The sequence below is a fragment of the Mus caroli genome, unplaced genomic scaffold, assembly GCF_978045245.1.
Source record: "Mus caroli unplaced genomic scaffold, Mus_caroli_1 scaffold_2, whole genome shotgun sequence".
Taxonomy (NCBI): domain Eukaryota; kingdom Metazoa; phylum Chordata; class Mammalia; order Rodentia; family Muridae; genus Mus; species Mus caroli.
The window spans coordinates 92,755,666-92,827,754 of NW_028227257.1; the positions used below are offsets into that span (position 1 = coordinate 92,755,666).

A 72,089-nucleotide genomic window follows, 5' to 3' on the forward strand; every position below is an offset into this window, starting at 1 on the left:
CATCCTCGGGCACATTTGTCTCTGGAGTCCTGGCTCCTTCTATGTTTACTCTTTGGTTGGTGGTTTACTCCTTCAGAGCTTGAAGTGAGATAGTTAGCTGATATCCTGCTTCTTATGGGGTTGCAATCTCCATCAGCTCCTTCAGTCCTTCACCTAGCTCTTACATTGGGATCCCCGGGCTCAGTCCAGTGGTTAACTGTAAGTATCTGCATCTGTATTGGTGCTGGTAGAACCTCTTAGGGAACAGCCATGTCAGGCTCCTGTCAGCAAGTGCTTCATGGCATCAGCAACAATGTGGGTGGGGGGTTGGTGTCTGCAGATGGGATTGATCCCTATGTGGGGGTTGGGGTTCTCTGGATGACTTTTCCTTCAGTCTCTGTTCCATATTTTGTCCCTGTCTTTCCTTCCAGAAAGATTTCTGGGTTAAAATTTTTGAAATGGGTGGGTGGCCCCATTCCTCAACTGTGGGCGGTGCCTATCTACTGGAGGTAATCTCTACAGGTTTTATCTCTCTTTTCTTCTGTATTTCAGCTAGTCATTCCTGTTGGGTTCTAAGAGCCTCTTGCTTTCCTGACACCAGTGGCTACCCCAGCTCCCAATTTCCTGCTGCTACATATTTCTATTCAATTTCCTGATCCTCTGTACTTCACTCCTATTTCTTTCAATACCTGTTCCTGCCCTCTAAACCCATTTTTCTCTCCATCACAGCAATCTGCCTTCATCTCCCTCCTGTGATTATTTTGTTCTATGTAGGATTGAAGCATCTACACTTTGGTCTTCCTTCTCCTTAAGCTGCATATGGTTTATGGGATTTTATTGTGGGTATTCTGAGTTTTGGGACTAAAATTTACTTTAACAGTGACTACATACCATGTGTGTCCTTGTGTGCCTGGGTTAACTCACTGAGAATATTTTCTAGTTCCATTCATTTTCTGTGAATTTCAAGAAGTCATTGTTTTTAATAGCTGAGTAGTACTTCATTGTGGAAATGTAGCACATTTTCTGAATCCATTTCTCTGTTGAAGGACAACTAGGTTGTTTCCAGTTTCTAGATATTATAATTAAGGCTGATATAAACATGAAGAATGTGTCCTTGTTATATGTTGGAGCACCTTTTGGTTATATTCCCAGTTGTGTGATAGCTGGGTCTTCAGGTAGAAATATTTTCAATTTTCTAAAGAACCATCATATTGATTTCCAGAGTGGTTTTACCAGATTGCAGTCCCACCAGCAATGGAGTATTCTTCTTTCTCCACATCCTCACCAGATTTTGCTTTCACTTGAATTTTTTATCATAGCCATACTGAGATGGAATCTCAGGGTAGTTTTAATTTGAATTTCCCAGATGACTAAAGATATTGAACATTTCTTTAAGTGTTCTTCAGTCATTCAAGGTTCTTCAGTTGAAAAGCCTTTAACTCCGTATCCTATTTTTTAATAGGATTATTTCATTCTCTGTAGTCTAACTTCTTGAGTTTTCTATATATTTTGGATATTAGCCCTCTATTGGATGGAGGGTTGGTAAAGATCTTTCTCCAATCTGTGTGTTGCCATTTTTGTCCTATTGACAGTATTCTTCACCTTACAGAAACTTTGTAATTTTATGAGGTCTCATTTGTCAATTGCTGATCTTACAGGAAGAGCCATTGGTGTTCTGTTTAGGAAAGTTTCCCCTGTGTTTGTGATCCTTTCTGACTTTCTTTTCTATTTGATTGAGCATATCTGGTTTTATGTGGTGATCCTTGATCCACTTGGACTTGAGATTTGCACAAGAAGATAAGAAGGGGCCAATTTGCATTCTTCTACACGTTGACTGCCAGTTGAGCCACAACCACTTGTTGAATATGCTGTCTTTTTTTTTTTTTTCCACCACATGGCTTTAACTCCTTTGTCAAAGATCAAATGACCATAGATGTATGGGTTCATTTCTGGGTCTTCAATTCTATTCCATTGATCTACCTGTCTGTCACTGTATCAATAGCATGCAGTTTTTATCACTATTGCTCTGTAGTACAGCTTGAGTTCAGGGATTGTGATTCACTCAGAAGTTCTTTTATTGTTGAGAGTGGTATTCACTATCCTGGAATTCTTGTTATTCCAAGTGAATTTGTGAATTGCTCTTTCTATCTCTGTGAAGAATTGAGTAGGAATTTTGATGGAGATTGCATCTTTGAGCCATATGCTTTATATATTTTCCCAAATAAAATTTACTTGATATTTACTCTGCCATACCGAGTAAATGAGTATAGAAAGAAAGTATAATTTTATCTTTAGTGAAGAATGTCATAGTGTCACAGGGGAGTAAAATAACATGAGTGAAATTAATTACATGTGCCACAGCATTAAACCCTTAGGGGAAGGGGCTACAGGGATCTAAGTCCCAAGTGGTACATGATATAATAAATTATTCTCTTCCATTTTCTGCTATCAAAAATAAACGTACCTCAGATAAACTCATGAGATTAAAATAAGATTAAAATTAACTTTTCAGAAAAGGCTTAATATATATAAAAAATAACTTTTCAGAAAAGGCTTGTATATATATATATTCCTTTTTTGGACATTTTCTTTATTTACATTTCAAATGTTATTTCATTTCCAGCTCCCCCTTCCAGAAACTCTCCTATTACATCCCCCAAATCCTGCTTCTATAAGGGTGCTCTCACACCCATCCACCAACTCCTCTCTCCCTTCATTGCCATTCCCCTACACTGGGACATCAAATCCCCTCAGGCCCAAGGGCCAATCCTCCCACTGATGTCCAATAAGGCCATATTCTGCCATACATGGGACTGGAGCCATTGTTCCCTCCATGTGTACTATTTGGTTGGTGTTCCAGAACCAGGGAGCTCTGGGAGTCTGGCCAGTTGACACTATTGCTCCCTCCATGAGACTGCAAAACACCTCAGCTCCTTCACTTCCTTCTCCAACTTCTCCATCAGAGACCACATACTCACTCCAATGATTGGCTGAGAACATCCACCTCTGTATTTGTCAGGCTCTGGCAGGGCCTTTCAGAAGATAGCCATATCAGGCTCCTATCAGCAAGCACTTCCCCACATCTGCAATGACAGTTGGGTTTGGTGATTGTATATGGGATGGATCTCCAGGTAAGGCAGTCTCTGGATGGCCTTTCCGTCAGTCACAGCACCACACTTTGTCTCCATATTTCCTCCTGTGAGTATTTTGTTCCCCTTTCTAAGAAAAAATAAGATTAAAAATAAGATTAAAAAATTATTTAAGACACTTCCTTCTTGAGCGTCATGTGGTCTTTGAATTGTATCTTAGGTATTCTGAACTTTTGGGCTAATATCCACTTATCAGTGAGTTTATACAGTGTGTGTTTTTTTTGTGACTGGGTTACCTCACACGGTATGATATTTTCTAGTTCCATCCATTTGCCTGTGAATTTCATGAAGTCATTGTTTTTAATAGCTATGTAGTATTCCATTGTTTAAATGTACCACATTTTTTGTATCCATTTCCCTGTTGAGGTTCTTTCTAGCTTCTGGCTATTATAAATAAGGCTGCTATGAACATAGTGCTGCATGTGTCATTATTACATGTTGGAGCATCTACTGGATGTTTTGGTACCCTAAGGGGTTTTCCAGTCCCATACCTGCATTACAACTTCCCCCTCCTACATGGGATCAAGGCTAGGTCAAGTTCCATTCTCCATCCACTGGAACATTTTTGAGTAAAAAATTCTCAGACTGTACTGACTGATGGTTTCCTGACTCTCTGGGAAGTTCCAGGTAGAGTTCAAATGTGTGTCATGCTTGCCAGCTAATAGATTTAAAGGTAACTATGCTTAGCCAATAAGTTTGAAAAGTAATATTGTGGATGTAACCTCTGACCATAGAAAATGTAAACACTGCTTGTAATAGCCATTCCTGGTTGCCTTCTTAGTAACTTGCCTTGAGGGATTAATTGCACTTTAACCCCAAAGTGCCAGGAAAATAAAACTCTTGATTTTGCATTTATCTGACTCAGGGGAATCTCGAAGTAAGTACCACTGACCAAGGGTCAGGGTCTTACAGTATATGCCAAGGAGTGGTATCTCTGGGTCCTCAGGAAGTACTATGTCAAATATTCTGAGGAACCTCCAGATTGATTTCCAGAGTGGTTGTACAAGTTAACAATCAGATCAGCAATGGAGGAGTGTTCCTCTTTCTCCGTATCCTAGCCAGCATCTGAGGTCACCTGAGTTTCTTATCTTAGCCATTCTGACTGGTGTGAGGTGGAATCTCAGGGTTGTTTTGATTTTCATTTCCCTCATGACCAAGGATGTTGAATAATTCTCCCTTTTTTCTATTAATTATTTTTAATTAATTAATTTGTTTTTAAACTCTATATTTTATCACCCCCACCATCCACCCTCGACTGTTCCACATCCTGCACCTCCTCCCCAATCTCCTCTCTCCACGTGGATGTCCCCATTGCCCACCCCACCTGACCTCTAAATTCCTTGGGGTCTCTAGCCTCCTGAGGGTTAGATGCATCATCTCTGAATGAATACAGACCTGGCTCTTCTCTGCTATATGAGTGTTGGGGGCCTCATATCAGCTGGTGCATGCTGCATATTGGGTGGTACAGTGTTTGAGAGATCTCCAGGTGCAGATTAATTGAGACTACTGGTCCTCATACAGGATTGTTGCGGGCAGACCAGCAGTTCACGAGGAGCTGTACAACTGAGATGGCAGCTCAGGCTGAAAGAGAGGAACTAGACAGACAGAAGAAAGAATGGAGCCAAGTCAAAATGGACTCTGATCAAAGCTCAATTTTACTCTTCCAACATGCAGTTATGAAGGGGGGAAGGTGGGGGTAATTCCCGCCAAATAATCCTGGGGTCCAGTAGCAGGGTGACCACGTGTATGGCTCCAAACAGCAAAGCTGCAGGTTCCAGCAGTGGGTGTGACAGAACAATTGAGTGGCAAGCTCCATCCCGGAGTAAACAGTGGAACCATTAAGGTTGGGGGAGGGGAGGCTACACAGGATCACCCCACTCCTCTGCTTCTTTCAACCTTCCCTAATTCAAAAACAGGGACAACAGCTTCTGCCCATTGGTTGGGTGAAAAATATCTGCATCTGATTCCTTCAGATGCTTGTTGGGTCTTTTGGAGTGCAGTAATGATAGGTCCCTTTCTGTGAGCACTCCATAGATTTAGTAATAGTGTCAGTTCTTGAGATCTCTTCTTGTACTGGATCCCACTTTGGGTCTGTATCTGGACCTTCTTTTCCTCAGGCTCCTCTCCATTTCCATCCCTGTAATTCTTTCAGACAGGAACAATTATGGGTCACAGTTGTGACTGTGTGATGGCAACACCATCCCTCACTTGATGTCCTGTCTTCCTGCTGGAGGTGGTATCTATAAGTTCACTCTCCCTTCTGATGGGCATGTCATCTAAGATCCCTCCCTTTGAGACCTGAGAGTCTCACCTCCTAGGTCTCTGGTGCATTCCCCAACCTCCAATCTCCTGAGGTTTCCTGTTTCCATTTTTGTGCTGCCTTTCCCTCACTGAATACCAGATCAGGTTCACCTCTCCCCCCTCCCCCAACTTTCCCCATATACTTTCCTCTCAGGTACCTCTCTACCTCCTGACTTGTGATTGATTTCTTCTCTCTCCCAAGTGGGACTGTGGCTACCTCACTTAGGCACTTCAGCTTGTTCACCTTTTTGAGTTCTGTGGACTGTTTTGGGAATATGCCCCAAAGATGCCTCACCATGCCACAGGGACACCTTTTCCACTATGTTCATAGTGGTCTTATTTGTGATAGCCAGAACTTCAAAACAACCTAGATGTCCCACAATAGAAAAATGGATACAGAAAATGTTGTTCATTTACACAATGGAATACTACTCAGCTATTAAGGACAAGGAAATCCTAAGTTTTGCAGGCAAATAAGTGGAACCAGAAAATATCATCCTCAGTGAGATAACTCAGACATGCACGGTATGTACTCACTAATAAGTAGATATTAGAGCATCTGCAGGAGACATCTTGGATCCCAGACTCCACATAGACTACTCTGCACAGAGGAGGTGTCTGCCTGGCCCCAAAGGGCTTTGCCTGAGCATCTGCGAGAGACATCTTGGATCCCGGACACCATTGAGACTACTCTGCACAGGTGATAGTGTAGACTATAGAAGCTAGCAGCTTCTGGGACTTTTGGGAGCCACAGAGCTTCTGAGGCAACCCCCTTTTCAGGCTCCAGACATCCAGGCACCTTCTCAGCCAGAGGATAGGTGTCCGCCCAGCCCGGGAGGGCTTTGCCTGAGCATCTGTGGGAGACATCTTGGATCCCGGACTCCACTGAGACTACTCTGCACAGGTGAGAGTGTGGACTACAGAAGCTAACAGCTTCTGGGACAGGTCCTGTTTCGCGCCTTCATCTTCTGCCAGGAGGCAAGTCTGACCACCAGATTATCTGTGCACCTTCCTTGAAAGAGGAGAGACTGCCTGCAGAGCGTGCTCTGACCACTGAAACTCAGGAGAGAGCTAGTCTCCCCAGTCTGCTGGTAGAGAATAATAGAATCACAAAAGGAACAAGCTCTAACTAGAGACAACTATAACAACTGACTCCAGAGTTTTAGCAGATGGTGAAAGGCAGACTTAAGAATCTTACTAACACCCTTTCGGTCTGACCAGCAACAGGGTAGCTAGGGCACAGAATCCACTGACACCAGCCAGCTACCCACAACACCTGCCACGGGATCTTAAGACTTCTGGTGAGTGGAACACAGCATCTGCTCCAATCCAATCGCACGGGTCTGAGACTGCATTAGTTAGGGAAGCAGAAAACTTGGCCTGAGTAGGGGCACAAGTCCCTTCCGGTCCGACCAGCACTGGGGTAGCTAGGGCACAGAGTCTGCTGACACCCGCAAGCTACTCACAACACCAGCCACAGGATCTTAAGACTTCAGGTGATCCGGCCACCCTCCCAGCTAGAGGAGAGGTCTCCGCTCTGCCCAGGAGCCCTTTGCCTCAGGATCAGCGGAAGCCATCTTGGTTCCAGGACTCCACTGAACTTTAATAACACACTTAAAGAAATACAGAACACTGCTAAACAGGTAGAAGACATTAAAGAGGAAGCACAAATATCCCTTAAAGAATTGCAGGAAAACCAGACCAAACAGGTGATGGAATTGAATAAAACCATCCAAGACCTAAAAAGGGAAGTAGACACAATAAAGAATACCCAAAGTGAGGCAATGCTGGAGATAGAAACCTAGGAAAGAAAGGAAGTCTGCACAGGTGAGAGTATGCACAACAGAAGCTGACAGCTCCTGGGACAGGAAGGAGCCACGGAGCCTCTGAGGCAGCACCCTATTTGGTCGCCAGACATCCAGCCACCCTCCAGGCCAGAGGACAGGTGTCTGCCCTGCCCGAGAGCCCTTTGCCTCAGGATCGGTGGGAGCCATCTTGGTTCCGGGAATCCACTGAACTTAGTCTGCACAGGTGAGAGTGTGCACCACAGAAGCTGACAGCTTCTGGGACAGGCGGGAGCCACAGAGCTACTGAGGCAGCACCCTTTTCGGGCCCCAGACATCTGGCCACCTTCCTGGCCAGAGGACAGGTGTCCACCCGGCTCGGGAGGCTTTTGTCTCTAGATTGGCAGTAGCCATCTTGATTCTGGGACTCCACTGAACATAGTCTGCACAGGTGAGTGTGCACCACACAAGCTGACAGCTTCTGTGACCCATCAAAGCAACACAGCTTCTGGGAAAGGTCCTGTTTTAGGCGTTTATCTTCGGCCAGGAGGAGGTCAAACACCAGATATCTGTGCACCTTCCCTGTAAGAGGAGAGCTTGCATGCAGAGAGTGCTCTGACCACTGAAACTCAGAGAGGAGAGTCCGTATCCCAGGTCTGCTGATAGAGGCTAACAGAATCACCAGAAGAACAATCCCTAAACAGAGACAACTATAACAACTAACTCCAGAGATTACCAGATGGAAAAAAGTAAACATAATAATCTTACTAACAGAAACCAAGACCACTCACCATCATCAGAAGCCAGTACTCCCACTTTGCCCAGTCCAGGGCACCCCAACACACCGGAAAAGCAAGACCCGGATCTAAAATCATATCTCATGATGATGGTAGAGGACATCAAGAAGGACTTTAATAACACACTTAAAGAAATACAGAACACTGCTAAACAGGTAGAAGACATTAAAGAGGAAGCACAAATATCCCTTAAAGAATTGCAGGAAAACCAGACCAAACAGGTGATGGAATTGAATAAAACCATCCAAGACCTAAAAAGGGAAGTAGACACAATAAAGAATACCCAAAGTGAGGCAATGCTGGAGATAGAAACCTAGGAAAGAAATCTGGAACCATAGATGCGAGCATCAGCAACAGAAAACAAGAGATGGAAGAGAGAATCTCAGGTGCAGAAGATTCCATAGAGAACATCAGCACAACAATCAAAGAAAATGCAAAATCCAAAAAGATCCTAACTCAAAACATCCAGAAAATCCAGGACACAATGAGAAGACCAAACCTACAGATAATAGGAGTAGATGAGAATGAAGATTTTCAACTCAAAGGACCGGCAAATATCTTCAACAAAATTATAGAAGAAAACTTCCCAAGCATAAAGAAAGAGATGCCCATGAACATACAAGAAGCCTACAGAACTCCAAATAGACAGGACCAGAAAATAAATTCCTCCCGACACATAATAATCAGAACAACAAATGCACTAAATAAAGATAGAATACTAAAAGCAGTAAGGGAAAAAGGTCAAGTAACATATAAAGGCAAGCATAACAGAATTACACGAGATTTTTCACCAGAGACTATGAAAGCCAGAAGGGCCAGGACAGATGTTATACAGAAACTAAGAGAACACAAATTCCAGCCCAGGCTACTATACCCAGCCAAACTCTCAATTACCATAGACGGAGAAACAAAAGTATTGCACGACAAAACCAAATTCACCAATTATCTTTCCATGAATCCAGCCCTTCAAAGGATAATAACAGAAAAAAACCTATACAAGGACGGAAATCGGGCCTTGAAAAAGCAAGAAGGTAATCCCTCAACAAACCTAAAATAAGACAGCCACAAGAAGAGAATGCCAACTCTCAAACAAGAATAAAAGTAAGCAACAATTTCTTTTCCTTAATATCTCTTAATATCAATGGACTCAATTCCCCAATAAAAAGACATAGACTAACAGACTGGTTACACAAACAGGACCGAACATTTTGCTGCTTACAGGAAACTCATCTCAGAGAAATAGATAGACACTAGGTGAGAATAAAAGGATGTAAAACAATTTTCCAAGCAAATGGTAGGAAGAAACAAGCTGGAATAGCCATTCTAATATCTAATAAAAACGACTTCCAACCCAAAGTCATCAAAAAAGACAAGGAAGGGCACTCCATACTCTTCAAAGGTAAAATCCACCAAGAGGAACTCTCAATTCTGAATAACTATGCTCCAAATACAAGGGCAGCCACATTCATTAAAGATACTTTAGTAAAGCTCAAAGCACACATTGCACCTCACACAATAATAGTGGGAGACTTCAACACACCACTTTCACCAATGGACAGATCATGGAAACAGAAACTAAACAGAGACACAGTGAAACTAACAGAGGTTATGAAACAAATGGATCTGACAGATATCTACAGAATATTTTATCCTAAAACAAAAGGATATACGTTCTTCTCAGCACCTCACGGTTCCTTCTCCAAAACTGACCACATAATGGGTCACAAAATAAGCCTCAACATATATAAAAATATTGAAATTGTTCCATGCATCCTATCAGATCACCATGGACTAAGGTTGATCTTCAATAACAAAATAAATAATAGAAAGCCAACACACATGTGGAAACAAAACGTCACTCTTCTCAATGATACCTTGGGTCGGAAGGAGTAAAGAAAGAAATTAAGGACTTTTTGGAGTTTAATGAAAATGAAGCCACAACATACCCAAACTTATGGGACACAATGAGAGCATTTCTAGGAGGAAAACTCAGAGCTCTCAGTGCCTCCAAAAAGAAACTACAGAGAGCGCACATTAGCAGCTTGACAACAAACCTAAAACCTCTACAACAAAAGGAAGCAAATTCACCCAATAGGAGTAGACTGCAGGAAATAATCAAACTCAGTGGTGAAATAAACCAAGTGGAAACAAAAAGAACTATTCAAAGAATCAACAGATCTAGGAGCTCATTCTTTGAGAAAATCAACAAGATAGATAAACCTTTAGCCAGACTCACTAGAAGGCACAGGGGAAAGCATCCTAATTAACAAAATCAGAAATGAAAAGGGAGACATAACAACAGATTCTGAAGAAATACAAAACACCATCAGATCCTTCTACAAAAGGCTATACTCAACAAAACTGGAGAACCTGGATGAAATGGACAAATTTCTAGACAGATACCAGATACCAAAGTTAAATCAAGATCAGGTAAATGATCTAAACAGTCCCATATTTCCTAAAGAAATAGAAGCAGTCATTAATACTCTCCTAACCAAAAACAGCCCAGGACCAGATGGGTTTAGTGCAAAGTTCTATCAGACCTTCAAAGAAGATCTAATCCCAGTTCTTCACAAACTTTTCCACAAAATAGAAACAGAACGTACTCTACCCAACTCATTCTATGAAGCCACAATTACTCTGATAAGTAAACCACAAAAAGACCCAACAAAGATAGAGAACTTCAGACCAATTTCCCTTATGAATATCGATTCAAAAATCCTCAATAAAGTTCTTGCATTCATGTAGAAGAATGCGAATTGATCCATTCCTATCTCCATGTACTAAGGTCAAATCTAAGTGGATTAAGGAACTCCACATATAACCAGAGACACTGACACTTATAGAGGAGTAAGTACGGAAAAGCCTCAAAGATATGGGTACAGGGGAAAAATTCCTTAATAGAACAACAATGGCTTGTGGTTTAAGATCGAGAATCAATAAATGGGACCTCATAAGTTGCAAAGCTTCTGAAAGGCAAAAGACACTGTCAATAAGACAAAAAGACCACCAACAGATTGGAAAAAAATCTTTACCTCTCCTAAATCAGATAGGAGACTAATTTTCAAATATATATACAGAACTCAAAAAAGTGGACTCCAGAAAATCAAATAACCCCATTAAAAAAGGGGGCTCAGAACTGAACAAAGAATTGTTACCTAAGGAATATTGAATGGCAGAGAAGCACCTGAAAAAATGTTCAACATCCTTAATCATCAGGGAAATGCAACTCAAAACAACCCTGAGATTCCATCTCACACCAGAAAGAATGGTTAAGATCAAAAATTCAGGTGACAGCAGATGCTGGCAATGATGTGGAGAAAGAGGAACATTCCTTCATTGTTGGTGGGATTGCAAACTTGTACAACCACTCTGGAAATCAATTTGGAGGTTTCTCAGAAAATTGGACATAATACTACCAGAGGATCCAATAATACCTCTCCTGGGCATATATCCAGTCTGTGTTCCAACTGGTAAGAAGGACACATGCTCCACTATGTTCTTAGCAGCCTTATTTATAATAGCCAGAAGCTGGAAAGAACCCAGATGCCCCTCAACAGAGGAATGGATACAGAAAATTTGGTATATTTACACAATGGAGTACTACTCACCTGTTAAAAAGAATGAATTTATGAAATTCCTAGCCAAATGGATGGACCTGGAGGGCATCCTCCTGAGTGAGATAACTCAATAACAAAGGAACTCACACAATATGTACTCACTGATAAGTGGATATTAGCTCAAAAACTTAGGATACCCAAGATATAAGATTCAATCTGTTAAACGCATGAAACTCCAGAAGAACGAAGACCAAAGTGTGGACACTATGCCCCTTCTTAGAATTGGAAACAAAATACCCATGGAAAGAGTTACAGAGACACAGTTTGGAGCTGAGACGAAAGGATGGACCATCTAAAGACTGCCATATCCAGGGATCAATCCCATAATCAGCTTCCAAACACTGACACCATTGCATACACTAGCAAGCTTTTGCTGAAAGGACCCAGATATAGCTGCCTCTTGTCAGACAATGCCAGGGCCTAGCAAACACAGAAGTGGATGCTCACAGTCTGCTATTGGATGGATCACTCGGCCCCCAATGGAGGAGCTATAAGTACCCAAGGAGCTAAAGGGATCTGCAACCCTATAGGTGGAACAACATTATGAAATAACCAGTATCCCAGAGCTCTTGACTCTAGCTGCATATGTATCAAAAGATGGCCTAGTTGGCCATCACTGGAAAGAGAGTCCCATTGGAATTGCAAACTTTATATGCCTCAGTACAGGGGAATGCCAGGGCCAAAAAGTGGGAGTGGGTGGGTAGGGGAGTGGGTGGGGGAGTGTACTGGGGACTTTTTGGATAGCATTGGAAATGTAAATGAGGAAAATACCTAATTAAAATATTAATTAGTTCTAAAAAAAATAATAATTTAAAAAGTAAAAGTAAAAGAGGACAAGAAAAAAAAAAAAAAGGTAGTGCAGGGTCATGCTGCACAAGGTCTGTGCCAACCAGGAGCATCCTCCCTGCAGGGAGGCAAAATAAGAAACCTACTGTATCCACCACTCAGTGTTGGATCCATTTATGCCAACAGCCAGAAACTTCTGCATAGATGTAATTTACTATTCACTAATGCAATCTGTCTGCAGGCAGCCAGCTAGTGATGCCAAGGACAGAGACTTTAGCAACCTCTGTGAAGGAAAAGTGTTTTAGGCAAGATCATTCTAGAGTAACTGAGCTGATTAAATATAGCACACACACACACACACACACACACACACACACACACACACACACACTGGCTAGTCTATCAGTGGCTATCTGCGTGTTGCAACTGAACTAATAGAATATATAATATACTAATACACATGCACACACACACGGGCTGGCTAGTCTAACAGTGGTTGCATGCCACAGAGGCTAAAAACATCTCAGAGTTCTCCTAATCTGGGACTAAAGTCCTGGAAGCTTCCTGGAGAGCTGCTGGTACTCAGTCCATATTGGAAAGGTAGAAGCTGGAGTCTGAAGCCTCAGAGGATGGTGATGGCAGCAGAGGCAGCACAGTCAACAGAACAGATGCATATACCAGCTAGAATGGAAGGCAGTCAGGCAAGCTAGACCCCACTCCGGGCTTTCTATAGGTGGGCCACCCCTTAGAAAGTTCTATCCTCCCTAGGGAAGAGTCTTCTCAGTTAACTCTTCCTGGAAAAGACAGACCTTCCCTGAGGTGTGTCCCCTCTTTGTTGATCCCAGAACCCATAAAGCTGACAAGATAAACCATCACAAGTGTAGAATTAAAGATGGTTACTTTTCTACTGTGAATTCAAAAAAAAATTAATCTTACTAACAAAAACCAACACCACTTACAATCATCAGAACCCAGTACTCCATTTTCAGCCAGTCCAGGGCACCCCAACACACCTGAAAACATAGACCTGGATTTAAAGGCATATATCATGATGATGGTAGAAGACATCAAGAAGGTCTTTAATAACTCACATAAAGAAATACAGGAGAACACTGCTAAAGAGTTGCAAGTCCTTATAGAAAAACAGGAAAACACAACCAAACTGGTAGAAGTCCTTAAAGAAAAACAGGAAAACACATCCAAACAGATGATAGAAATGAACAAAACCATACTAGATCTAAAAAGGGAAGTAGACACAATAAAGAAAACCCCAAGTGAGGCAATGCTAGAGAAAGAAACCCTAGGAAAGAAATCTGGAAACATAGATGCAAGCATCAGCAACAGAATACAAGAGATGGAAGAAAGAATCTCAGGTGTAGAAGATTCCATAGAGAACATCGGCAAAACAATCAAAGAAAATATGAAATGCAAAAAAGATTCTAAATCAAAACATCCAGAAAATCCAGGACACAATGAGAAGACCAAACCTACTGATAATAGGAGTAGATGAGAATGAAAATTTTCAACTCAAAGGGCCAGCAAATATCTACAACAAAATTATAGAAGAAAACTTCCCAAACCTAAAGAAAGAGATGTCCATGAACATACAAGAAGCCTAAAGAACTCCAAATAGACTGGACCAGAAAAGAAATTCCTCCCTACACATTATAATCAGAACAGCAAATGCCCTAAATAAAGATAGAATATTAAAAGCAGTAAGGGAAAAGGGTCAAGTAATATATAAAGGCAGGCCTACCAAAATTACACCAGATTTTTCATCAGAGACTATGAAAGCTAGAAGATCCTGGACAGATGTTACACAGACACTAAGAGAACAAAAATGCCAGCCCAGGCTACTATACCCAACCAAACTTTCAATTACTGTAGATGGAGAAAACAAAGTATTACAGGACAGAAACAAATTCACACATTATCTTTACACAATTCCAGTCCTTCAAAGGATAATAACAGAAAAAAAAAGAAAAAATACAAGGACAGAAGCCACGTCCTAGAAAAAAAGAAGAAAGTAATCCTTCAACTATCCTAAAAGAATACAGCCACAAGAACAGAATGCCAAATTTAACAACAAAAATAAGAGGAAGCAACAATTACGTTTCTTTAATATCGCTTAATATCAATGTATTCAACCCCCCAATAAAAAGACATAGACTAACAGACTGGCTACGCAATCAAGACCCAACATTTTTCTGCTTACAGGAAACCCATCTCAGAGAAAAAGACAGACACTACCTCAGAATGAAAGGCTAGAAAACAATTTTCTAAGCAAATGGTCTGAAGAAACAAGCTGGAATAGCCATTCAAATATCTAATAAAATCGACTTCCAATCCAAAGTCATCAAAAAAGACAAGGAGGGACATTTCATTCTCATCAAATGTAAAATCTTCCAAGAGGAACTCTCAATTCTGAATATCTATGCTCCAAATACAAGGGCAGCCACATTCATTAAAGAAACTTTAGTAAAGCTCAAAGCAAACATTGCAACTCACACAATAATAGTGGGAGACTTCAACACAACATTTTCACCAATGGACAGATCATCGAAACAAAAACTAAACAAAAACAAAAACAAGGACACAGTGAAACTAACAGAAGTTATTAAACAAATAGATCTAACAGATATCTACAGAACATTTTATCCTAAAACAAAATGGCATACCTTCCTCTCAGCACCTCATGGTACCTTCTCCAAAATTGACCACATGATTGGTCACAAAACAAGCCTCAACAGATACAAAAATATTGAAATTGTCCCATGCATCCTATCAGATCATTTTGGACTAAGGCTGATCTTCAATAACAAAATAAATAATAGAAAACCAACACACACTTTGAAACTGAACAACACTCTTGGTCAAGGAAGGAATAAAGATAAAAATTAAGGACTTTTTAGAGTTAAATGAAAATGAAGCCACAGCATACCCAAACTTATGGAACACAATGAAAGCATTTCTAAGAGGAAAACTCATAGCTCTCAGTGCCTCCAAAAAGAAACTAGAGAGAGAACACATTAGCAGCTTGACAACACACCTAAAACCTCTAGAACAAAAGGAAACAAATTCACCCAAGAGGAGTGGACTGCACGAAATAATCAAACTCAGGGGCGAAATCAACCAAGTGAAACAAGAAGAACTATTCAAAGAATCAATCAAATGAGGAGCTGGTTCTTCGAGAAAATCAACAAGATAGATAAACCCTTAGCCATACTCACTAGAAGGCACAGGGGAAAGCATCCTAATTAACAAAATCAGAAATGAAAAGTGAGACATAAAAACATATCCTGAAGAAATCCAAAACACCATCAGATCATTCTACAAAAGGCTATACTCAACAAAACTGGAGAACTTGGATGAAATGGACATGTTTCTAGACAGATACCAGGTACCAAAGTTAAATTAAGATCAGGTTAATGATCTAAGCAGTCCTGTATCCCCTAAAGAAATAGAAGCAGTCTTTAATAGGCTCCCAACCAAAAAATGTCCAGGACCAGATGGTTTTAGTGCAGAGTTCTATCAGAACTTCATAGAAGATCTAATCCTAGTTCTTCACAAACTATTCCACAAAATAGAAGCAGAAGGTACTCTGCCCAACTCATTCTATGAAGCCACAATTACTCTGATAAGTAAACCACAAAAAGACCCAACAAAGATAGAGAACTTCTGACCAATTTCCCTTATGAATATCGATGCAAAAATCCTAAATAAAGTTCTCGCTAACCGAATCCAAGAACACATCAAAACAATCATCCATCCTGACCAAGTAGGTTTCATCCCAGGGATGCAAGGATGGTTCAATATATGGAAATCCATCAATGTAATCCAGTATATAAACAAACTCAAAGACAAAAACCACATGATCATCTCGTTAGATGCTGAGAAAGCATTTGACCAAATCTAACACCCATTCATGATAAAAGTCTTGGAAAGATCAGGAATTCAAGGTCCATACCTAACCATGATAAAAGCAATCTACAGCAAACCAGTGGCCAACATCAAAGTAAATGTTAAGAAGCTGGAAGAAATCCCACTAAAATCAGGGACTAAACAAGGTTGTCCACTCTCTCCCTACCTATGCAACATTGTACTTGAAATCCTAGCCAGAGCAATTAGACAACAAAAGGAGTCCAAGGAGATAAAAATTGGAAAAGAAGAAGTCAAAATATCACTCTTTGCAGATGATATGATAGTATATATAAGTGACCCTAAAAATTCCACCAGAGAACTCCTAAGCCTGATAAACAGCTTCAATGAAGTAGCTGGATATAAAATTAACTAAAACAAGTCAATGGCCTTTCTGTACACAAAGGATAAACAGGCTGAGAAAGCAATTAGGGAAACAACATCCTTCTCAATAGTCACAAATAATATAAAATACCTTAGCATGACTCTAACTAAGGAAGTTAAAGATCTGTTTGATAAGAATTTCAAATCTCTGAAGAAAGAAATTAAAGAAGATCTCAGAAGATGGAAAGATCTCCCATGCTCATGGATTAGCAGGATCTATATAGTAAAATGGCTATCTTGCCAAAAGCAATCAACAGATTCAATGCAATCCCCATCAAAATTCCAACTCAATTCTTCAACGAATTAGACAGGGCAATCGGTAGATTCATCTGGAATAACAAAAAACCTAGGATAGCAAAAACTCTTCTCAAGGATAAAAGAACCTCTGGTGGAATCACCATGCCTGAGATAAGCTGTACTACAGAGCAATTGTGATAAAAACTGCATGGTGGTATAGTGACAGACAAGTAGACCAATGGAATAGAATTTAAGACCCAGAGATAAACCCACACACCTGTGGTCACTTGATCTTCGACAAGGGAGCTAAAACCATCCAGTGGAAAAAAGACAGCATTTTCAACAAATGGTGCTCTCACAACTGGTGGTTATCATGTAGAAGAATGCTAATTGATCCATTTCTATCTCCTTGTACTAAGGTCAAATCTAAGTGGAATATGGAACTCCACATAAAACCAGAGACACTGAAACTTATAGAGGAGAAAGTAGGGAAAAGCCTCAAAGATATGGGTACAGGGGAAAAATTCCTGAATAGAACAGCAATGGGTTGTGCTGTAAGATCGAGAATAGACAAATGGGACCTCATAAAATTGCCAAGCTTCTGCAAGGCAAATGACACTGTCAGTAAGTCAAAAAGGCCACCAACAGATTGGGAAAGGATGTTTACCTATCCTAAATCACATAGGGGACTAATATCAAATATATATAAAGAGCCCAAGAAGGTGGACTCCAGAAAATCAAATAACCCCATTAAAAAATGGGGCTCAGAGCTAATTGAAGAATTCTCACCTGAGGAATACAAAATGACTGAGAACCACCTGAAAACATGTTCAACATCCTTAATCATCAGGGAAATGCAAATCAAACAACCTTGAGATTCCACCTCACACCAGTCAGAATGGCTAAGATCAAAATTTCAGGTGACAGCAGATGCTGGCGAGGATGTGGAGAAAAAGGAACACTCTTCCTTTGTTGGTGAGATTGCAAACTTGTACAACCACTCTGGATATCAGTCTGGCAGTTCCTCTTAAAATTGGACATAGTACTACTGGAGGATCCCGCAACACCTCTCCTGGGCATATATCCAGAAAATGTTCCACTGGTAAGAAGGACACATGCTCCACTATATTCATAGCAGCCTTATTTATAATAGCCAGAAACTGGAAAGAACCCAGATGCCCCTCAACAGAGGAGTGGACACAGAAAATGTGGTACATTTACACAATGGAGTACTACTCAGCTGTTAAAAAGAATGAATTTATGAAATATCCTAGGCAAATGGATGGATCTGGAGGTTATCATCCTGAGTGAGGTAACCCAATCACAAAAGAACTCACACAATATGTACTCACTGATAAGTGGCTATTAGTCCAGAAATTTAGAATACCCACGATACAATTTGCAAAACACAAGAAAATCAAGAAGAAGGAAGACCAACATGTAGGATACTTAATTCTTCCTTCGAATAGGGAACAAAATACACATGAAAGGAGATACAGAGACAAAGAGGCCAATTGTTTGTGCAAACTTTATCTGCCTCAGTACAGTGTATGTATGTATATATATATATATATATATATATATATATATATATACATACATACACACACACATATACACACACACATATTGCCTCTTCCAGGTCAACCCCATTTAACAATGTTTCCCCCCATACCTCCCTTCTTCTCTGAGTCTGTTGGAATTCCATTCTGTGAAGCAAGAAGTTTTATCTCCCAGTAAGGCTGCCCAAACCAGTCAGCCCAGGTCGAACATATCTACAATACATGCAACAGCTTTTGAGATTGCCCCACTCCACTTCTTTGGGGCTCACATGAAGACCAAGCTGCTAATCTGTTACATATGTTCAGGGAGACCTATGTCCAACACATGTATGTTCTTTGGTTGATAGTTAAGCCTCTGAGAGCCCTCAAGATTCTAGTTTCAATACTTGTGTTGGTCTTCCTGAGGAGTTCTTATCCCCTTAGAGGTTACAATCATTTCTCTATTCTTCAATAAGTGTCCCCAAATTCCATCCACTGTTTGGCCATGTTTGTATGCCTTTGTCTGAGTCATTTGGTAGGTTGAGAGAACAGTAATGCCAGACTCCTATATGCAAGCATAACAGAGTATCATTAATAGTGTCAGGGATTGGTTCTTGCCCATGGAATGGATCTCAAGTTGTGAAGGTTATTGCTTGGCCATTTTGTAGGTCTCTGCTCCATCCCAAATCCCGCTTTTCTTGAAAAGAAGACAAGTTTTGGGTCACAAGTTTTGTGGGTTATTTGGTGAACCTGTTTGCTCCACTGGAGTTCATGTCTGGCCACAGGAAGCAGCCTCCCCAGTCTCCATATTCCCAATGCTGAGTCACAGCTAAGGACATACCCATTGATTCTTGGATGCCTCCCCTATTCCATGTCTCTGTATCATCATGGAGACTCACCTGTGGGTTGCATATTTCCACACCTACTTGTGGCCACCTCAGCAAACCCCTGCCTCTCCAAACTACCAACCCTGACACCACCCACTCCTCTCATGATACCCTCTCTCACCCAATTCCCCCCACCATCTTCCCTCTATTACCATCCTATTCCTCCTTCCAATTGATACTCAAGCACCCTCACTTGTACCCTTCTGTCTGTCCAGTTTCCTTGGGTCGATAGAGTGTAGTGGTGGACTTTCACCTCCAAATACCCACATTCTTTTTGCTTAGCCACCTTGCTTTCTGTGACCTCGTGTATTCCACAGTAATTGAACCCAAGATGCTAGTAGATTTTTTTTCTGAAGAGAAATAAATTCCCACAGTTGGCTGTGCACTGTAGTTCTTCACCCTTTGTGCCTTTGCAGATTCTGAGTATGTATTGGTGGTAGTGATGGCCTATGATAGGTAGCAGCCCATCAACAACCCCGTTCTCAACACAGTGAACATGTCCAGCAGGCTGTGCTTCCTCTTCATGGCTGGGGTTTACCAGGTGGGAAAAGCAGACACATTGATACATACAACTCTAGCCTCTGATTATGTTTCTGTGACATCAACCACTTTATTTTTTGTGATGTTCCTCCTCTTCCATTAATATCTTGCTCAGGTACAGAACCAATGACTCAACAATATTCAGAATTTTTTTATTTATTGAATTAAATACCATTTCTGGACTTTTGTCTCTTAATGTTACATCATATCATCAATCTTGAATGTTTGCTCTGCAAAAAGGGGGAGGTTCAAAGCTTTCTCTACCTGTGCCTACCAACCTAATGCAGTCACAAATTTTCAGCAAATTCTGGCCAAATTCTTCCTACTCTCTAGATCAAGGTAAAATGACCTCAGTGTTCTACACCCTGGATTTTTAAAGTTTTCCCTTCTGTTTACAGCCTGAAGAATAAGGATGTAAAACAGGCTCTGGAAATGTTGAAGAATAGAAGACGACTTCACACCAGTTTATGATATAAGTGTATAGGATTGCTTTAATTCATCCTGTATCACAGATAAAAGACATTTCATCATATACTAATTAATAAAAACATATTATTGATTCTAGCATCTAATTTTAAAAATATAGTGTTCCCATATATGCTTATTTTTGTGCATACAATATATTACATTCTCGCGTTTAAGAAAATTTCCTAACAATTTCCACTGTGGCCAAGTTGTGTGTATTCATCCTTTCAGTAAACATATAACTCAATATGATGTAGTGTATTATTCATTGCCTTTGCAAGAGTTAGATTTTTTTAAGCTAACTAAGTAGCTTAATTTTCATTGAGTACTATATGTATATGTAAAATTACTATATATTTTCATAATACATATAAACTTCAGAGAAAAAAATGTACATAAATCTGTTGACTCAGCTCCAGAGGAGTCTCTCTAATTAAGTTTTAGGATATAATCTTTCTAGAAGGTACATACTCTGTCTCAGTTCAGGAAAAAAAAAAAGAAAATATGATTGTATGGGAGATGACATGGTCTTCATCTTGAGTCTGACAAGTTGTGATCTGATGTATGTACATTTATGTTTGGAAGATCAACCATGTTTAATTAACACAAGTACCAGTCATAGAAATGTATAACTGGGTGTTAGAAGTGTATTCCATCATTTTCTTAATTGGCTTCTTATTTATTCATTTTCCTCCCTCAGCCCCAAGCATCCATTAATTTGCAACTATTTCTTAAATTACTATTTGAAATGAGAACATGTAAAAACTTGCTCAAACACTGAATGACCCTAAATTGTTAAAATGTCAGTATCATGGCTAGAAAACAACATAAGGTATCAAATATCAAAATAAAATTCCATATAATATAAAATTTACGAATGCTCATCAACCATTGTTAAGACAATCCTACCTAAGAGTGTGGCATATTCTATGAACATAAATATATGCTTTGGGGTTTGAAGAAAGTATATTAAATAGTTGTAGATCCAAACCTAGAATATTTCTTAATAATTATGTTCCTGAGAGATGAGCACCTTGCCTTTCACTTTGTCTTTGGTAAATGATTATCTTGTGACTTCTCAAAGGTTGAAATTTATTGTTCATAAACAGTGATATCATGTGCACATTAATTCTATTTTAGTATCTACAACATGTAAACATAAGATAAGAAAAATTAAATTCCACCAATGTCTCAAAATACTGTGAATAGATTCGTTATTATTATGATGAGCAACTTAGCTGAAGTTTAATATTTGTTTCTTGAATTTATTTAAAGGACAGTATGACTCGAACTGAAGTTTCAGCAGATTGCTCTTTAGTCTGAAGGTTGCACAGAACTGTGGCTCATAACCTCAGAGATACTGTGACATTGAAAGAGATTATATAGTTTAAACTTTTTTTTTTAAAGATTTATTTATTATATATAAGCACACTGTAGCTGTCTTCAGACACTCCAGAAGAGGGCGCCAGATCTCGTTGTGGATGGTTGTGAGCCACCATGTGGTTGCTGGGACTTGAACTCTGGACCTTCGGAAGAGCAGTCGGGTGCTCTTACCCACTGAGTCATCTCACCAGCCCCAGTTTAAACTTTCATATCACCTTTTTCCTCATTCTTTTTCAATGATACTCTTCTTTTTAATGTTGACCTTAGATAAGTAATATTGAGTTAGATATTTGAAACTGAGCAGTCTATATGCTTGCAATTGAAATCTAAACAGTACATGTAACACTGAAAAAATGGTTAGCCACTAAATATTATTTTAGGAAAGGTGACTCCTGATCACTCTGACATGTACTAGACAAGTTGTTTCTGTTTTAAAAAAAAGAAACTAAATACATTATTATTTTTTTTAGTTTATTACTGTTATTTCTAAGGTAGTGCTTACCTTAACATTGAATTCTCTTATTGCAGATACTGAATATTGATACACATTTTGCCAACAAAATGTAAAGAATAAAATATAGAAAGCCATTGAAAATTTTCATTAAAGAAATAACTCACTTTATCAAGATTATCTTTCTTATTTTAGTCTAACATAATTTTTCTTCAAGCAATACAAGGGTCAGTTTATTTGTCCAAATACACTTGAGATTAGAGATGGTTTAAATGTAAAATGGCTTATATTCAGGCTTTTGTTTGTTTGTTTAAGAAAGTGCCCACTTTTGTTACTTTCAGTGAAAGTAAAAACAAAAATAGAAAACATGTTGACATACAGAAATCTGTATTCTTCCTTATGGTTTGAACCTACACAGGGGAGTAGAAACTGGGCTCTTGCTCTCTACCCACATTGCCCACACCCAAAGGCACCTTGATCTCCAGGAGTTCTGAGACAACCAGGATCACATGACCACAGTCTCACAGGAGGGACAAACCCAGTCACAGATAGCAAGGACACTTAACACCAGAGATAACCAGATGGCAAAAGGCAAGCACAAGAACATAAGCAACAGAAGACAATGATACTTGCCAAAGTCAGAACCAAGTTCTCCCACCACAGCAAGCCCTGGAGACCCCAACACACCTGAAAAGCAAGATTCATATCTAAAATCCCATCTCATGAAGAAGATAGAGGACTTTAAGAAGGACACAAATAACTCCCTTGAAGAACACGGGTTAAAAAAAAGAAGAAGCTCTTAAAGAAGTAACACATAAATCTGTTAAAGAAATGCAGGAAAAGACAAACAGGTAAAGGAATTGAAAAAAAATTAACCAAGTTCTAAAAAGGGAAATAAAAACATTAAAGAAAATACAAAGGGAGACCATTTTGTTGATGGAAAACCTAGGAAAGAGAACAGTAGTCATACATGCAAACCAACAGAATGCAAGAGATAGAAGAGAAAAGATACCATAGAAGATATTGACATAACAGTGAAAGAAAATACAGACTGAAAAGCTTCTAACTCAAACCATTCAAGATACCCAGAATACAATGAAAAGGCCAAATTTAAGAATAATACATATAGAAGCGTGCAGAGATTCTCAACTCAAGGGGCCAGTAAACATTGTCAACAAAATTATAGAAGAAAACTTTACTAACCTAAAAAAACAGAGATGCCCATAAACAAGAAGCTTACAGAACACCAAATAAATTAGACAAAAAGAGAAATTCCTTCCATCACATCAAAGATATTCCATGGCAAAACCAAATTTAAACAATATCTTTACACTAATTCAGACATACAGAGGATAGTAGATGGAAAATTCCAAGACAAAAAAGGAAACTACACTGAAAAAAAAAGAAAAAAAAAAGAAAGAAAGAAATTAATATCACAACAAACCCAAAGGAAGTGAACCATGCAAACATAATTCTACCTCTAAGAACAAAAATAACACAAAGCAAAAATCATTGTTCCTTAAATCTCTCACCATCTGTGAATTCAATTCCCCACCAAAAAGACACAGTCTAATAAACAGGACCCAGCATGTTGCAGCATAGAGGAACCACGCCTCAGTGACAAAGTCAGACACTACTTCAAAGTAAAGATTTCAAAAATATTTTTCTAAGCAAATGTTCCCAAGAAACAAACTTGAGTAATATTCTAATATCCAACACTAAAGGCTTTCAATCAAAAGTTATCAAAAAAGATGGGGAAGGACACTACATACTTATCAAAAGAAAGATCCACAAAAACAAACTCTCAATTCTGGACATCTATACCCCAAATGCAAGGGAACCCACATTTGTAAAAAGAAGTGTTACTAAATCTCAAAGCAAACATTGAGCCTCTCACAATAATAGTGCGAGCTTCAAAACTTTACTCTCACCAATAGGCAGATCATGGAAACAGAAACTAAAGAAAGGCACAGTGAAACTAAGAAAAGTTATGAACCAAATGAATTTAACAGGTATCTACAGAACATTTCATCCTAAAACAAAATAATATACCTTCTTCTCAGCACCTCATGATACCTTCTCCAAAACTCAGACACAAAACAAGTCTCAACAGATACAAGAACATTGAGTTATTCCCATCCATCCTATCAGATCTACATGAACTAAGTCTGGTTTTCAATAACAACAACAACAAAAACAAAAACAAGCCGCCATATACCTAGAAGATGAACAACTCTCTCCTCAATGATATCTTAGACAGGGAAGAAATAAAGAAAGAAATTAAAGACTTTTTAGAATTTAACAATGAAGGCACAACATACCAAAACTTATTTGACACAAAGAAAGCAGTACTAAGAGGAAACCTCATAGCTCTGAGTGCCTCCATAAACAAATTGGAGAGAGCATAGTCTAGCAGCTTAACAGTATATCTGGATGTTACAGAATAAAAGGAAGCAAATATACTCAAAAGTAGTAGATGGCAGGAAATAATCGAACATTTGTACTCTTGTAGTTTAAGTTCAAGCTTTACCTTAAAGAATCCAGTGATACGGGGCTGGTGAGATGGCTCAGTGGGTAAGCGCACCCGACTGCTCTTCCGAAGGTCCAGAGTTCAAATCCCAGCAACCACATGGTGGCTCACAACCATCTGTAACAAGATCTGACTCCCTCTTCTGGAGTGTCTGAAGACAGCTACAGTGTACTTACATATAATAAATAAATAAATCTTAAAAAAAAAAAAAAGAATCCAGTGATACATATTTTGGGACTTTCAACTGAAACTTGGCCACAATCACTTAAAAATTGCTCTTTTGTGATAATTATTAGAGCAGCATATTAGTTATGTGATGTTTTAAGTTCATTTTCCTATCATTTTTATTATATCTATCCAAGTCATTTTTTTCTGACTTAGAAAGTGATATATTTGGCTGAGATGGCTCAATGGGTAAGAGCACTGACTGTTCTTCCAAAAGTCCTGAGTTCAATTCCCAGCAACCATATGGTAGCTCACAACCACCTGTAATTCGATCTGATGCCCTCAAAAGTACAGTTTACTTCTATATAATAATAAATCTTTGGAGCAAGCAGGGACTGAGCAAGCATAGTTGATCAGAGCGAGTAGGGCCTACCAGAGAGAGCAGGGTGGGCCAGAGTGAGCAGATGTCCTGAAGTCCAATTCCCAACAAACACATGAAGGCCCATGACCATCTGTACAGCTACAGTGTACTCACATACATAAAATAAATGAATAAATCTTTAAAAAGAAAGTGATATTTTTTACAATGAATTTCTATAAAGAAAAAAATCTAGTGATACATTTTTTATTCAAGGTTCTCTGTCTTCCAGTACACACCTTTACTTGTAATCCTGGACCTGCATTCCATTCCCTGGACTACAACTTATCCTGCATCTCAGAAATCCTTCTGACACCCAAGACAAGCAGGTGAGATGCCCATGCCCGAATCCCCTGCCTCCTGGAGCTAAAGCAAACCCAAGAGGTTTGATATTGCACCAATGCAAAGCCAGAACATCCTGGATAGATATATTTCTGACCCTAACAGACAACAGATGGGGGCTGGAGAGATGGCTCAGCAGGTAAGAGCAGTGACTGCTCTTCCAAAGGTCCTGAGTTCAATTCCCAGCAACCACATGGTGGCTCACAACAATCTGTAAAGATATCTGACGCCCTCTTCTGGAGTGTCTGAAGACAGCTACAGTATACTCAAATATAATAAATAAATAAATCTTCAAAAAAAAGAGTGACAACAGATGTCAGTTCAAACTATTATACCGAACAAAATTCTCAATCATCACCATAGATTGAGATACCAAGATATCCCATGACAAAACTATATTAAAACAATATCTTTTTACCAACCCAACCCAACAAAGGACACTATAAGGAAAACTTCAACCCAATTAGGCTAACTACACTCAAGAAAATACTTCAAATAAATAATTGCACACTATTAAAGATAAAAGAAGAGAATCACACAAGCACACATGCATGTACACACAAAGACACAGACAAAGACACACACACTCATACATTTACTATGTACTGAGAGACTCACATATGCATGTAAACAAGAATTAAATTGTGTATTTTTTCCCTGACACTGAGGTGCCAAAAGCAATTCTGCTACCTGCTAGTTTATATCAGTCTCCTGGGTCCATTGTCCTTTGTCTTCTTTCTCTTTATTGCTCCTGCTCATGAATCTTTCTTTCATATACTCATTATTTCCAAGGATCCTTTCTCTTTCTCCTATTATCCTAACTCCTATTACTGCCTCTGCTCATTGACCATTGGCTTTTTATTGAAAGATAATACTCATAAGAGACTCTCTCTCTCTCTCTTTTCGTCTTTCTTCACACACACACATACACACACACACACACACACACACACACACACACACACACACCACACACAGCCTAACTCTATGAACATCGAAATAATAGGAACAAAAAATCATCGGTTATTAACATCTCTTATTTTCAGTGGATTCGTTCCCTTGGGGAAAAAAGACATAAACTACCAGAGTAGTTATGTAAACAGGATCTGCTTCATACAAGAAACACACCTCAGGCTGGTTGTGGTGGGTGGTGGTGCATGCCTTTAATCCCAGCACTTGAGAGGCAGAGGCAGGCAGATTTCGGGGTTCAAGGCCAGCCTGGTCTAGAAAGTGAGTTTCGGGACAGCCTGGGCTATACAGAGAAATCTTATCTCAAAAATCAAAAAAAGAAAGAGGAGAGAGAGAGAGAGAGAGAGAGAGAGAGAGAGAGAGAGAGAGAGAGAGAGAGAGAAAAGAGAAAGAAACACACCTCAGCAACAATGATAGATACCTTAAAAAGTTCTACCTTAGAGTAAAGGGATGGAAAAAAGTTCTTCCAAGCAAATGAGCCGAAGAAATAAGTTGGAGTAGCCATTCTAATATCTAATAAAGTAAACATTCAACCAAAAGCAATCAAAAGATATGGGAAAAGACACTAGGTACTCACCAAGAAAAAAAAATACACCAAGATGACATGCCAATTGTGAACATCTATGTCCCAAATGGAAATGCATTCACATTCATAAAATAAACATTAATAAAGCTTAAATCACATATTTAATAATACACATTATTAGTGGGAAACATCAACACTCCACTGTCACCAATAGACAGGTAATCAACTAAATGGAGAAATAATGAAACTAACAGAAGCTGTGAATCAAATGGACCTAGTAAATATTTGAAGAATACTTCATTCAAACAGAAAATAATATTCTTTCTTCTCAGCACTGCATGGAAGCTTACCAAAACTGACCATTTACTAGTTCATAAAGCACTCCTGGACAGATATAAGAAGTCTGAAATAACCTCTTTCATCTTCTCATATTACCATGGATTTAAAGTGGACTTTAACAGCAATAAAAGAAACAACAGAAAACCTACAAACTCATGGAAACTGAACAGCCCTCTACTTACTGACCACTGTGTCAAAGAAGAAATGAAGAAATAAATCAAAGACTTTCTAGAATTCAATGAAAATGAAGGCACAACATTCCTAAACTTATGGGACACTATGAAGGCAGTGCTAGAAGGAAAGTTCATAGCACTTCATACAAAATCAGAGTTTTTATATTAATGAATTAAAATTACTCCTGAAATCTCTAGAGCAAAAAAGAAGCAAACATGCCCAAGAAGAATAGATGGCAGGAAATAAACAAACTCAAAACTGAAATCAACCAATTAGAAAAAAAAAATCACTAAAATAAAGAGCAGGTTCTTGGAGAAAATCAACAAGGTGGACAAACCTTTAGCCACACTAACTAAAAAGCACAGAGACAGTACCAAAATTAACAAAATTAGAAATGAAAAGGAGACATAACTACAGACGCTGAAGAAATCCAAACAATCATCATGTCTTACTTCAAAAGCCTGTACTTCAAAAAATTGAAAACAAAAAATCTAGGATATGAAATGTGTGATTGTCTTGATAGATTCCATTTACCAAACTTAAATTAAGATCAGGTATAAAAATTAACCTGTCCTATAACAAGTAAGGAAATAAAACTAGTCAGTAGAAATCTGTCAACAATAACAACAAAATCCATGCTAGATGATTTTAATGAAGAATCCTTTGAGATTTTCAAAGAAGAACAAATATAAATTTTTCTCAAACTATATAACAAAATAGAAACAGGAGCATTTCCAAACTCATCCTATGATAATACAGTCACTCTGATACCTATACTACATAAGAACTCAACAAAGAAAGAGAACAGCAACCAACAGATTGGAAAAAAGATCTTTACCAATCCTAAATCTGATAGGGGGCTAATATTATATATAAAGAAATCAAGTTGGACTTCAGATAACCAAAATACCCTATTAAAAATTGGGTACAGAGCTAAACAAAGAATTGTCAACTGAGGAATACTGAATGGCTGAGAAGCACCTAAAAAGTGTTGAATATCCTTACTCATTAGGGAAATGCAAATCAAAACAACCCTGAGATTCTACCTCATACATGTCAGAATGGCTAAAATCAAAAGTTCAGGTGACAGAAGATGCGTCAAGGATGTGGAGATAGAGGAACACTCCTCCATTGCTGGTGGGAGTGCAAGCTGGTACAACCACTCTGGAAATAAGTTTGGCTGTTCCTCGGAAAATTGGACATAATTCTACTGGAAGATCCACCAATACCACTTCTGGGTATATACCCAAAAGATGCTCCAACTTGTAATAAGGACACTATGTTCATAGCAGCCTTATTTATAAAAGCAAGAAGCTAGAAAGAGCCCAAATGTCCCTCAACAGAGGAATGAGTGCAGAAAATGTGGTACATTTTCGTAATGAAGTACTACTGAGCTATTAAACAAAAAAGAATTAATGAAATTCTTAGACAAATTTGTGGATCTGGAAGATATCATCCTAAGTGAGGTAACCCAATCACAAAAGAACACATATGATATGCACTCACTGATAAGTGAATATTAGCCCAGAAGCTCAGAATACCCAACATCCAATTTGCAAAACACATAAAACTCAAGAAGAAGGAAGAATAAGGGGACACATCAATTTGTCTTACAAGGGGGAACAAAATAACCAGGGAAGGAGTTACAGAGACAAAGTTCAGAGCAGAGACTAAAGGAATGAACATAACGAAACTGCCCCACCTGGAGATCCATACCATAAACAACCACCAAATTCAGACATTATTGCAGATGCTAACAAGTACATGCTGAGAGGAGCCTGATATAGCTCTTTCCTGAGAGACTCTGACAGTGCCTGACTAATACAGAAGTGGATGCCCACAGTCATCCATTAGATAGAGGACAGGGTCCCCATTAAAGGAGCTAAAGAAAGTATCCAAGGAGCTGAAGTGGTTTGCAGACCCCTAGGAAGAACAAGAGTATGAACTAACCAGTAACCCCAAAGCTCTCTGGGACTAGGGACTAAACTGTCAATCAAACAAAACTCCAAATACCATGTTTGGTATGTGCTCACTTATAAGTGGATATTAGTCAAAACATACTGGATACTCTGGTACACTCCACAGACCCAAAGATGTTAACTGAAAAGGAATGCCCAAGGGAAGATGCTTGAATCTCACTGGAAAGAGGGAATAAACAGTCATAAGAGGCAGATGGAGTGAGGGTACTCTGTGGGAGAGGGATATGAATGGGAATATGGGGGGGGGATCAGAATCAGGTGTGAGTAGAGATTGAGGAGTAGGCCAGATGGCAAGGAGACTGAATAGGAATCTACAGTTCCTGGGGATGGAGGGATTTAGGATGCATCTCTAGAATGTGGTAGAGACCTGGCATAGACCTCCCATATGTCTATGAGGATGCTTCTAAGACTCTGAGCAGTGGGGATATAGAACCTGAAGTGGCCAACTCCTGTAACTATGCAGTTCCCCCAGTGGAGAGATAAGAACACTAACACACCCACAAAACTTTCAATGCAAAATTTATCTGTTTATAAGAAATGGAACATTGCCTGAGGGAATGGCCATCCAGTTATTGCCTCAACTTGAGACTCTTTCCAACGGCAAGCTACAATCCCTGACACTCGCTGACCGGAGCCTAGCATTACCGCCTTTTGAGAGGTTCCATCCAGCAGCTGACTGAAACACATGCAGAGGCTCAACTCTAAAAATTGGACAGATGTCAGGGAGGATCAGGAAGATCTGAGAGAAGTGAGTTCCCTGGAAGGTATAAGAACTCTACAGGAAGACCAACAGAGTCAACTAACCTGGATCTTAGAGGCTCTCAGAGACTCAACCACCAAGCAAAGTGCAAAAACAAGCTGCACCTACTATCACACAAATATGTAGATGTGCAGTGGTACCTTCTTGTGGGTCCCCTAACAATTGGAGCAGGGGTTTTCCCTAAAGCTACTCCTTTCAATGAATCCCAGTTCCCTAACTGGGCTGTCTTGTCTGGCTTCAGGAGGAGAGTATGTGCCTAGCCCAGCAGAAGGTTTCATGTGCCAGGGTTATAGGATACATAGGGCATGCCTACACACTCTCAGATGAGAAGGCAAGTGGTAGGAAGGAGGAAGAATGTGAGGGACAAACTGTGAGTAGGGGGCCATGATTGGAATATAAGTGCATCACTAACTATATATTCAAAAAAGAACAATTAGGGGGGACTGGGCTAAAGCTCTCAGATAGAAGCCTTGCCTACTTTGTGCAAACCCTGAATTCAACTCCCAGCACTGAAAAAAAATAGTAATTTGGAAATGTAAAATTTATTCATTCATTTCAAACTAACAGTGTAAGAAACCACTTTGACACTAATAGTTTTAATTCCCCAGCACTTGGGAGGTAGAGGCAAGTGGATTTCTGAGTTCGAGGCTGGTCTGGTCTAGAGAATGAGTTCCCCTGTCTTGAAAAACCAATAAATAAATAAGTAAGTAAGTAAATAAATAAATAAATAAATAAATAAATAAATAAATAAATAAATAGTTTTACATAGTTTAGCATACAAGACACTTATCATTTTGTCATGCAGCCGGGGGGGGGGTCTGCAACACTATAGGTGGAACAACAATATGAACTAACCAGTACCCCCCCCCCAGAGCTCATGTCTCTATCTGCAGATGTATCAGAAGATGGCCTGGTAGGTCATCAGTGGAAAGAGAAGCCCATTGGTCATACACAATTTATATGCCTCAGTACAGGGGAATGCCAGGGCCAAAAGGTGGGAGTGGGTGGGTGGGGGCATGGGTGTGGGAGAGTGTGGGGGACTTTCGGAATAGCATTGGAAATGTAGGTGAAATAAATACCCAATAATAAAAAAGTATCTTATTAAAATAAAGAAATTTTTTTCACACACACACAAAATCAGATGGTGAAGGACACCAAATCAGTAAGAAATCTCACAGACAGAACATAGAGTTCATGACAAGAATATAAGTGAGAAAAGAAAATTACTTATAAAGTTCTAAAATTCATACAGAATTTGGCTTGAGAGATAGCTCAGTATTTTAAGGGTTTGGTGCACAAGAATGTTACATGGGTAAAATTCAAGAAAGCCAAGGGCCATGACACACAGCTATAAACCCAATAGTTAGGGAGACAGAGACAAGTAGTTATATGAATTTGTGTAATGTGTCATATGAAACCACTTGATGAGTTCCAGGCCAGTAAGATGTCCCATCTTGAAAACAAGGTGGAGGGCCTCAAGTGTCCACTGAGAAGCACTATCCAAGCAAGGCACATACCCAAACATGTACACATTCATATCATACAAAAATCATCTAATCTACAAACTGATGATGGATACAGAACACAGAAGCAGGACAGTAAGCTATGGGAAAGTGAGAAGTTTGATATGGAAGACCTTTTCAAATCCCGATTCTTTCCAGTCAGGGTCAGGGGTGCTTTCCTTTTTGATCATTTTAGGAAACCATAACTTCTACTGTACAGATGGTATCTTAAAACAAAAGAACTGTTCACGTTTGCTTCACTGACATTTGTCAAAAGTTATATATTAGTCATTGCATGTTGCAAAGATGTTTTATTTATATTTTTGCAGAACATTCTTACAATAAGAGGCAAATATACTTCATTTTGAAATTGCTTATATACTATAGTATATGCTGATTGCACTATAAAATTGTTTAACATCAAGCTAATTTAGTTTCTGCAGTTTAATTTTATATACAATGCTTAATTAATGAAACAGAAAGCAGCCTGAAATACTAAAAGCATGAAGGCAATATTGATAAGCAGCATAAGTCAAAGATTCACAGATAGTGTTTTGATTGGTTTCTATGTGAGTCCTCTCATTTGAGGTTGTGACATTGTGTACTTTCCTTATGTGGGCTTATGGTTTATAAGCTTGGCATGACATTAATGTTACTCTTTACATCAAAAGAAAAAAATCATTGTAAATACATGTGAGTTTTTCTATTTATATGAAAATATCAACTGGAACTCTAACACTTGAGAAAATCTATATAATATTTAGTTTCTGTAGTTTGCCCTGAGGGGATCTAAAGGCCTCTGCTTCAGTGTTTGTTGCCAGGCTTTTAACTGCATTGCCCCTCCCAGCCCCTGTACCCATCATTCCACTATCAGTTTCTGATTTGTGGGTCATGCTATTCAGTGTAATCATGCTGCTTTCATAATCTGTAACTACATTGTATCTCCTAATTCAATGTCCCTCACATTTCCCACTTTGCCACATATGACAAGACTCTTTTTTTTTTATTTTTTCATATTACACCTGAATAAGTTTTTCTCTATCCACTTAGTTGCTAAAGGACACTTAGATTCATGAAATACTCTGTCTGTTATGAATTATGCCAACATGACCACCACTGTTTGAGTATCTCACATGAATACTGGTTTGATATCTAACAAAATTAATGGAACAATTGATAAAATATTATATTCTTATTTTCAGAATTTGAGGAAATTACACATTTTATATAATAGCTACTCTAATTTACATTTCACAAATTCTCAAAAGTTCATTTATCCCCTAATCCTATCCATTACCTTTCATCTTCACTCATTTTCAAATTTACATCTTATGAATATTTGAATGATATTTGTATCATTCCTATGACAGTTAGAGAATAATTTTATGGCCTTGAATCTCTACTTCTCCTTTTCTAATTGTTCTAGGAACTCAGGTCACAAAGATTGCACAATAAATGTGTTTATCTGCTGAGTCTTCTTGTCAAAAACTGTGGTTCTTTCTTAAATTATTATATATTCATGTCTGTATGTTTGGGTTCATTTATGTACACTTGAATGTTACTAAAAAAGAGGCCAGAAGAAGCAAGACTGTCTGCAGCTAATTATAGGCAATTGTGAGCAACACTGCATAGGTGGTGGGACTTGAACTCCGGTATCTAGAATAGCAGTATATGTTTCTGATAGACTGTCTTTCCACAACAAAACCCTCCTTTTTCTGTCTTTCAGCTTTTTGATGGTAGTCATTAAAAGAGGAAAGAAATTGACACCACAATGTACTGTCACATGCTTTTCTTTAATGACTAAATGTAAGTGCATACCAGTGCTCTCTAACAGAAAAGAAAGAGCATATCAGCTTTCTTCCTTCCTTTCCTTCTCTCTCTCTCTCTCTCTCTCTCTCTCTCTCTTTGTGTGTGTGTATGTGTGTGTGTGTGTGTTTGTGTGTGATAATATTATTCAATTATCTGAAACTAAACTGGCCACAGAGAAGCTCCATCTTATATTGATTCTCACAATACTGGAGCTATAGTAACTTGTATTGTCTTGTCCATATTTTAACATAGTTGATGGGTTTCAAAACAGAGGTTATATGATTGAATCAAAAGCTTTCTTACCCACTAAACCATCTTATCATCTGACCTTTACAACTTTGTTTTATTATTTTATATACTTGTTTATAATATTCTATAGTGTGAACTTTGTTGAAAAACATGTCTTTTGAAATGTCAGAATGTTGGGTGCAACTGATAGAAGTTAAATGCAATAACTGAATGATCAGAAATCTTGTGCACTGAAAAAAATCAATTGGGAATACCAAAGCAGATTTATCGTAGTTAATATTATGGCTAAATGATATACAGATTAATAATAGGTAGAAATATTTCTTTCATATTTATGTTGTGACATATACAGGAGTTGCCACACATAACTTGGAGACATAGCATATTAACATTAACTATCCCATTAAATCATTTAGCAACTCACTCAACATCCATTGATATTAAAGTACTACTGTTAAATGTGATTAATGCTAAATAAAAAATAACAAAAATATTGGGATATTTATTGTTTAAATTCTTAAGATATCTATCTGTGCTTTTATGTCACAAGTTTCAAAAATTAGTAATATTTTCCTATAAAAACTGTGATCAAATTGTATTTTATTCATATCAATATACACTGTTCTTTCATTACATTTTATTGCATTCAGACATATTAGTATGTATAGATTGTTTCCAAAGAGAATATATTTCAGGCTATTATTCAAAGCAGCAGAGGCATTATAGAAGCATAAACTGATTATACTCCCATGAGTAGAACAAAAGCTGATGCTTTTCTTCAGGAACTGTGTTAAGAATCAATTCATCATTTGTTCCAGAGCTCCAAGCACTACTTGATACGTAACAGTTTTCTCAGTGCAGCAATCACCTCCTTGTTTCTAAGACTGTATATCAGAGGATTTAACATGGGAGTCACAATGGTGTAAAATAGAGAGAATAGTTTGTCAGTTCCTGGAGAATGGGTGGACTTTGGCCTCAAGTAGGTAATAGTAGCTGATCCAAAAAACAAAAACACCACAAGCAAGTGGGAAGAACATGTTGAGAAGGCTTTTGATCGTCCTGTGGCTGTTGGCAACTTCAGAATGGTTTCAATGATTTTGCTGTAAGATGCAAGAATCAACATAAAAGGGACCGCAGCAAATAATATAGCCACTAAATAGACAGATAGCTCATTAATTGACGTGTCTCCGCAGGCCAGCTTGAGAATGGGTGGTATGTCACAGAAGAAGTGGTTGATTTGGTTAGAATTGCAAAAATGTAGAGAAAATATCTGACAGGTTTGTCCTATCTGGACTGGGATGCCTCCAAGCCAGGAGGCTGCTGCCAGCTGAGTGCACTTTGTTGGGTTCATGACCACAGGATAGTGCAGAGGGTTACATATGGCCACATAGCGGTCATAAGACATCACAGCCAGCAGGAAGCACTCAGTAGCTCCCAATATAAGGAAGAAACACAACTGGGTGGCACAGCTGAGGACAGAAATGTTTCTCTCTTGAGCAGCAATGCTAAACAGAATCCTAGGAAGAGTGACTGATACATAACAGATTTCCAGAGAAGAAAAATTTGCCAGGAAAAAATACATGGGCTTCTGTAGTGTAGGATCAATTCTAGTTAGCACAATTATGAAACTATTTCCAACCAATATAATCAAGTAAATTATGGAGAACATCCCAAACAGAATTCCTTGTAAGTTAGGAAGGTCTGAAAATCCCAGGAGGAGAAACTCTGTCACAGTGGAAGCATTATCCTCTGCCCTGATTTCTGTGAATTTCATCTGTTAGATGATTCATAGAAAAAAGACAAGAATTTTTTTGTCCTTAGATTCATTTCATCTTGTATAAAGCAATATTAACACCGTTTTCGACATTCCCATTGCCCTTGAGGAAAAATTATATGCCTTCTATATATAGACCCAAATTTTTTTAAAGATTTGTTCTGAAAAAAGCATAAAAAACATTGTATAATATTTTCTAATACACTAAATGTTGTGTATTTTGTGGCGTTTGATTGTAGAGCCTGGTAAATAAATTTTATTATTTTAAGCCACATAGGCACTCTCTGCTTATCAATATTTTAATAATTAATCTGTTTTTCAGATTGCACATCTCTACTTATGTGTACCTAAAATGTTTGCCTTTATTGCTATTGTTTCTGTCTGTTGAAAATCTTTAGAAAGCAAAACTAATTCTCAAAGTAAGAAAGCCACTAGGATTTTCTAAAATAAAGGCATTTATTTGTATTCTAGTATTTTATGCTCACTTATATGTCATCTTCTTTAAATGAATATTTGCCTTTCCTATACTCTTATTTTAAGTAATGCATTTAACATATAAATGTACACAGGGCTTATACTTTCTGATTAAATTTATAAAATGAGGAGACAAAGGCTGAAAGTCTTGTATGATTACATCAATTCAGAAAAGTTTTAATTTGGGCAAAAATAACTAAAGCACAGGTAAATATGCTAATAATTTTATACATTTTTCATAATAACTTATGAGATTTAATTCTTAACCGATAGTTATACCTTTGACTACAGTAATTTACAGATATGTTTTAATGATGCTCATTCTTGACCATATTAAAATGTATATTTTAATGACTCTGACCTCCAACTTATTCTTATAAAACAGATAAATATGTGAATACCTGAAATAAAGGCTTGTTAAAAGAAAAATAATACCTTTAAATGAGTAAAATATCTAAACATGTGACAATGAAAAAATAAAACAATATTTGAAAGGTACAACACTACATACACGATTCTTTTCAATTATTCAATTCCCTTTCAATGGATATTTAAAAAGAAAAGACAAGTTCTAGGTATATATGATATAAGGCAAATTTAGTTTGAGCTTATTTTAAGGTAAATCTTAGTCTTACCTGTATTAATTTATAAAAGACAGTGTTAAGTAAGTTTGGGTTTTAAGGCTTAAATAATTCTTTCATCTGTAACAGGAAAACACTTTCAAGCATTTAATGTCCTATCAGAGATGCTGCTTAAGTAGGAAATTATCTTTACCCTGGGGACACATTCCTTCCCCATGCTACATTCTAATTCAAGAAATTTGTTGTTCTTCCACACAAGAAGTTAAGCAAAAAATATATGAATTAAGTGAGAAAAATAAAATAAAACGGAGGGAAACTCTTCCTTTAGCACATTCTGATTTTAATTTTCAGTTTGTTATTATTAATAAAAATTCCACTTCCACTTTCTGGCTATTGCAAATAAAGCTGCTGTGAGCATAGATAAGCAAGTGACTTTTATGTTTGAACATCTTTGGGTGTATGCCTCAAAGTATAGCTAAGTCATGAAGTGGGTCTATTCCTAATTTTTTAAGAAACCACTATATAGAAATACAAAATAGTTACACAAGATAGCCCTGCCATCAGCAATGGAGGAACATTTACTTTGCTAAACATTGAAATAAGCATCAGAAAATTTTAAACAATATGTCTGTGTGTGTGTGTGTGTGTGTGTGTGTATGGGGGAGTGATGTATGTTTATGTGTGGTTATGTTGTTTAGCTGAATATCTGGACCACTCTAACAGTAAAATAAACCAAGATTAAGAAGATAATCCTAACATAGATACAACACATATTGATGTTCTTACCCTCTTTCATACTTCCATTGTCATTGCATGTAAATGCACATTTGATATTGGTTGCTTTTATTAAAAATCACGTGTTTTTATTTAAAATTCTGTGTCAACTAATAATTTAAATTATTTTATATCTAAACAGGAAAGTTGTCAATTGTCTGTAAAACTACTTGCCAATGTTTAGTATTAATTTTCTTAGTTTTTTACACATACATACCTTTTAAAATTTTGATTAATCAATCAATCAATTAATTAATTTACATCCTCCTCCCAGTTTCCTCCTCTTTCTTTTCTCCTAGACTTTTTCTCTCATCATTCTCTTTTACACCTCTTCCCTTTCTGTTCAGGAAAGAAGAGACATTCCATGGATATCACCCAGCCTTGGGATAGTGTAATAGCTATACTTGGTTGTCGACATGATTATAACTGGAATGAACTACAATCCAGAATTATAATTCAGATTATAATTCTGTGATCTAGATCTTGAGGCTGAGAGACACAAGTTTCTGACCTGGATCTTGGCATTGAGATATTGAGGCATGAGTTTTTATTTTTTTTTCTCCTTCCATCCACTTGCCTGGATTTTTAATGACATCATTTATTTTAATAGCTGAGTAACACACCACTGTGTAAAAGTAGAACAAGTTTTTATTCATTTTTGGGTGGAGGAACATTTAGGTGGCTTCCACTTTCTGGCTATTGCAAATAAAGCTGCTGTGAGCATAGATAAGCAAGTGACTTTTATGTTTGAACATCTTTGGGTGTATGCCTCAAAGTATAGCTAAGTCATGAAGTGGGTCTATTCCTAATTTTTTAAGAAACCACTATATAGAAATACAAAATAGTTACACAAGATAGCCCTGCCATCAGCAATGGAGGAACATTTACTTTGCTAAACATTCTCACCATCATTAACTGTTCTTTAAGTTTTTGATCTTAGTCATTGTGACTGTATGTTTCTGGGACTAGCTGAGTAATAGATGGGGGGTTGGGGTTCTCCTGGGAGACTGTGGAGGGTACCATAACCAAGAGTCCTAGCAGTTGGGAATATGGAGAATGAAATGGCCCCTTCTGTAATCAGGTAGGACTTCCAGTGGAGGGAGGGGAAAATCAACCTTCCCCTAAACCTTTGATACAAAATTTGTCCAGCCTACAAGATGCAGGGATAAAGGAGTAGGGACTGAGGAAACGGTCAACCAATGACTGGCTCTAGCTGAGAGCCACACTATGGTGTTGGGCCCCATGTTGGCCCTGTTTTGGGTCTTTAGGACAAACCCAAGCCTGGCTGAGTTTTGAAACCTGTCTCAGTCACTTCCTTATTGGGGTGACTCAGCAAGGCCTGTTTGGCCCTGTTTCTAACCCTCAGTTCCTAAGTAAGAACTTTGTCCCTTGCCTTGTCAGTCACTCCATACCCTCTGTGACCTTTCCCCTCTCCTATGTCATCTTATCCCAAAAAAAAAAAAAAAAAAAAAAAAAACCACACACACACTCAGGACAACCAGAATCTTCTGCGGCAAAGCTTTATTGCTTACTTCTCAGGAAGACCCCAACCCCAGAAAATGGAGTCCCTTATATAGTGCTCAGCCATGACGTTTCAGCACCTGATGTGGCGTGACAGCTCCTGATTCGCTGCTAGCACTTCACCCCACTATTACACCCCGAGAATGGGCAGTGACTAGGAGTGAGTTCACTCTCGCACTTGTGCACAAGGCTTGTTTACTAGTTAGCCACAGTGGAGGCCAGCGCCATCTTATAATGGTGATTGCTCACTGCACGCACAGCTCTCCACATCTCCCCCTTTTTATTTTATTAAATTGAGGCTGGACTAGGTCTGTGTAATTATGCCCATCTGCTGTGGCTCCTGTCTTAGATCGTTCCTCCAATGTCACAGCCTTTCCTATCATAGGGTAACCCTATCGCCATGGGGCCCCATGTCATAGGTTGATCTGTGCATGAGGAAACTTACCTGTCCCTGGATACCGCAGTGCTATGTGACAGTAACTACTAAATGACCTAGGGCGAACTCTACAAAAGAGGCCAGCCACGAATGTCAACTAATTTTTGAGCAGAGATAGCCAGATTTTGGGGGAGGCCCCTTGCTCAATGGCTCAATGGCAACAAGTGCTTGAGCTATCACAACCTTGTCATTTGTTTGTTGGGTTCTGAGCTTGCAAACCAACCAGAGCATGAACACAAGTCCACAGCAGGTGGCAACACCAAATAAACCCACCCCCACCCATTCCTTAAAATAAGAAAATGCAGATGAAATCCAGGAGGAGAGGCCCTCTTTCAATGACAGGTCCACTCGCGTTGAGTTGATCTTTAAAACTGCCACCCTCAGGGCCTCAAGAGTCTCATCGAATCCCTTGGACCAATTTCCTGCAAGATAGAAGGAAAGCTGTCTAGACAGATTAGCTGCATAAGTAAAATTTTCATATTGGACACTGGTAATACACAGAGCTTCCAGTTTTCTTTCACAACCCAACTGGGCCATCTGGTATAGAACTCCTATCTGTTCTTCTACCAGGTCAAGGCGCTGATTCAAAATCATCAGCCCTCCCTTTAACTTGGTACTAGCAGAATTTTGGACAGTGATGGCATCAGCCAGATCTGCTGAATGCTGATTTAATTTTGTGCCTGATTGAACCTTACTAGCCATAGCGTACCCTGCAGCTGTAGCAGCAGCTGCACTGGCTGAAATTGCTATGATTACGGCAGCAGTAATGCCAAAATCTCTCTTTTGTCGAAACAGGGATAAGGTGGAGGGTGTATCCACCGGAACAGGGATCCAACGTGGGATCCGTGCCACCATGGCATGGGTGTTCTTTGTTACATCCCAACATTGAGAAATCCAACAAGAATCATTGGAACAGACTTCAAATGAATTATTTGAAAGAATAAACAAGAAAGGGGGATAAACACAGACTGGGGTAGGTGGATAATTAATCTGGTTTACCAAAGTTTTATTGAACCTAGTGATCTCTACACTGTGATTAGTATATCCATAAGAGACCTGGGAGGCAGCATGTATTCCCCAATGCTGAGCAAATCTTGAGATGCCAGTAAAAGAAGCCTTTCCAACTGCTCCTCCCTGGATAAAGATCAAAGGATTGAGTTCTGTACAACTGCCATTGACTCCACAAAGCACCCACTTGTGAAAGGGATGCATTCTAAAGTCCTGTATGAAAAGTCCCTTTTTCATAACAAATACCTTCTCTGGGTCATCTACCATGTTGGGAGAAAAGGAAAAGGTTTTACTCTGATCTGCCCAACGAGTGATAGAGGATTGACAATCAGACCAAGGCAGGATCAGCCCTTCATCTTCCAAGCTACAATGAGGGGCTATTTTTGGTTTGTGGGGACGTTCTTTGTTTGAAAAGTTAGGTGGTAGAAATGTACCATTAACCCAAATTGCCTCCTGCCAAAAGGTCCGATTTGTAAAGGTTATATCTGCGTTGGAAGTATCTTGGGTTGTGCTTACCCAACCTCCTTGGTGCTCATTAAACATCCCCAAAGTTCGAGCTGTGAGGTTGATAAATTTTCCTGGTCCATTAATTTGAAAACATAAAGAACCCTGTTCTAATAAAGAGCGATTTTCTCCTAATGGTGCTCGGGTGGAATCATAGGGTAGATATGGTAAATCTAATGTTTTATTAGTAGTAAAGAATTTTGGAAAAACTGTAGCATCATGGCGAACTGGCATTGGTTTAGGGAAAGTTGAGAGAATGCCCATCTCTGTTCGCCCCTCATACTAGGAACCTGAGACAAGTTCAGCATTGTCAGGATCAGGAGCAGTCCTCGGGAGGTCTGCATCTTCTGCACCATCCTTGATGAATATCTTGCGGGTGAGTTGTTCCGGCAGCCAAAATGGGTTGTCTTCACTCTGTGGAAAAACACAAACAGCTCCCCTGGATCTTATCAAAATAGGATCTGGGCCTTTCCACAGACCAGTTAAGACATCCTTCCATTTGACCATTTCCTTTGGTCTATCAGGGTCTGAGCTATGTCGATTAGCTGCAGAGTGACCTTGCTTGTCAAGATTCAAAAAAATTAAGTGTAAAGAGTGCCATAGATACAGCTACTCTTGGCACTGAGGGCAGAGTCTCATCAACTCCCCCTTTTTGTTTTATAAGATAAGACTTGAGTGTACGGTGGGCACGTTCCACAATGCCTTGTCCTTAAGGATTATAAGGAAGGCCAGTCAAGTGAGTGACATCCATTTGATGACAAAATTGCTGAAATTTAGTAGAGGTATATGCTGGCCCATTATTAGTTTTAAGAATTGTGGGCTTGCCCCAAGCACTCCACGCTTCTAAACAGTGCTGTATAACATGAGAGGCTTTCTCACCTGTTAAAGGTGTAGCAAACATAACACCAGAGCAGGTGTCAATGGAAACATGTAAATATTGATTTCTTCCAAAGGAGGAAATATGAGTGACATCCATTTGCCAGACCTGTAATGGTCTGATGCCTCGGGGGTTTACCCCTACATGAGGAGTAGGCAGAAATTGACAACAGTTTTGACATTGGTTGACAATGTCTCAAGCTTCTTTCCTGGTTAAAGTTAAACGGTGGAGTAATGTTTCAGCCGTCATGTAGAAGCATTTATGAAACTCCCTTGCAGCCTCTGCCTGTGATGACAGAGCAGCAGCCACGATTCTAGTAGCTTTGTCTGTCAAGTCATTTCCATGAGACATGGGGCCAGGAAGGCCAGAATGAGCCCTAACATGAGTAATGTACACAAGATGTCCTCTATGTAACAGGGCTGACTGAATTTGCTGAAAACTGTGAGCAAGCTTGCTAGAGGATCTAATTAAGCCAGCAACTTCAAGCATATTAACTGCATTGACCACATATAAGGAATCAGATACAATATTGAGCGGTCCCTGAAAAGTTTCAAGGACTTCTAGAACTACCAAACACTCTACAACCTGGGGTGATGTCCCATTATATTGTTTAGATGTTACTTGGCCATTTGCTACATATGCACCTATGCCAGATTTGGATCCATTTGTATATACTACTACCCCATCCGGAAGTGGGTATTTGGCTGTTATTACTTGAAACACTATGGCTTGGCTTAAGGCGAACTGTAAAATTGGATGTTTTGGATAATGATTATCAATTTGTCCTGAATAAGAGGCAACCAAGACTGCCCAATCGTTAGTTGTTGCTGCCAGGGTTTGAACTTAAGCAGAGGTATAAGGCACGATTAGCATATGAGGTTCTTTCCCAAAATGAGTAATGGCTGCTTTTATCCCCCTAAGTGCAAGTTGAGCAACTGCATTAGGATACCACTCAATGATTTTTGCAGGGGAGGCATTAGAATGAACCCACAATAAGGGTTCATTTTGCCAAAAGACTGCTGTTGGTAACTGTGCAGTTTTTAAAATGCACAATTCAAATGTCTTTGACTCCTCAATGCGTTGTAATTGAGCATCTTGTAAGGCCTTTTCTATCGTTTGTAAAGCTTGACATGCAGCTGGGGTAAGTGCTCTGTGGGAGGAGATGTGGGTATCTCCCTCTAATATGTCAAATAAGGGCTTTAATTCTGCTGATGGAATTTTCAAAAATGGTCTTAGCCAATTAATATCTCCTAGCAATTTTTGGAAATCATTCAAGGTATATAGTTGATCTTTGCGAATCTCTAATTTTTGAGGAACAATTTTGTCAGTATAAATGAGTGACCCTAGGAAGGCTCCCCATTCGAGCAACTTGCACCTTTTCAGAGGCCACCTGCAATCCCCATTGCCCTAACATTTTTACTAATATAGGGTATGCATCTTGCAATAATTGTGAATTTTTATGGCAAATCAGAATGTCATCCATATAAATTATCACCTGTAATGATGGAAAATGCTCTCTAACTGACTTAAGTGCCAATTGCACATACAGTTGACACATGGTGGGACTATTCGCCATCCCCTGAGGTAGGACCTTCCATTGGTATCTATGATCTGGCTCTAAATGATTAATGGCTGGGATGGTAAATGCATATCTTTGCCTATCTTGAGGGCATAAAGGTATAGAGAAAAAGCAATCTTTAATATCTATAATTATAATTATCCAATTTTTGGGTAAGGCAGAAAGCAATGGTAGCCCTCACTGAACTGGTCCAAATAGACGCATTTGTGCATTAATACCTCTAAGATCATGTAATAAGCGCCATCTGCCAGACTTTTTTCTTAATTACAAAAATAGGTGTATTCCAGGGTGAGGTAGAAGGCTCTAAATGACCCAAGCATAGCTGTTCAGAAATTAGTTTTGTGGCTGCTTCTAACATTTCAGAGGAGAGAGGCCATTGAGGAACCCATACAACTTCCTCTGTAAGCCATGGTATGGGCATGGAGCCCTCAACGGCCCCTAGAAAAAACCCATACCTTGTCTCCCATTATTACCTTTTTGAGGGATAGGGTCAAGTTTACCGTGCTCTACTTTCCCTAATCCCCTTCCTTCTTTATAGCCCATTTTCTTCATCATTTGAACAGCTTGTGGCGAGTATTCATTAGTCAAGGTCAGTCCTAGTGCCTGTAAGATGTCTCTCCCCCAGAGATTTACTGGGAGTGGTAAAACATAGAGAGTGAATCGTCCCGTTTGACCTTTAGGAGCTGTCCAGTTCAAAGAATGGGAACTAATAGTGAGAGAGGACTGATAACCTAAACCTTGCAAAGAACGTGATGACTGAGTAACAGGCCAAGTTTTTGGCCACAATTGGGAAGAAATGATACTTTTATCTGATCCTGTGTCTAAAATCCCTTTAAATTGTTTTCCTTCTATAACTAATTCTAAGAATGGCCTGGAGTCAAGAGGCATCACTAAGTAAGCAGAATCATTTCCAGTAGAACCAATCCCTCTGGTAGATCAAGGGACACCAGAGGAAGGAAAACAGCCATGTATGCTTGGCAAAATTATTAACTGAGCTATTCTATCCCCTTGTGAAATAGAAAAGACACCCTGAGGACAGGAACAGAGAACTTGAAGTTCCCCTCCATAGTCTTGATCTACGACTCCAGGGTGAACAATAAGACCTTGTAAGGTAAGGGAGGCCTGGCCCAATATTAGGCCAACACTCCCGGATGGCAGAGGCCCTTTATAGTCAGTAGGAATAGGCTCCCATTTGGGGCATTAGCATGAATCGGGTGGTGGTACAGAGGTCCAACCCAGCTGATCCTTCTGTTGCCCTGTGGACTGTGGGGTCCAACTTTTGCCTGTCGAGGTCCCATATGTTTTCGGGCCCTGAGACCTGAGGGCCCTGTACTGTTTTTTTTTGGAATGGTCTCATTATCTACTGCTTGAGGGAATCCTGGCTGCAGGGGCCTGCCTCGAATGTCCCTTACTGAACGACAATCTCTAGCCCAATGATATCCTTTCCCACACTTAGTACACAGTCCTGGTGCTCTCTTTTTGACACGGGGCTCTACAATCCATTTTTAATTGTCCCAGTTTGCCACAATTATAGCAGAGTTTGAGCTCAGCCATGTCAGAGCGTTTTTGCCCTTGTAGAATAGCAGCTGCTAAACCGGCATTAGTGAGTGGCCCTCCAAGCTCACGGCAAACCTTCAACCAGTCCTGCAGTCCCTTGCTCTTTCTAGGTGTAATAGCCTCCCTGCATTCCTGGGTAGCCTGTTCATAGATCAACTGTTCAATTAAAGGCATAGCTGTCTCTGGGTCCCCAAAAATTCTCCCTGCCGCTTCTGTCATTCTAGCCACAAAATCTGAGAATGACTCCTGGGCGCCCTGAGTGATCTTGGTCAAATGCCCATTTGCCTCTCCCTTCTTAGAAAGTGCCTTCCATGCCTTAACTGCAGCAGCTGAGATCTGAGCGTAAGCTCCCCAATGGTAATTTGTCTGGTTATTAGCGTGTTGTCCCTGACCTGTAAGCAACTCAAAAGTCCATGTTCCTTGGTACCCTTCAACATTGGCATTGGCCCTTGCCTGTGCTTGGCAGGAGTCTTGCCACAAAGCTTTCCATTCCATCCATAGGCAAATAGCTCATTCATTGACGTGTCTCCGCAGGCAAGCTTGAGAATGGGTGGTATGTCACAGAAGAAGTGGTCGATTTGGTTAGAATTGCAAAAATGTAGAGAAAATATCTGACAGGTTTGTCCTATCTGGACTGGGATGCCTCCAAGCCAGGAGGCTGCTGCCAGCTGAGTGCACTTTGTTGGGTTCATGACCAAAGGATAGTGCAGAGGGTTACATATGGCCACATAGCGGTCATAAGACATCACAGTCAGCAGGAAACACTCAGTGGCTGCCAGCATAAGGAAGAAACACAACTGGGTGGCACAGCTGAGGACAGAAATGTTTCTCTCTTGAGCAGCAATACTAAACAGAATCCTAGGGAGAGTGACTGATACATAACAGATTTCCAGAGAAGAAAAATTTGCCAGGAAAAAATACATGGGCTTCTGTAGTGCAGGATCAATACTAGTTATCACAATTATGAAACCATTTCCAACCAATATGATCAAGTAAATTATGGAGAACAACCCGAACAGAATCCCTTGTAAGTTAGGAAGGTCTGAAAATCCCAGGAGGAGAAACTCTGTCACAGTGGAAGCATTATCCTCTGCCCTGATTTCTGTGAATTTCATCTTTTGGATGATTCATAGAAAAATCACAAGAATTTCCTTGTCCTTGAATTCATTTCACCGTGTTTAAAGCAATGTTAATACACTTTTCGATGTTTCCATTGCCCTTGAGGGAAAATTATATGCCATATATATATATATATATATATATATATATATATATGTATATATATATATATATCCCCGTTTTTTTTTTAATTTGTTCTGAAAAAGCATAAAAATTATCCTATAATTTTCTAATACACTAAATGTGTATTTTGTGGAATTTTTTAGTAGCCCCTGGTAAATTAATTTTATTCTTTTAAGTCACATAGGCATTCTCTGCTTATCAATATTTTAATAATTAATTTGTTTTTCAGATTGCACACTTCTACTTACGTGTACCTAAAATGTTTGCCTTTATTGCTATTGTTTCTGTCTGTTGAAAATCTTTAGAAAGCAAAATTAATTCTCAAACTAAGGAAGCCACTAGGATTTTCTAAAATACAGGCATTTATTTGTGTTCTAGTACTTTATGCTCATTTATCTGTCATCTTCTTTAAATGAATGTTTGCCTTTCCTATACTCTTATTTTAAGTAATGCATTTAACATGTAAATGTACACAGTTCTTATACTTTCTGATTAAATTTATAAAATGAGGAGACAAAGGCTGAAAGTCTTGTATTATTACATCAATTCAGAAAAGTTTTTATTTGGGCAAAAATAACTAAATCACATATAAATATGCTAATAATTGTATAATATTTTCATAATAACTTACCAGATTTAATTCTTAACCACTAGTTATACCTTTGACTACAGTAAGTTACAGATGTGTTTTAATGATGCTCATTCTTGACCATATTAAAATGTATATTTTAATGGCTCTGACCTCCAACTTATTTTTATAAAACAGAAATTTATGTGAATATCTGAACTAAAGGCTTGCTAAAAGAAAAAATTACCTTTAAATGAGTAAAATATCTAAATATGTGATGATGAAAAAATAAAACAATATTTGAAATGTACAACATTACATATAAGATTCTTTTCAATTATTCAATTCCCTTTCAATGAATATTTAAAAAGAAAAGACAATTTCTAGATATATATGATATAAGGCAAATTTAGTTTGAGATTATGTGAAGGTAAATCTTAGTCTTACCTGTATTAATTTATAAAAGACAGTGTTAAGTAAGTTTGGGTTTTAAGGCTTAAATAATTCTTTTATCTGTAACAGGTAAACACTTTAAAGCATTTAATGGCCTGTCAAACAGAAGTGCTGCTTAAGTAGGAAATTATCTTTACCCTGGGGACACATTCCTTCCCCATGCTACATTCTAATTCAAGAGAACTGTTGTTCTTCCACACAAGAAGTTAAGAAAAGAATATATAAATTAAATGAGAGAAATAAAATGAAACTGAAGGAAACTACTCCTTTAGCACATTCTGATTTTTATTTTCAGTTTGTTATTATTAATAAAAATGTGTATTGAAAGAAGCATTGGAAAATTTTAAACAATATGTCTGTGTGTGTTTGTGTGTGTGTGGGGGGGCGTGATGTATGTTTATGTGTGGTTATGTTGTTTAGCTGAATATCTGGACCACTCTAGCAGTAAACTAAACCAAGATTAAGAAGAGAATCCTAACAGAGATACAATACATATTGATGGTCTGATCCTCTTTCATATGTCCATTGTCAATGCATGTAAATACACATGTGATATTGGTTGCTTTTATTAAAAATCACATGGTTTTATTTAAAATTCTGTGTCAACTAATAATTTAAATTATTTTATATCTAAACAGGAAAGTTGTCAATTGGCTATAAAACTACTTGCCAATTTTCTTATTATTAATTTTCTTAGTTTTTTGCACATACATATCTTTTAAAATTTTTGTTAATCAATCAATCAATTAATTAATTTACATCCTCCTCAAAGTTTCCTCCTCTTCCTTTTCTCCTAGTCTTTTCCCCCTCATCATTCTCATCTACTCCTCTTCCCTTTCTCTTCAGAAAAGAGGAGACATTCCATGGATATCACCCAGCCTTGGCATACTGTAATAGCTACTCCTGGTTGTTGATATGACTATAACTGGAATGAACTACAATCCAGAATTATAATTCACCTGTGGTCCAGATCTTGAGGCTGGGAGACACAAGTTTCTGATATGGATTTTGGCCTTGAGATTTTGAGGCATGATTTTTTTTTTTTCTCCTTCCATCCACTTGCCTGGATTTTTCATGACATTATTAATTTTAATAGCTGAGTAACACTCAACTGTGTAAAAGTAGCACATGTTTTTATCCATTTTTTGGTGGAGGAAGATTTAGGTTGCTTCCACTTTCTGGCTATTACAAATAAAGCTGCTGTGAGTATAGATAAGCAAGTGACTTGTATGTTTGAACATCTTTGGGTGTATGCCTCAAAGTATAGCTAAGTCATGAGGTGGGTCTATTCCTAATTTTTTAAGAAACCACTAAATACAATTACAAAGTGGTTATACAAGTTTGCCCTGCCATCAGCAATGGAGGAACATTTACTTTGCTAAACATTCTCACCATCATTAACTGTTCTTTAAGTTTTTGATCTTAGCCATTGTGACAGTATGTTTCTGGGACTAGCTGAATAGTGGATGTGAGGTTGTGGTTCTTCTGGGAGACTTTGGAGAGTACCATAACTGAGAATCCTAGCGGTTGGGAATATGGAGAATGAAATAGCCCCTTCTGTAACCAGTTAGGACTTCCAGTGGAGGGAGGGGGAAATCAACCTTCCCATAAACCTTTGATACAAAATTTGTCCAGCCTACAAGATGCAGGGATAAAGGAGTAGGGACTGAGGAAACGGTCAACCAATGACTGGCTCTAGCTGAAAGACACCCTATCGTGTTGGGCCCCATGGTGGCCCTGTTTTGGGCCTTTAGGACAAACCCAAGCCTGGCTGAGTTTTGAAACCTGTCTCAGTCACTTCCTTATTCGGATGACTCAGCAAGACCTGTTTGGCCCTGCTTATAACCCTCCCTTGCTGAGTAAGAACTTTGTCCCTGGCCTTGTCTATAACTCCATACACTCTGTGACCTTTCCCCTCTCCTATATCATCTTATCCCACCAAAAATCCCCCTCCCTATGTTCCAAAATTATATAGGCAAGAGGCTGATACCATAAAGTTGAGCTCCTGCTTGGACAAAACTCCCGGCTCGATGTGTTTCTTTTGGGACATGAAGACCTGCTATCCTACTCAGCCCTAGAGAGACACCATGCATTAGGTACCTTTCTCCTCTTGCCTGGACCTTCATGCCAGGAGCTGGCACTATGGGAATGAGCCAACCCCTTATATTATTAGTGGTACTCTGCTATGCTTGCAGAAGGAACCTAACAAAACTGTCTATGAAGAGTCTTCATCCAGCAAATATGGGAACAGACACAGAGACCTACAGGGGAATCTTGTAGGTCTTGAGAAAGAGTAAGGAAGGATTGAGCAAGCCAGAGACAGCAACCCAGATTCATAAGTCAAGGACACCACAAGAAGACCTACAGAGTCAACAAACTTGGGCCCATGCAGGGCCACAGAGACTGAAAAAGACCGTGTATTGGCTGTATCTAGGCCTCTTAAATATTTGTCACAGATATGCAGCTTGGTTCCTCTATAAATTTCCTAACAATTATTGTCTCTTTTGTCTTTGTCTCTATTGTCTGGCATTGGATCCCACTCCTTACCTGAACTGACTAGCCAGGTCTCAGGAGAGAGGATGCACTTAGTCTTGCTGCAACTTGATGTCCCAGGGCAGGCTGGTACCCAAAAGGTGTTCCCATTATCTGAGGAGAAGGAGGTGGGTAATTGGGGGAGGTACTTGCAAGAATACAAATGGGATGAGGGGGTAAAGAGACCAGAATGTAAAATACACAGTGCATAAAGAAATTAATTAATGAAGAAAAGAAAGATGGAATCTCATAGTCATTTTGATTTGCATTTCTCTGATTACTAAGGATGTTGAACATTTCTTGAAGTTATTCTCAGCCATTAGTTATGGCTTTGTGAAACATTCTCAGTTTAGATAATCACTCCATTTATAAATTGGATTATTTGGAGTTTTATGATATCTAGTTTTTTGCAATCTTTATATATTTTAGATATCAGCCTGTCAATGACTAGTAGAATATTAATGGGATCCCAAATGAGGGTTACACAAACCAGGACATGGGGTATACCGCCAATTAAGCCAATGTACAGGTTACACAGTTTCCAGCTTCTTTTTTGTTTGTTTGGTTGGGTTTTTGTTTTGTTTGGTTTGTTTTTTTTTTGTTTGTTTGTTTATTTGTTTTTCAACACAGGTTTTCTCTGTATAACCCTGGCTGTCCTAGAACTCACTTTGTAGACCAGCCTGGCCTCGAACTAAGTAATCTGCCTGCCTCTGCCTTACAAGTGCTATGATTAAAGGCGTGTGCCACCACTGCCCAGCTCCAGCTTCTTTTTAAGGCAAAGCAGAGTAAAGATTTCCCACAGTTTCCAGTTTATTCCAAGAGTTGTTTCCCTAGAAATAACTTATCTTGTTTCAACGTGACACAAACCTCCTTGTACACTGAGAAATATGTCTGCAGTCCAACTACTGGATATGTTGCTTACTTATACTATAAAAAAAGTTACTTTCTCATGAGAAAAGGATCAGGAAGGCCACTTCCTCAGGTTTGCAGCTTGTTTGACACTATACCAAGATTCTCTGCTTAAGAAAGGATGCCTCCTCTTCATCTTAGTATGCTAAGATTAATAGAAATCCTTCCTTGTCTAGCAGCTAGCAACCTAAGAGCAGACTCCTCCAGCCATTTTTTTCTACATCCAGCCCTCTGTCAGATATGAGGTTTTCGAAGTTTTTTTTCCCATTTATTATGCTGCTGCACCAATATCTCCAAGAATTTTATTATGAAGTGATAGTGAATTTTGTCAAAATGGTTTTTCAGCATTGAATGTCATGTTTTTGTGATTTATTTTACTCCCAATTTTTTTTTATATTTTAAATTATATTGATAGATTTTTGTATTTTCAATCATCACTGCATCACACAGATGAAGCCTCTTTGATGGTAGTCATTTGTGTTTTGAGGTAATCTGAGTTTTGGTGTTACTGTACATTTCAGTTTTCATTTCTGTGTTTAACTTAATTTTAAAAAACTTTTGAATGGTCTTTCCCTGATTTTGTATTTCCTCTCCTGACTTCTGGACTGAGTTGCCTCTGTTTTTGATAATCATTAATTTTTTTGGGTCCAGTAGGGTGTCTCCCCTATGGTTTTTCTTGATCGTATAACACAACAGATTTTTGGTGGCAACATTGCCTCTGAGGTTCCTAGAACTGGGACAGCCTGGGACACCTAGTGGCATCATGGATGTCAGGAAAGCAAGATAAGATGAGGGCTAGAATGTTGAGCCTGAATGGGGTATGGTTTACAGTCATTGGATTTGCTTTATAGGGAGCAGTTAGGCATAGACCAATGTCTTCTTTTTAAAAATATTTATTTATTATTATATGTAAATGCACTGTAGCTGTCCTCAGGCACAGGTTATCAGATTTCATTACAGACGGTTGTGGGCCATCCTGTGATTGCTTGGATTTGAACTCAAGACCTCCAGAAGAGCAGTCAGTGCTCTGAACTGCTGAGCCATCTCTCCAGCATGACCAATGTCTTTCTGGCATCTGGTAATTCAGCCAGGATAATGAGCCAGAATATGGAACTCAATGAATGGGGTCCAGTTGAAAGATACTGAATGTGCTTTAAGAGAATTTAAGAGGCATAGGGTATTCTTAGGTATCTTACATGTGGTTTCTGACGCTGGTATGGTCTACAGAAAATCAGACAGAGTTGGGTGTTGGACTTTGGACTTCAGGAGATGGGGTTCCATACTTACATTTTAACAACATTTATTTTCTTTAATATCATCATGCATCATACAAAAAACTTCACCTATAAACAAACATGCACTATCCTAAATACGATAACTAAAGAAAATATAAACATCCAAATGAGATTTTTAAGTCCTTATGCATGCAGCAAAGAAACATTATTTATTTTTTAACATGATTTTTTTTCTTCTAGTCATATTTTTAATATTACTTAACAATATTGACAACACTACATGAAACAAACAACAAACCTGGAGCTCTTATGTTTAAACTGAGTTCCTTGAAGAGTCATGTTGAGGGACCCTAAGGGTTTTTGCCAGTCCAACACCCTCCTTACAGCTTCACCCTCCTGCCTGGGGTCAAGGCTATGCCAAGTTCCATTCTCTGCCCACAGGAACATTCATGGGTCAGGATAGGAAAGTAGGCTTCAGGCAGGAATTTGACTTTGGACTAGGACAGGGAAGTAGGCTCTGATATCTGGGTCATCCTGATAAGCCCCTAGAAACAGAGACAAAGACACTTTGTTTATTGTCTTATTTGTTCCACAACTGTTTGTTTTTATTGTCTTGTTTGGTACTTGACCTAGAACTGACCTTATTATCTACATGTAATTAAAATACTGTAAACGCAGATAGGGAAAAAAATAAACCTGCCTCAGCCTCAGAACTTGCTGGGAGCGTGCTACAGTGTTGCCAAATTGTCAGTTTTCTTTTAATCCTTGATCCTGCCCTGGAGAAACTGTTGACTGACTGAGCTGACTTAGTCACTGTTAACATGATAAGAACTATGATTCAAATAATCTTGTTAGTCTAAAGGTTTTATTTCTCTGGCATTTCTTCTAACTGTTGTGGAGAGCCCTGCTGTGAGCAATCACCATTATATGATGGCACTGGCCTCCACTGTGACTAACTAGTAAACAAGCCTTGTAAGCAGGTGCGAGAGTGAACTCACGCCTAGTCACTGCCCATATCGGGGCATGGTAATGGGGTTATGGGCAAGCAATGAATCAGGAGCTGACATGCCACATCAAGTGCTGAAACACCATGGCTGAAGGGTATATAAGCAACGCCATTTTCGAGGTCTGGGTCTTCCCTCCTGAAGAAGCAATAAAGTTTTTTTGCTGCAGAAGATTCTGGTTGTCCAAGTGTGTTCTTTCCAGTGAGAACTATAGCTCGGATTAAGTGTCACCTAGGAACCCAGGAAATTTATACCAGCACACTGGCACAAGGGAGATCCCCAGTTCGGGGGGCGGAATCAGAACTGCAGGACATTAAGGCTCTGTAAGGTACATACAGTCTTGAAATTTCTCCAAAGTTAGATGCCCTTTTGATTGTTTTCACTGTGATTATTCCTTCCCTTTTGGTTTCATTTTGCTTCCACCACTGGAACTGCTGACTGGTTCTCAGTCGAGGTCAGGCATGGACAGCCCACAAGATATTCATCAAGGATGGTGCAGAAGATGCCGACCTCCTGAAGACTGCTCCTGATCCTGACAATGCTGAACTTGTCTCAGGTTCCTAGTATGAGAGGCGAACAGAGATGGGCCATTCTCTCGACTTTCCCTAAACCAATGCCAGTTTGCCATGATAGTTTTTCCAAAATTCTTTACTACTAATAAAACATTAGATTTACCATATCTACCCTATGATCCTACCCGAGCACCATTAGGAGAAAATCGCTCTGTATTAGAACAGAGTTCTTTATGTTAATGGATCAGGAAAATGTATTAACCTCACAGCTCGAGCTTTGGGGATGTTTAATGAGCACCGAGGAGGTTGGGTGAGCACAACCCAAGATACTTCCAACGCAGATATAACCATTACAAATCGGACCTTATGGCAGGAGGCAATTTGGGTTAATTGTACATTTCTACCACCTAACTTTTCAGACAAAGAACATCCCCCCAACCAAAAATAGCCCCTCATTGTAGCTTGGAAGATGAAGGGCTGATCCTGCCTTGGTCTGATTGTCAATCCTCTATAACTGGTAGGGCAGATCAGAGTAAAACCTTTTCCTTTTCTTCCAACATGATGGCTGACCTAGAGAAGGAATTTGTTATGAAAAAGGGACTTTTCATACAGGACTTTAGAATGCATCCCTTTCACAAGTGGGTGCTTTGTGGAGTCAATGGCAGTTGTACAGAACTCAATCCTTTGATCTTTATCCAGGGAGGAGCAGTTGGAAAGGCTTCTTTTACTGGCATCAGTATTGGGGAATACATGCTGCCTCCCTGGACTCTTATGGATATACTAATACCAGTGTAGAGATCACTGGGTTCAATAAAACTTTGGTAAACCAGATTAATTATCCACCTACCCCAGTCTGTGTTTACCCCCCTTTCTTGTTTATTCTTTCAAATGATTCATTTGAAGTCCGTTCCAATGATTCCTGTTGGATATCTCAATGTTGGGATGTAACAAAGGACACCCGTGCCACGGTGGCACGGATCCCACATTGGATCCCTGTTCCCGTGGAAACACCTTCCACCTTATCCCTGTTTCGACAAAAAAGAGATTTTGGCATTACTGCTGCCGTAATCATAGCAATTTCAGCCAGTGCAGCTGCTGCTACAGCTTCAAGGTATGCTATGGCTAGTACGGTTCAATCAGGCACAAAATTAAATCAGCTTTCAGCAGATCTGACTGATTCCATCACTGTCCAAACTTCTGCTAGTACCAAGTTAAAGGGAGGGCTGATGATTTTGAATCAGGGCCTTGACCTGGCAGAGAAACAGATAGGCGTCCTATACCAGCTGGCCCAGTAGGGTTATGAAAGAAAATTGGGTGCTCTGTGTATTACCAGTGTACAATATGAAAATTTTACTCATGAAGCTAATCTGTCTAGACAGCTTTCCTTGTATCTTGCAGGAAATTGGTCCGAGGGATTCGATGAGACTCTAGAGGCCCTGAGGGTGGCAGTTTTAAGGATCAACTCAACGCGAGTGGACCTGTCATTGAAAGAGGGCCTCTCCTCCTGGATTTCATCTGCATTTTCTTATTTTAAGGAATGGGTGATGGTAGTTTTATTTGGTGTTGCCCCTGCTGTGGACTTGTGTTCATGCTCTGGTTGGTTTGCAAGCTCAGAACCCAACAAACAAATGACAAGGTTGTGATAGCTCAAGCACTTGCTGCCATTGAGCAAGGGGCCTCCCCCAAAATCTGGCTATCTATGCTCAAGAATTAGTTGACATTGGTTGCTGGCCTCTTTTGTAGAGTTCGCCCTAGGTCATTTAGTAGTTACTGTCACATAGCACTGCAGTATCCAGGGACGGGCAAATTTCCTCATGCACAGATCAACCTTAGACAAGGGGCCTGGTGGCGATAGGGTTACCCTATGACGGGAAAGGCTGTGACATTAGAGGAACGACCTAAGACAGGAGCCACAGCAGATGGGCATAAATACACAGACCTAGTCCAGCCTCATTTTTATAAAATAAAAAGGGGGGTGTGGAAATCTGTGCCACGAGCAATGGCCATTATAAGATGGTGCTGGCCTCCACTGTGCCTAACTAGTAAACAAGCCTTGTACGCAGGTGCTAGAGTGAACTCCCACCTAGTCACTGCTTATCTAGGGGCATAGTAATGGGGTGATGGGCGAGCAATGAATCCGGAACTGACATGCCACATCAGGTGCTGAAACGCCATGGCTGAGGGCTATATAAACAACACCATTTTCCAGGGTCTGGGTCTTCCCTCCTGAAGAAGCAATAAAGCTTTTTGCTGCAGAAGATTCCGGTTGTCCAAGTGTGTTCTTGCCAGTGAGAACGATAGTTAGGATTACTGTCAATATGAGATGTAAGTTAAGGTGGTGATTTAAGCAGGAACCCAGAAACAGGAAATATTGCTAACTGATTTGCTTTCTCTGATTTGTCCAATAACTTATATAAATTCCAAGTCTATTTGGCTAAAGTAGCACTATTCACAGCACGCTAGAGTATCCAAAATCAATAGGGAACTAAGAAAATGCCATACAGACATTTCCTGGGACCAACCTGATTGAGGTAATTCCTCACTCAAAATTCCACTTGTCACATGATTGAATCTACTTTAAAGCAAGGGGACAAGAAGTGAGAAAAAGAACTACATACCCACTCACATCTCACCACACTACATTCACACTACACTGGGAAATAAACCCACAACAGGACCAAGGGCCTCCCCTCACATTGAAGCCAGATAAGACCATCCTCTGCTACATATGTAAATAGAGCAATGTGTCCCTCCATGTGTATTCTTAGGTTGATGGTACCCTGGGAGCTCAGGGTGGTCTTGGTAGTTGATATTGTTCTTCCTATAGGGACACAATCCCCTTCAGTCCTCCCCTAATTCCTCCATTGGATTCAGTATTTCCCCTAACTCCTCCATTGGGGTCCCTGTGCTCAGTCCAATGTTTGGCTGAGTATCTGCATTCATATTGGTCAGACTCTGGTACAGCCTTTCAGGAAACAGATATGCCAGGCTCTTGTCAGCAAGTACTTATTGGCATCAGCAATAATGTCATGGTTTGGTATCTGCAGATGGGATGGAACTCTAGATGGGGCAGTCTATGGAAGGCCTTTTTGTCAGTCTATGCCCCACTCTTTTTCCCTGCATTTCCTTGGGTGAGTATTCCCATCCCTCAACCTGGGACCGTGCCTAACCCCTGATCTTGTCTCTACAGGTTCTCTCTCGATTTCTTGGATATCTGAGCTAATGTCATCCCCACTGGGTTCTGGGAAACTTTTGCTTTCCTGGCATCTGGGACTTTCTAGTTTGTACACGCAGTATCCCATCTAGCAGTGCTATTCACCTCTGTTAAATTTCCTGACTCACTCTTCCGGTCAGAAAAGCACCGGGATAGCTAGGGCGCAGGGTCGGCTGACACTCGCCAGCTACCCACAACACCCACCACAGGATCTTAAGACTTCTGGTGAGTGGAACACAGCTTCTGCTCCAATCCAATTGCGCGCCGGACCTGAGACTGCATTAATTAGGGAAACAGAAAACCGGCCTGAGTAGGGCCACAGGCCTCTTCCGGCCTGAACAGCACCAGGGTAGCTAGAGCGCAGGGTCGGCTGACACCTGCCAGCTACCCACGACCCCCGCCACAGGATTTTGAGACTGCTGGTGAGTGGAACACAGCTTCTGCTCCAATCTTTAAATAGTGACAACAACAACAACTAACCCCAGAGATTACCAGATGGCGAAAGGTAAACATAATAATCTTACTAACAGAAACAAAGACCACTCACCATCATCAGAACCCAGCACTCCCACTTCGCCCAGTCCAGGGCACCCCAACAAACCGGAAAAGCTAGACATGGATCTAAAAGCATATCTCATGATAATGGTAGAGGACTTCAAGAAGGACTTTAATAACGCACTTAAAGAAATACAAAGGAACACTGGTAAACAGGTAGAAGACATTAAAGAGGAAGCACAAAAATCCCTTAAAGAATTGCAGGAGAACACTGCTAAAGAGTTACAAATCCTTAAAGAAAAACAGGATAACATAATCAAACAGGTAGAAGTCCTTAAAGAAAAACAGGAAAACACATCCAAACAGATGATGGAAATGAACAAAACCATACTAGACCTAAAAAGGGAAGTAGACAAAATAAAGAAAACCCAAAATGAGGCAACACTGGAAATAGAAACCCTAGGAAAGAAATCTGGAACCATAGATACGAGCATCAGCAACAGAATACAAGAGATGGAAGAGAGAATCTCAGGTACAGAAGATTCCATAGAGAACATCTGCAGAACAATCAAGGAAAATGTAAAACTCAAAAAGATCCTAACTCAAAACATCCAAGAAATACAGGACACAATGAGAAGACCAAACCTATGGATAAAAAGAGTGGATGAGAATGAAGATTTTCAACTCAAAGGACCAGAAAATATCTTCAACAATATTATAGAAGAAAACTTCCCAAATCTAAAGAAAGAGATGCCCATGAACATACAAGAAGCCTACAGAACTCCAAATAGACTGGACCAGAAAAGAAATACCTCCCGACACATAATAATCAGAACAACAAATGCTCTAAATAAAGATAGAATACTAAAAGCAGTAAGAGAAAAAGGCCAAGTAACATATAAAGGCAAGCCTATCAGAATTACACCAGATTTTTCACCAGAGACTATGAAAGCCAGAAGATCCTGGACAGATGTTATACAGACACTAAAAGAACACAAATTCCAGCCCAGGCTACTATACCCAGCCAAAATCTCAGTTAACATAGATGGAGAAACCAACGTATTCCACGACAAAACCAAATTCACACATTAAATCTCCACAAATCCAGCCCTTCAAAGGATAATAACAGAAAAAAACCAATACAAGGACAGGAACCACGCCCTAGAAACAACAAGAAGGTAATCCCAAAACAAACCTAAAAGAAGACAGCCACAAGAACAGAATGCCAACATTAACAACAAAAATAACAGGAAACAATTACTTTTCCTTAATATCTCTTAATATCAATGGACTCAACTACCCGATAAAAAGACATAGACTAACAACCTGGCAACACAAACAAGACCCAACATTTTGCTGCTTACAGGAAACTCATCTCAGAGAAAACAATAGACACTACCTCAGAATGAAAGGCTTAAAACAATTTTCCAAACAAATGGTATGAAGAAACAAGCTGGAGTAGCCATTCTAATATCTGATAAGATTGACTTCCAACCCAAAGTCATTAAAAAAGACAGGGGGGGGACACTTCATACTCATCAAAGGTAAAATCCTCCAAGAGGAACTATCAATCCTGAATATCTATGCTCCAAATACAAAGGCAGCCACATTCATTAAAGAAACTTTAGTAAATCTCAAAGCACACGTTGCACCTCATACAATAATAGTGGGAGACTTCAACACACCACATTCACCAATGGACAGATCATGGAAACAGAAACTAAACAGGGACACAGTGAAACTAACAGAAATTATGAATCAAATGGATCTGGCAGATATCTACAGAACATTCTATCCTAAAACAAAAGGATATACCTTCTTCTCAGCACCTCATGGTACCTTCTCCAAAATTGACCACATAATTGGTCACAAAACAGTCCTCAACAGATACAAAAATATTGAAATTGTCCCATCCATCCTATCAGATCACCATGGACTAAGGCTGATCTTCAATAACAAAATAAATAATAGAAAACCAACCTTCACGTGGAAACTGAACAACACTCTTCTCAATGATACCTTGGTCAAGGAAGGAATAACGAAAGAAATTAAGGACTTTTTAGAGTTCAATGAAAATGAAGCCACAACATACTCAAACTTATGGGACGCAATGAAAGCATTTTTAAGAGGAAAACTCATAGCTCTGAGTGCCTCCAAAAGGAAACTAGAGAGAGCACACATTAGCAGCTTGACAATATACCTAAAAGCACTAGAACAAAAGGAAGCAAATTCACTCAAGAGGAGTAGATGGCAGGAAATAATCAAACTCAGGGGCGAAATCAACCAAGTGGAAACAAGAAGAACTATTCAAAGGATCAACCAATCAAGGAGCTGGTTCTTTGAGACGATCAACAAGATAGATAAACCCTTAGGCAGACTCACTAGAGGGCACAGGGAAAGCATCCTAATTAACAAAATCAGAAATGAAAAAGGAGACATAACAACAGATCCTGAAGACATCTAAAACACCATCAGATCCTTCTACCAAAGGCTATACTCAACAAAACTGGAGAACCTGGATGAAATGGAGAAGTTCCTAGACAGATACCAGGTACCAAAGTTGAATCAAGATCAGGTTAATGATCTAAACAGCCCTATATCCCCCAAAGAAATAGAAGCAGTCATTAATAGTCTCCCAACTAAAAAAAGCCCAGGACCAGATGGGTTTAGTGCAGAGTTCTATCAGACCTTCAAAGAAGATCTAATCCCAGTTCTTCACAAACTATTCCACAAAATAGAAACAGAAGGTACTCTACCCAACTCATTCTATGAAGCCACAATTACTCTGATACCTAAACCACAAAAAGACCCAACAAAGATAGAAAACTTCAGAACAATATCCCTTATGAATATTGATGCAAAAATCCTCAATAAAGTTCTTGCTAACCGAATCCAAGAACACATCAAAACAATCATCCATCTTGACCAAGTAGGTATCATCCCAGGGATGCAGGGATGGTTCAATATACGGAAATCCATCAACGTATTCCAGTATATAAACAAACTCAAAGACAAAAACCACATGGTCATCTCGTTAGATGCGGAAAAAGCATTTGACAAGATCCAACACCCATTCATGATAAAAGTCTTGGAAAGATCAGGAATTCAAGGCCCATACCTAAACATGATAAAAGCAATCTACAGCAAACCAGTAGCCAACATCAAAGTAAATGGTGAGAAGCTTGAAGCAATCCCTCTAAAATCAGGGACTAGACAAGGCTGTCCACTTTCTCCATACCTATTCAACATTGTACTTGAAGTCCTAGCCAGAGCAATTCGACAACAAAAGGAGATCAAAGGGATACACATTGGAAAAGATGAAGTCAAAATATCACTCTTTGCAGATGATATGATAGTATATAATAACCGAATCCAAGAACACATCAAAACATTCATCCATCCTGACCAAATAGGTTTCATCCCAGGGATGCAGGGATGGTTCAATATACGGAAATCCATCAACGTATTCCAGTATATAAACAAACTCAAAGACAAAAACCACATGTTCATCTCGTATGATAGTGTGATAAGTGACCCTAAAAATTCCACCAGAGAACTCCTAAACCTGATAAACAGCTTCGGGGAACTAGCTGGATATAAAATTAACTCAAACAAATCAATGGCCTTTCTCTACACAAAGAATAAATAGGCTGAGAAAGAAATTAGGGAAACAACACCCTTCTCAATAGTCACAAATAATATAAAACATATTGGCGTGACTCTAACTAAGGAAGTGAAAGATCTGTATAATAAAAACTTCAAGTCTCTGAAGAAAGAAATTATAGAAGATCTCAGAAGATGGAAAGATCTCCCATGCTCATGGATTGGCAGGATCAACATTGTAAAAATGGCTATCTTGCCAAAAGCAATCTACAGATTCAATGCAATCCCCATCAAAATTCCAACTCAATTCTTCAACGAATTAGAAAGTGCAATCTGCAAATTCATCTGGAATAACAAAAAAAACCTAGGAAAGCAAAAACTCTTCTCAAGGATAAAAGAACCTGTGGTGGAAACACCATGCCGGACCTAAAGCTTTACCACAGAGCAATTGTGATAAAAACTGCATGGAACTGGTATAGTGACAGAAAAATAGACCAATGGAATAGAATTGAAGACCCAGAAATGAACCCACACACCTACGGTCACTTGATCTTCGACAAGGGAGCTAAAATCATCCAGTGGAAGAAAGACAGCAGTTTCAACAAATGGTGCTGGCACAACTGGTTGTTAACATGTAGAAGAATGCAAATCGATCCATTCCTATCTCCTTGTACTAAGGTCAAGTCTACATGGATCAAGGAAATTCACATAAAACCAGAGACACTGAAACTTATAGTGGAGAAAGTGGGGAAAATCCTTGAAAATATGGGCACAGGGGAAAAATTCTTGAATAGAAGAGCAATGGCTTGTGCTATAAGATCAAGAATTGCCAAGTGGGACCTCATGAAACTGCAAAGCTTCTGCAAGGCAAAAGACACCATCAATAAGACAAAAAAAACACCAACAGATTGGGAAAGGATCTTTACCTATCCTAAATCAGATAAGGGACTAATATCCAATATATATAAAAAACTCAAGAAGGTGGACTCCAGAAAGTCAAATAACCCCATTAAAAAATGGGGCTCAGAACTGAACAGTGAATTCTCGCCTGGCGAATACCGAATGGCAGAGAAGCTCCTGAAAAAATGTTCAACATCCTTAATCATCAGGGAAATGGAAATCAAAACAACCCTGAGATTCCACCTCACACCAGTCAGAATGGCTAAGATCAAAAATTCAGGTGACAGCAGATGCTGGCGAGGATGTGGAGAAAGAGGAACACTCCTCCATTGTTGGTGGGATTGCAAGCTTGTACAACCACTCTAGAAATCAGTCTGGCGGTTCCTCAGAAAATTGGACATAGTACTACCTGAGGATCCAGCAATACCTCTCCTGGGCATATATCCAGAAGATGTCCCAACCGGTAAAAAGGACACATGCTCCACTATGTTCATAGCAGCCCTATTTATAATAGCCAGAAGCTGGAAAGAACCCAGATGTCCCTCAACAGAGGAATGGATACAGAAATTATGGTACATTTATACAATGGAGTACTACTCAGCTATTAAAAGGAATGAATTTATGAAATTCCTAGCCAAATGGATGGACCTGGAGGGTATCATCTTGAGTGAGGTAACACAATCACAAAAGAACTCACACAATATGTATTCACTGATAAGTGGATATTAGCCCAAAACTTAGGATACCCAAGATATAAGATACAATTTGCTAAACGCATGAAACTCAAGAAGAATGAAGACTAAAGTGTGGACACTGTGCCCCTTCTTAGAATTGGGAACAAAACACCCAGGGAAGGAGTTACAGAGACAAAGTTCATAGCTGTGATGAAAGGATGGACCATTTAGAGACTGCTGTATCCAGGGATCCATCCCATAATCTGCTTCTAAACGCTGACACCATTGCATACACTAGCAAGATTTTGCTGAAAGGACCCAAATACAGCTGTCTCTTGTGAGACGATGCTGGGGCCTAGCAAACACAGGAGTGGATGCTCACAGTCAGCTATTGGATGTATCACAGGGCTCCCAATGGAGAAGCTAGAGAAAGTACCCAAGGAGCTAAAGGGATCTGCAACCCTATTGTTGGAACAACATGATGTACTAACCAGTACCCCGGAGCTCTTGTCTCTAGCTGCATATGTATCGAAAGATGGCCTAGTTTGCCATCACTGGAAAGAGAGGCCCATTGGATTTGCAAACTTTATATGCCCCAATATAGGGGAATGCCAGGGCCAAAAGAATGGGAATGGGTGGGTAGGGAAGTGGGGGGCGCTATGGGGGACTTTTGGGATAGCATTGGAAATGTAATTGAGGAAAATATGTAATAAAAATATTAAAAATTAAAAAAATAAATAAATAAAAAATAAAGTAAAAAAATAAATATAGACAATGTCAAAATAAATAAATAAATAAATAAATTTCCTGACTCTCTGTACATCTCATCCCCCCTCCTGCTACATCTGATCATGCCTCCTCTTATACCTTCCCCTCCTCTATCCCTCCCAGATTCTTCCCATTACCACCTGCAATTATTTTGTTCCCCCTTCTAAGTAGGACTGAACCAACTGGTCTTTCTTCTTCTTGAGTTTCATATGGTCTATGAGTTGTATAGTGGGTATTCAGAAATTCTTGCCTAATATCCACTTATCAGTAAGTACATACCATATGTGTTCTTCTGTGACTGGGTTACCTCATGCAGTATGATATATTCTAGTTCCATCCATTTGCCTGAGTATTTCATGAAGTCACTGTTTTTAATAGCTGAGTAGTACTCCATTGTGTAAATGTACCACATTTTCTGTATCCATTGCTCTACTGAGGGACATCTGAGTTGATTCCACCTTCTGGCTACTATAAATAAGGCATCTATGAACATAGTGGAACAGGTGTCCTTGTTATATGCTGGAGCATGTTTTTGGTATATACCCAGGAATGGTACATCTGGGTCCTCAAGTAGTACTATTTTCAATTTTCTGATTCTAGACTGATTCCAGAGAGACTGTAGAAGCTTGAAATCCCTCCAGCAATGGAGGAGTATTCCTTTTTCTCTACATCCTCTCCAGTATCAGCTGTTACCTGAGGTTTTGATCATAGCCATTCTCAATGATATGAAATGGAATCTCAAAGTGGTTTTGATTTACAAGGATGTTGAACATTTCTTTAGGGAATTCTCAGCCACTCAAGATTCCTCAGTTGAGAATTATTTGTTTAGCTCTATATCCCATTTTTGAATACAGTTATTTGGGTCTCTGGAGTATAACTTCTTATGTTCTTAATACACACACACACACACATCACACGCACACATACATATGTATATTGGATATTAGCTCTCTATTGGATGTAGGGTTGGTAAAGATCTTTTTCCAATATGTAAGTTTCCATCTTGTCATGTTGACAGTATCCTTTGCCTCTAGCTCCCATTTGCCTATAGTTGACCTTAGAGCATAAGCCATTGGTATTCTGTTCAGGAAAATTTTCCCCTGTGCCAATGTGTTTCAGCCTCTTTCCCACTTTCTATCCTATTAGAGTCAGTGTATCTAGTTTCATGTGTAGGTCCCTGATCCCCTTGGACTTGAGTTTTGTATGGTGAGATAAGAATGGATCAATTTGTATTCTTCTACATGTGTACCACCACTTGAGCCAGCACCATTTGTTTAATATGCTATCTTTTTATCTTTTTTTCCCACTGGATGGTTTTTTGCTTCTTTTTTGAAGTTCAGGTGAGTATAGGTGTTTGGGTAAATTCTGGGTCTTCAATTCTATTCCATTGATCTGCCTGTCTCTATACCAATGTGGTTTTATCATTGTTGCACTATAGTACAGCTTGAGGTCAGGGATTGTGATTTTCCCACAAGTTCTCTTATTGTTGAGAATAGTTTTCCCTATCCTGGGTTCTTCGTTATTCCAGATGAATTTGTGAATTGTTCTTTGGTTTCTGTGAGAAACTGAGTTGGAATTTTAATGGGGATTACACTGAATTGGTAGATTGCTTTTAGTAAAAGGGCAATTTTTACTATGTTTATTTTGCTGATCCATTTGTATGAGAGATCTTTCCATTTTCTGAGGTCTTCCTAAGTTTCTTTCTTCAGCAACTTGAGATTCTTGTCATACAGAACTTTCCTTTGCTTGGTTAGAGTTACACCAAGATATTTTATATTATTTGTGATTATTGTGAAGGGGACTGTGTGCATAACTTCCTTCTCAGCTTGTTTATCCTTTGAGTAAATGAAGGCTTCTGATATGTTTGAGCTAATTTTATATCCAGCCACTTTGCTGAAGTTGTTTATCAGCTGTAGGAATTCTCTGGTGGAGTCTTTGGGGTCACTTATATATACTAACAAATCACCTGCAAATAGTGAATTCTTAACTTCTTCTTTTGCAATTTTTATCTGTTTGACTTCCTTTTGTTGTCTAATTGCTCAGACTAGAACTTGTAGTGCTATGTTGAATAGATAAGGAAAGAGTGGACAGCTTTGTATAGTCCTTGATTTTTGTGAGATTGCTTCCAGTTTCTCTCCATTTAGTGTTATGTTTGCTACTGGTTTGCTGTATATTGCATTTATTATATTTAGGTATGGGCCTTGAATTCCTGATCTTTCTAAGACTTTTAACATGAAAGAGTTTTGTATTTTGACAAATACTTTTTCAGCATCTAATGAGATGACCATGTGGTTTTGTCTTTGAGTTTGTTTATATAGTGGGATACATTGATGGATTTCTGTATACCAAAGCATCCCTACATCAGTGGAATGAAGCCTACTTAACCATGGTGAATGATCATTTTGATGTATTCTTGGATTTGGTTTTCAAAATTTTATTAAGTATTTTTGTATAGATATTCATAAGGGAAATTGGTCTGAAGTTCTCTTTCTATGTTGGGTTGTTGTGGGGTTTAAGTATCAATGTAACTGCGGCTTCATAGAACAAATTAGGTAGTGTAGCTTCTGTTTCAACTTTGTGATATAGGTTTAAATGTATTGGTATTAGGTCTTCTTTGAAGGTCTGATAGAGTTCTGCACTGAAACGATATCTGGTCCTGGGATTTTTTTTGGTTGTGAGACTTTTAATGACTGCTTCTATTTCTTTAGTGGTTATAGGGCTGTTTAGATGGTTTATCTTATCCAGATTTAACTGTGTTACCTGGGATCTGTCTCGAAAATCATCCATTTCATCTAGATTTTCCAGTTTTGTTGAGTATAGGCATTTTATAGGAGGATCTGATGATTTTTTAAAAATTTTCACTTTCAGTTATTATGTCTCCCTTTTCATGTATAAGTTTGTTAATTTAGATACCGTCTCTGTACCCTCTAGTTATTTTGGCTAAGGGTTTAGCTCTCTTGGTTATTTCTCAAAAAAGTGGCTCCTAGTATTGTTGATTCTTTGTATTATTCTCTTTGTTTCGACATGGTTGATTTCAACCCTGAGTTTGATTATTTCATGCCATAGACTCCTATTGGGTGCATTTGCTTCTGATTTAGTCTAGGTCTTTCAGATGTGCAGTTAAGCTGCTAGTGTATGCTCTCTCTCCATTTTCTTTTTTTTTTCTTCTTCTTCTTTTTATTAGATATTTTCTTTATTTTCATTTCAAATGCTATCCCAAAGCTTCCCTATACCCTCCTCACCTTGCTCCCCTACCCTCTCACTCCTGCTTCTTGGCCCTGGAATTCCCCTGTACTGGGGCATATAAAGTTTGCAAGACCAAGTGGCCTCTCTTCCCAATGATGGCCAACTAGGCCATCTCCTGCTACATATGCAGCTAGAGACACGAGCTTTGGGGGTACTGGTTAGTTCATATTGTTGTTCCGCCTATACGGTTGCAGACCCCTTCAGCTACTTGGGCACTTTCTCTAGCTCTTCCATTGGGGACCCTGTGTTCCATCCTATAGATGACTATGAGCATCCACTTCTGTATTTGCCAGGCACTGGTATAGCCTCACATGAGACAGCTATTCCAGTTTTTTTATGGATGCACTCAGAGCTATGAGTTTTCCCCTTAGCAATGCTTCCATTGTGTCCCATAAGTTTGTGTATCTGTGCCTTCATTTTCTTCAAATTCTAAAAAGTCCTTACTTTTTCTCTTTATTTCTTCACTGTCTAAGTTTTCATTGAGTAGAAAGTTGTTCAGGTTCCTTGTGTATGTTTTGTTGTTGTTATTATTGTTGTTATTGTTGTTGTTCTTTTCTGGTGATTAAAAACCAGTCCATGGTGATCCAATAGGATACATGGAATTATTTCAATTTTCTTATATCAGTTTAGGCTTGTTGTATACCTAGTAATACGTTCAGTTTTGGAGAAAGTACCATGAGGTGCTGAGAAGAAGGTATATTCTTTTGCTTTAGGGTGAAATTTTCTACAGGTATCTGTTAAATCTATTTGGTTCATTGTTGGGAGTTATTAAGACAACTCTTGATCTCTAAATTGGGCCTCTCTCCCCAAGAAGAAAAAGGGTTCAAAAGAGGGCCACTGACACATGGATTCTGAGAACAATCAGGGGATGTTCCAGCCCTAAGTCATTGCCGATGTCCTGACCACACCCTGATACCACCAAGTTCCTGCTTCCCCGTGTAGCTGCTAAAAGAAAGAATTTCTATTGCCCCCCCCCATAAGTACTTCTCCTTTTGCTTGTATTTCCCTACCTCTCCCACCGATAAGTATCTGTACTTCCCCTTTTGCTTGTGCATTTAAACCTCGGGCCTGGCTAATACATTTGGGGCCTTGATGCATTCCAGAATGGTTTTGGTGTCGTTATTCGCAAAAGGCCCTCGTCTCTCTCTACCCCCCCCCCAATTTGGTTATTAGGAGGAGGTCCCCTCGAGACCCTTGAATAACTGGACCTGCTGGATGAGTCAAGTGGCGCCCGACGTGGGATACGAGGTACGACTGCCCTTTGGACAACGGATTAAAGAGGTACCGCGCAGACAGGGAAACAGTGGGACAGTCTGCAGATACTTCGTTCAAGTGTCGAGGATGGACTTCGGAGAGGTAAGCCTAGGCATTCAGTTGTTATCCCATTAACTATGGGGAAGGTTCTGTCCTAGAGGCAGTCTTAATTCAAGAGATGAAGGGTTCTCTTAAGGAGAGAGGGATAAGAGTTTAAAAAAAAAGGGTATGTAATAAAATATTTTTGTTTTGTGGACGAGAGATGTCCATGGCTGGTATTGAATGGTTCTAAAATACACCCTTTAACTTAAAATAAAGTAGGATCTATATTAGAAGGTTTAGCATGGGAAGGCTACTTGATACCCAATGAATGAAATAAAGTTGTTCAGTCTGTCCTCACTAGAGGCTAATTTTTAACTTGGAAGTCAGAGTTTAGGGCTGCCCTGAGAAGTAAAACCAAAAGTTTAGATATAAATGGTATGATCAAGCTTTGTAATGAGGTAGATGTGTTTTCTCAACAAGTTTCTAAGTCTATTAACCTGGCCATTGGGGCTGCTCTACAAATAAATAAAGGAGAAAAAAAAAAACTTGCTATAGATTCAAACAACCTGGACATTGCTAGAGAATGCCCTACACAAAGACAGAACACCCTAGTAACTGTGGTCCAGGGAAATGGCCAAAGGGCCACACTGTGAGGCCCATCTCCCCTAATAACAACTGCAGACAACCCCCTAGCCCCCACAGGAGATCATGCAGGGTTCCAACAGAAAGCACAGCGAGCTTAGGAGTGTGGCCTTCTTTGCCCCTAGCCCCACATGGCCTCTGCCCTTGCTGGGTGAGCTGGAGGGGCCCAGGAGCAGCCTTGGTCCCTACCCTGCAGACGCCAGGTGCCCTTGCCCTCAAGGCAGCCACTGGATAGGCCTGAAGGCCAAGGCTGGGCCTTCAGGGCTTCTGCAGCCTAAAGTGGCCCATCACAGGCCCACCCGTGGCCGAGCACTGAGACCTGGATGAACCAAGGCCTCGATGGGCCTAGACCAAGGTGAACGGGAGGCCCCTCTCTTCCACCGATTTACTGTGGTATATACTGAATGCTTCTGCTTTAGCCTTGTTGGATAAGACACAAAGAGATAATGTGTCAGAATTTGAAGATTGTTGGATGTGCTTTTCTGCTTCCCCACTCTTTTATGAGGACATAGACTTATTTGAAAAATTTACCCTGCTTTCAGATACTAGGCAGCTTCCCTTTAAGTCAGTTCAGCTTACCTGGACAGAACTCTCTGGGGTGAGAAGTTGTATGTTGAGCCCACACATGCTTCCACCGAGGCCCTTGCTAGAGATTTGCAATAACACGTTTAGAGTAAATAAAAATGGGTTTCAAAGAGACTTCATAAAGGTCAAAATATAGCTCAATTCCTACTGTTACCGTATTTACAACTCCCCAATCCTACATTGTGTCAAAAAATTCATAGATTAGGTTTTGTTGGAAGTTAAAAAATCATTTCCTAAAACATATATAATTCATTTTGTCAACAGTGTTTTTGTTGGTTGCAGAAAATAGAGAGCGTTTTTGCAGATGGCTATAAAATATTTGACTAAGTGTGGACTGATGATGGCTTCAAAAAAGATTTAGCATGGTAAACTTTTAGGCTATTTGAAACATTTAGTGTATAAAGATTGTGTGTTTTCTCAAAAATTTGCCCTCAGATTAAATAAATTAAAAGTTTTGGATACTTGATAGAAGCTGTTAGAAAATTTTGGATTTTAATCTTGTTTGACAAGCTACCTCTTACAACAGGAAAGGACAGGAAAGAATAGAGGAAAATGGATTTTAGAACTCTCCCAGGGACAGAGAGAAATCTGGGGACACCCTGTTTTATTCTCTCTGGCCCCTACAGGAGAAGTTCTACCCTCTTTCTATTGTCTATTGTTGGTGCACCAATCATGTGTCAATTCATGTATGTTTTCTGTTTCGTTGTCTGAATGATTGTTTCATTGTCTGAATGACTGACTGTTTTATGTTTCATGTTAAAAAGAAAAGAAAATAAAAATGGTTAAAATTTTACCTGCTGAATCACTCTCAGTTTGCACAACGGAGGCTGAGAGAGGCCCTTCCCTTTAGCCAAAAATGAAGCACAGCAGGAGAGGTCCTGCTGAAAAACTTGTTTTTAAAGAAAAGGAATCTGCAACCTCTTAGTTCTAAGACAAATACTCTGATAGTTGTTTTTTCCTAAAAAATTCTCTGCAATTTTGTGATTATTGTGTTTAGCAAATGACAAAGTGTGTTTTTATCTTATAAGTATAGCTATAAAAAGCAAAATTCTTTTATTGATCTAAATTTATAAGATTCGTGTAGCCACTTCATTTGGTTTTTGACTGGTCTTAAAGGTATAAATATGATCTGCATATCTTGGTCATAGAGAATTGGCTTATAAGTTATTTGAGTATGATTAAAAAGGTATAACACTGGTTACAAAGTTAGCATAAAAGTAGTAACTCAGGGCTAGAGTCATTTTCAAACAAAAGCACCTGGCATAAACCAGCCCAGAAAACTAGTCCTCTAAAGATACTTCTAAATTGAGATAAAATTTTCTATAATTCTTATCCTAAAATGTAGACTTATAGAGATAAGATTTTAAAAGAATGTCTCTTTAATAGAACATTAAAATTTACACTGTCATGCATTCATGAATTGCATGCATTCACAAACTTCGTAAAGTATTAGTGATGTTTCTAGTATTGACTTTAAGGAAAATAAATTGTTTAAAATTGGGTCTTGCTTTCCAAAAGTTATAGATATATTCTAATATTGCAACGGAAACTTAAAATTTATGGTTAAAATTGCCAGTGTTCCATTGACTACAGCTTGCAGCTTGATTTCAAGATCTTTAATTCATGTGTATATTGTAATTGAGATAATTATAAAAGTAATCATCTTTAAAAAAGAGTATCAAAAATTAGAGGCATAGACAGTTAAATTGTTCCTCTAAAATCGGTCCTTATTACAGGAAGGCCAAAATGCTCAGATTAAAAAATATTTTACGTTTGGGTTAATGCAGGGCTCAAGGCAGCCCCAGAGAAGCTTGTAACCTTCTTTTATCTTGCAAACAGTGCCTGAGAAAGTTTCCCCTGTGTTCAAGGGAATTTCTTTTTAGCTTTGTTTCAGATCTATTCAGATGTTTAAAATAATGCTTAAATTCAAAGAGTTTTGCTTTTAATGAACTGGTGATCACTAGATAATTTTGCCTGTAAGTATGGCTAACATAGCTTTACTATATGTAAGAAATTTTTATTGTCTACTTCAATACAAGAAACAAAGTTTAAATCTTTCAGTATGTATTGTTTCCTAAGTGAAAAGTATTCTATTAGCCAATGCCTCTAAAGGGAAGTTTAAAGTTCTGGGGGATAATTGTTGCTCCATAAGATTCAGAGGCAATATTTTTACTATTTAGGGTTTTAGTTATACTGGAAAATTTTGGTACAAATTTGCTTCAAAATTTTATTTTCAAAAGCTTCCAGGAGATATTAATTGGCTAAATACATCACCTTAAATTCACCACAGGAGAACCTAAGCCTTTGTTAGGTGCTATCAAGTGAGATTCAAATTAACTGGTGATAACCAAAAAGGCTTTAACAGAAAGTAGAGGAAACTTCTATAATCTATTGGTATCGATTATAATTAGTGCTAATCAAATATTAGCTACATATTCTAGTTAATGTTATTAAATGTGTCCACAGCTATTCTTTAGCAAGAAAAAACATTAATGTAAAATCATTCTTCTTCACCTTAAAATTTTAACATCCTATTATAAAGCTGCTGTGGTGCTAATTAAAAATTCCTTGTTCCAAACAGCAATTGGTTATTACAAAATATTGATATTTGACCTATTACATACCATCATTTTAAATAAAATTGATACTCATCCTAAAAATAAGTTAAAAATTACTTATATGCATGCTTTTGTATCTTCTATAAATTCATGCATGCATGCATCTCATTTACTGTATTTAAAAACAACCCTTCTATAGAAAAAAAAGTATAGGTAAATTGGATCACATGTTTATTCTTTTGAGTTTCTGCCTGCTTCAGCACAGATAATTAAATTATGTGCTGTAGATGGTGTTTTAAAATGTTAAATATTGACTAAAAAAAAAACCTCTTAAGACAATGCCATGCTAGATTTATATCCCAGGTAGATTATGGATCTTATACAAAAATAATTGGCCATATAATCTCATTCTTTACATCATCACAATAGTAATGGCTTAAAATAATAATTTGGTACTTAAAATAAATAAATAAATACATACATAAATAAATAAATAAACGTGCATGTCATATTGTAAAGATTTGCTCTCAGTGTCCTCAGTTTCTACCTGTTCCACACATTGGTGTTAATTTTTCGAGGACTTA

The 72,089-nt window shown here is 39.0% G+C and overlaps 2 protein-coding genes and 1 pseudogene across 2 annotated transcripts; 1 reads left to right on the forward strand and 2 right to left on the reverse strand.

The window, feature by feature from the left end:
* Positions 1–12,916: 12,916 nt before the first annotated feature.
* Positions 12,917–20,394, forward strand: LOC147005875 (olfactory receptor 5W2-like; annotated as a pseudogene).
* A 14,419-nt stretch (positions 20,395–34,813) lies between these two features.
* LOC110288930 (olfactory receptor 10AG1-like) lies at positions 34,814–35,758 on the reverse strand. Its single transcript, XM_021155165.1, has one exon. The coding sequence runs from the start codon at positions 35,756–35,758 to the stop codon at positions 34,814–34,816; it is 945 nt and encodes a 314-aa protein (XP_021010824.1).
* Positions 35,759–36,929: 1,171 nt separating this feature from the next.
* On the reverse strand, positions 36,930–46,184 carry LOC147005876 (olfactory receptor 10AG1-like). The gene is made up of 2 exons (XM_085828328.1): positions 45,523–46,184; positions 36,930–36,933 (listed from the first exon to the last, which is right to left on the reverse strand). The coding sequence occupies exons 1-2, from the start codon at positions 46,182–46,184 to the stop codon at positions 36,930–36,932; spliced, it is 666 nt and encodes a 221-aa protein (XP_085684454.1).
* Positions 46,185–72,089: the final 25,905 nt, after the last annotated feature.

Bases quoted from the DNA above. Each gene is read 5' to 3' on its own strand.
- LOC110288930 (XM_021155165.1), bottom strand. From the start codon at position 35,758: ATGAAATTCACAGAAATCAGGGCAGAGGATAATGCTTCCACTGTGACA.
- LOC147005876 (XM_085828328.1), bottom strand. From the start codon at position 46,184: ATGAAATTCACAGAAATCAGGGCAGAGGATAATGCTTCCACTGTGACA.